Raw genomic sequence first — 70,583 nt, 5'->3', positions numbered from 1 at the left:
CACGAAGTTTGAATCATGAATCAAAATAATAAAGGACCAAACACAGTAGCAGAATGACTTTAGCACAAAGAATTTGCAAATTTCAGAAAAAAGAACCAAACACAGTAGCATCATTTTGGAACTAAAGTCTAAACTCTAAAGCTTTTACAGAACACAACAAAACAAACTACTCCACTAACTTTCTACTATACCCAATTGCAATCTAAAAAATCATCTTTAAGCAAGGTCTAGATCAGTTCGAGCCTTGTAAATGCAAAAAAAATATCATACAATCATCCAAACACTGGCAGCTCTAGCAAAGTGAACTAACAACAATGATCTCATTGATAGGCAAAATAAGAATTAAAACCGATAGTTTAGAGACAAAATTGGGACCAGTTTCAAAACTTACCACCATAAGGATTGAGGAAGAGGCAGAGACGAAAACCCCAAATTCCAGAATATGAAAAACCAAATTCAATAGTAAGGAATTGATTCAACGAAAAACCAAATCAGGTTCAGCAGATAAGGTATTAGAGACCTCAACGGATCGATGAAAGGTTTGCAATCTCAATCGAAGATCAGAAGAAGAAATCCAAACCTAGAGGATGTTGTTAAGTTCAAACGTGTTACAACGTGTTTCAATCTTATTTTGATCCTAACAATTTTTATAAATACCTTTCTATACTAAAATCTAATTCCAGATGTTAATGACATTTTTCAGGAAATATATATTATAAGGTCGCATGCTTCAACGAATATGTCTAAGCCTTATAAGGAAAAAGAAGTTTACACAAGATATGATCGCATCGTCCAGTAAACAAGGAAGACACTTATTCTGTATCGTTCTATGCCACGTCATACCTCAGAATTTCAGAAGAAGTCTTTGAGCGGGAAAGTCAAAATTGTATCTCAACTATTTGCCCCATGCTCCAGTCAGAAGGAAACTAATCTGGTCACGTACAAACTGACTTATCTTTGAAGAGAGAAGTCTCGATGACCAATGAAGAGGAAAAAGGACAACACGTCAACATCACTTTTCCAAAATGTCTCTCTTCTGCAAAGTAGCCCAAAGCTATCACCACCTACTAGCTGACAAAGTACACCTTTTTGGCTAAAGGATAGTTTTGAACAGCAGCATGCATTTAATGAAGCTACCAACCGGAGATTTGAATCAATGGTTAGATGACACTCACAACGGCTACAAACAACGGCCAGATTTTGTGTCTCAACGGCTACACAACTAGCAAGATCATATATAAAGGACATATCTGAAGATTGAAGAAACGAAGAAGAGAAATTTATTGCAAGAAAAGAAAGAACTCAGAGCAGTTATCAAAACATTCTTCAAAGCATTAAAAGCTCACAGCAGATTTCCTAAGAGTCAAATCCGATCTCATACCTCTGCTAAATCAAGAGAGAATACCAAACCTTAAAAGAGTCAAACCTCTTCTTTTACTTCTCTCTTAGATTCTGAACTCTTGTGTATTCCAACGTCCTTTCAGAACCCAAAACACTTGAGAGTTCCAGTGCCATAAATTGTCTACACCAACTCTTTTGAGAAGAGATTTATTGTAGAGCCAAACAATCTTGTTGATTGTAGGAGGAGTCCTGTACAATACTTGGAGAAGTCCGTGATAATACTAGGAGGAGTCCTGTACAATACTTGGAGAAGTCCGTGATAATACTTGGAGAAGTCCTGTCTAATACTTGTATTGGAGAAGTCCTTGATACTTGCTAGTGAAAATCTTGGTGGTGGCCAAGTACTGGACGTAGCCCAATCGTTTAGGGTGAACCAGTATAAATTCCTGTGTGCTGATCGTTCTGCTTTATTTACTTACTTCCGCTGCACTAAACAGTTTTTGAAAAGTCACCAGAACAATTTTCTTAAGAACTTATCTTCTTTTCATCAACTAAAGTTTTAACAAGTAATTTTTAAGAACACAATTCAAACCCCCCCTTTCTTGTGTTACTTATTGACATATCAATTGGCATCAGAGCATAGGCTCTAGAACTAACATCTTAACAGGTGTAGAGTAAAGATCCATGGCAGAAGATCAAGCTATCGCTACGGGCTCATCCACCAACAAGCCTCCTTTCTTTGATGGAACTGAATATCCCTACTGGAAGACGCACATGCAACTTTTCATAGAATCCTCAAGCTACAAGTTGTGGGATATCATTGAAAATGGCAACATCGTCTATAAAGATGACGCTGGTGAACCCATCAAGAAAGATCAGCTGACAGAAGCTCAACGCAAAGACTATCAACTCAATTCAAAGGCAAAACTATTTCTCTTATGTGCCTTAAGCAAAGCTCAGTTGGACAAAGTTGATGGACTCGCAACTGCCAAAGAAGTATGGGAAGCTCTAGGGCTTGCCTATGAAGGTACAGCAAATGTTCGTCAAGCCAAAGTAAGTTTACTAGTGGCTGAATATGAAACCTTCAAAATGAAGGAAAATGAAACCATTGATGAAATGTTCGCAAGATTTCAAACCATTATCAATGGTCTTCGAAATCTCGATCGCACATACGCACACATTGATCAAATCACAAAAATACTGAGGTGCCTTCCTAAAAGATGGAGACCCAAAGTTACTGCTATCCAAGAAGCAAGAGATCTTAGCACACTAAAACTTGAAGATCTCCTGGGATCTCTGAAGGTTCATGAGATTGAACTTTCTCAAGATGAAAGTCTAAAGAAGCAGAAAAGCATCGCCTTCAAAGCTAACATCTCCAAAAACAGTCAGATGACAGAAATGTCTGATGAAGAAGATTCCTCAGAAGAACTGTCCGATGATGAGCAAGCACTGTTCAACAGAAAGTTCAAAAAGATGTGGATCAAACAACAAAGAGGAAAAGGCCTGAAGAAGGACAACAAAAGAGAATCAAGTCAGAAAAAGAAATCCTTTCCACACAAAGGTGAAAGTACCTCAACTGCAGACAAAAGCAACATTACATGTTTCGAATGCAAAAAGCCAGGTCACATCAAACCAGACTGTCCTAGACTAGCTAAAAAGCCTGTCAGGAAACCATTCTACAAGAAGAAGAAAGCTCTAGTAACTGGCTGGGATGATTCTGAAAACAACTCTGAAGATGACGAGGAAGAAGAAGATGAAGAATCTCTATTCGCTCTCATGGCTTCAGTAGATGGATCAGATGATGATGAAGATGATGAGGTAAGATCTGAAAACCTTGAAGAAGAGTTTAATGAACTGCTTGAACATTCTTACACTTTGTCTGAAAAATACAAGAACCTGAAGAAACAGTTTTCCAAGTTGCAAAAAGAACATGAGAAAGTTTAAAAAAAAAAAGATTCCATCATTCATGAAAATGAGTTTTTAAAGAAACAAGACTCCACAATAGAAGTATCTGCTTTAAAGAAAAGAATCAAAGTTTTAATTGATGATTTATCTACGTTCACAATAGGGCATGACAACTTAGTTAAACTATGTGGAAACAATAGAGACTTATATGATAAAAGTGGTCTGGGTTTTGACAGCAGTGAACCGTCTAATGAAACTATGTCTGATATATCGTTTACCTCTTCTATTGATAGTGAATCTAAATTTGTTGTGAACTGTTCAATAGAAAGGGAAGGAAAGAAAATCTTCTATGAGAAGAAGATTCCTCCCAAGCGTGCAACTAACCCTATAGGACCCAAGAAAATCTGGGTACCTAAGAAATCAATAATTCCTGTTGCAGATTTACTTAACAGAACGAAGGAAACGCCAACAATGGTACCTGGACAGTGGATGCTCGCGTCATATGACGGGAGAAAAGTCTATGTTCCCCAAGATTCGAGTTAGATCTGATGGTGGATGTGTAACCTTTGGTGGAAATCAAAAAGGATTCATTGTTGGAGAAGGTACTGTTGGTAAGGAACCTCTTCCAGTAATTAATAATGTCTTATTAGTTGAAGGGTTAAAACATAATCTACTTAGCATAAGTCAATTATGTGATAGTGGATTCACTGTTTCCTTTAATAAAGTAAAGTGTAGTGTTACTGATTCCGATGACAAAATCATCTTTGAAGCTCAGAGACAAGGGAATCTATATAAGACGAACTTGGAAAACCTAGCAAATCAAAATGTAACTTGTCTAGTATCATCAGAGGATAATACATGGCTTTGGCATAGGAAGCTAGGGCATGCATCCTTAAGGACCATTACTAAAATCATAAGTAATGACTTAGTACGTGGTTTGCCAAAACTATCTATTAAATCTGATGCTACATGTTCTGCATGTACTCAAAGCAAACAGCATCGTACCTCTTGTCGTGCTAAAAACTTTGTCAGTACTAGCAAACCTCTGGACCTTTTACATATGGATTTGTTTGGTCCCACTAGGGTAGCTAGTGTTTCTGGAAAAAGATTTTGTTTTGTCATTATCGATGACTACACAAGATTCTGTTGGGTCTACTTCCTAAGAAGCAAGGATGAAACATTCCAAGCATTCAAGATCTTCAGCAAAAGAGTTCAAAATGAAAAGGGCTACTGCATCACAGCCATTCGCAGTGACAGAGGAGGAGAGTTTGTGAATGAAGATTTTGAAAAATTCTGTGCACAAGAAGGTATCAGCCATCAGTTCTCAGCTCCAAGGACACCACAGCAAAACGGTGTAGCTGAACGGAAGAACAGATCACTTCAAGAAATGGCAAGGACAATGCTCAGTGAAACTTCCCTACCAAAGTATTTCTGGGCTGAAGCTATTGAAACTGCATGCTACATTCAGAATAGAATATCTATGCGACCCATGTTGAAAAAGACTCCATATGAACTATGGAAAGATAGAAAGCCAACTGTATCGTACTTTCATCCATTTGGATGCAAGTGTTACATTCTCAACACCAAGGACAACATCGGAAAATTTGACAATAAGTCTGATCAAGGAATTCTCCTTGGATATTCTTCTCACTCCAAAGCCTATAGAGTTTACAACTCAAGAACAAAAGTTGTTGAAGAATCTATCAATGTCAAGTTCGATGATAGTTCAATCAAGGTCGTTGACCGTTTAGAAAGAGATTTTCTCAATCTAGACCTATCAGATCATGATGAAGCAGATGACGACACAACAAGAGCTCAACCATCAGAATCAGTTCATGAAGATCAATCTCCGTCACCTCTTGGTACTATTCCTGAACAGTCTGACCAAGTCATGACTTCAAGCGGAATCTCACTTCCAAAGGAGTGGAAGTACAAAAGTGATCATCCACCAGAGCAAATCATTGGAAGTGTATCAGAAAGAGTAAAGACCAGATCAGCATTCAGAGAAGAATCAAACAGCGCATTCATCTCAGAGATTGAACCAAAGAACGTTGAAGAGGCTCTACAAGATGAAGGATGGATTCTAGCTATGCAAGAAGAACTAAATCAATTTGAAAGAAGTCAAGTATGGACCCTAGTTCCAAGACCAACTGGAAAATCTATCATTGGTACTAAATGGGTCTTCAGAAACAAGATGGATGAAAATGGGAAAGTCACTAGAAACAAAGCGAGACTAGTAGCACAAGGTTACAACCAACAAGAAGGAATTGACTACACTGAAACGTTTGCACCAGTTGCAAGAATTGAAGCAATAAGGATACTCCTAGCTTTTGCATGTCAACATTCCATCAAGCTATATCAAATGGATGTCAAAAGCGCCTTTCTGAACGGAGTAATTGAAGAGGAAGTCTATGTGAAGCAACCTCCAGGCTTTGAAGAACCATCTACTCCAGACTACGTGTACAGGTTGAAGAAAGCTCTGTACGGTTTAAAACAAGCCCCAAGGGCTTGGTATGATCGTCTAAGCAACTTTCTCATGAAGAATGGTTTTTCAAGAGGAAAGATTGACAACACCCTCTTCAGGAAGCAATTGAAGGACGACTACATCCTTGTACAATTGTATGTTGATGATATCATCTTCGGTGCAACTAGCGATAAACTGTGTAAAGAATTTTCTACTCTCATGCAAAGTGAATTTGAAATGAGTATGATGGGAGAACTGAAATTCTTTCTGGGACTTCAAATCAAGCAAGAGAAAGACAAGATCTTCATACATCAGTCCAAGTACATAAAGGATATGCTCAAGAAATACAACATGCACAAGTCAAATGAGATGAGTACTCCTATGTATCCCAACACTGTTCTGGACAAAAGTGATGAAAGTTCACCAGTTGACCCAACATCGTACAGAGGGATGATTGGTTCACTTCTTTATTTAACGTCCAGCAGACCAGACATAATGTTTAGCGTTTGTCTATGTGCAAGGTTTCAGGTAAACCCACAGCAATCTCATCTTAGTGCTGTTAAGCGAATCTTTAGATATTTAATTGGTACTGCTAATCTTGGTCTATTATATGAGAAAGGTGAAGATTTCAGGTTGAAAGGATTTTGTGATGCGGATTATGCTGGTGATCGAGTTGAACGGAAAAGCACTAGTGGAGGATGTCACTTTCTGGGAAACTGTTTAGTATCCTGGACAAGTAAACGTCAAAGCACTATTTCCTTATCCACTGCTGAAGCTGAATATGTGGCAGCAAGTTCTTGTTGTACACAACTCCTATGGATAAAGCATCAACTTGAGGATTACAACATTCATGAAAACAAGATACCTCTTTTATGTGATAACACAAGTGCCATCAATATTGCCAAGAATCCAGTTCAGCATTCAAGAACAAAGCACATTGAGATCAAACATCATTTCATTAGAGACCTTGTGGCAAAGGGAAACATTGATATATCTCATATACACACAGAAGATCAACTTGCTGACATTCTCACGAAACCTCTTTTAGAAGGCAGATTCTCAGATCTAAGAACAAGGATAAATATGCTCTCTGCTCAATAAAAGGTATGGAAACAAAGGTTTCTATTTTGCAGGTTTCGTTCTTCGAAGAACATCCGCACTGTTCTGTCTCCTCACTGTTCAACCAGTAGATCAAATCGTTCAACAACTCTCCGTTCAATGAAGTTGCTCTCAGGAAATCTATATCGTTTGGTTAACAGCTGGCAAAGACATTGTTTAGTTCAATGCATCATTACTCTTGCACGTGCTACAACAGTGAACTTTGAAAGGTCTCATCACATTAAATGCGAAGCAGTTATCTTTCTTACTTTTAACGCGCGTGGTCTCAACTGCTCAATTGTTTAATAGTTTCTCTCTCATGAAAAGAAAACCGCCATCTGCACACCATCCAAAACTGCCATTCCTTATTCCAAATCAAATATATCCAAAAGATTTCCTTCTCTTTCTTTCACCTCACTTCATTTGACACTTACTCTCTCTCTCTTCCAAGAAACCCTAAGCCTTCTCTGAAACTTCTTCTCATTCCCAAATGGTCGGAGTTCTTGCTACCTCTTCCAAAGCCCCTTCCAAATCTAAGGCACAATCCAAGAAAGGTGGTAAAACACCTTACTCTGCTGAAGAAATGGAGATCATCCAGAGGAGAACAGAGAGGATCAACCGCCAACGCTCTGTTCAACTCCAGGAGGTTGGAGCCGTGAAAACTGAGAAACTGGGTGACAACTCTCTTGTGTCCCCAAGGTACTTTGATCTGAAGGTGTTTGCCTTCGTGAAGATGGCTGGGCTTGCAGACTTACTTCATCAGGACTGGGAGACCGTGTACACCATGGCTCAACGCGAAGTGTATGTACCTTTGGTAAAGGAATTTTATGACTGTGCCGTTGTGATAAATCACAGACAAGTCATTAAGTCCAAGGTAAATGACAAGATCATCTTAGTGACTCTCAACGACATGGCTGAAGCACTGAATGTGAAGCTGGAAGTTGGTGAAAAATATTCCCCAAATTGGTTTGCAAAAGTTGATGACTGGAAGTGCATTTGGAAGAACCAAGAGGAACCACTGACTGTGGAAGTGGGCAATCTCATTGATGATGTCAAGTTCAACAATGCTGTGATTAGCAAGGTTGTCTTACCAAAGGATGGTGCAAGAAATTATGTAAATGCTCATGCAAGGTACGCATTGTACAAGATCTTGAAAAGAGTGAAAATTAACCCTGCACATTTGATGTGGAACTACTTGATCAACTATCTGGAGAAAAGCCAAGGATACCTTCCTTTTGGCTCGCTGCTGACTGTTATTCTCGAAAAGAAAGGTGTTATCAAAGAGTTTCTGGAATCAGAGGATCGCTTGAATGAAGATGTGATCTTTCCTTCACCGATCAGACTGGGAGATGTGAGCAAAATGCACATTCCCTTTGATGCCTCTGAAGTTCCTGAAGAATACTTGCCCAGAACGAGGAAAAACACCAGAGGAAAAGAAAAGGTATCTGATGAACAGACTGTCCAGACAAGGAAGAAAAATCTGACAGAACTGTCCGATGTGTTGAAGAAGAAACCGTCCAAGAGAACTGTTCCTGCATCTCTCCGCATCGCACCGTTCCCTGAGGACGAGGAAGAACAGTCTGTTCGAATCAAGATTGTGAAGAGTGGTGAACCATTGCAGTCTCAATCCAACCCCATCGCTTCAAGAACCAGATCAGGAAAAGGTTCTCCGCCTGTCAAGAAGGCTGAACCCAAAAAGCTAAAGAGATTGAGGAAGCAATTTGAAGAACCTCAAGTTACTGTTGAACCACAACCTGCATATCGGAAAAGGAAGATTCTCTCTGCTGAACCTGAGGAGCCCTTCTTTGATGAGGACTTTGTCCTTCACACAAGGTTAGCAAACTCTCTCTTACCTTATCAAGAACTTCCTTCTGAAATGTCAAACAAAGAATTTCTGGATTCACTGTTTGTTGACAATACTCAAACACCACACTCCTCTCCAACACATTCACAACACCACACTGAACCATTGCCAAAACTCCCACCAAACACAAACCTCAATGAACCTCTGACTGAAACAACAAATGAACCACCCACATCTCAACCAAACCCTATCATGAACCCTGCTTTCATCACTGACCAAACTGTCGGTGCACAAGAGAATGCCTCTGCATTCCAACTTGTTCAATCTTTGCCTAAGTCATTGATTGCCGATGAGCATATGACTTCTACTCTCAAACCGTTCACGGAAGCAAGCACTAAGAAGGCAAGCAGATCCGGTACTGTTCTCTATTTCTCTCAAGCAAGAAAGAGGCGCCTTCAGACGCTAGTGTCCTCTGCTATCAAACGCAGACGCACCTTGAGGACTGCCAAGGGATCGTTCAAAAGATACCTGAACCTTCTGGCAAGAAAGATTGACAAGTCTTCAAGCAATCAGCTCTCCGCCACATGGAAACGACAAGAAGGTGACAACTACTTGTTCCAACTTCAAGCTTGCAAAGTTCCTGATCCAGAGTTCTGGAAATTGAGTGTCTCTGAGGGATATGTTGGTACTCTGCCATATTCTCTCATGAATCGGACCTCCGCGCTCTCACTGAAATTTGGAACTTGGGTGTTTGTACTCCTACCCACTCACATTCCTGAAGTTGTTCCTCACTCTGAGAAAGTCATCACTGACAAAGGAAAGGGGAAGATGCTTGAAGAGGCAGATGATACAGAGTCACAACTGAACAGTTCTGCTGATGGAAAAGAAGAAGATGAATTTGAGGGACTTCAAGCTGATTTCAAGAATGAAGGTGGAAGCTCAAGTGCTCAAGTCGTGGCGACTCAATTTGTCACCAGAGAAGACTTTGAAGACCACCGTGACCACATCAACCAGCAGTTCATGACTCTTGCTCAGAAAATCGATCAGCTGCTGACACGCTTTGGCTAATGGCCAACTCTCTATCCTGAACAATTCGCTTTTACTTTTATGTTTTCAGACAATTGCTCACTGTTTATGCATATTTTAACTAACGTTTGCCATGTTTCCTGGTTATGCTTATCGTTTTATAACTAACGTTTGCCATATTTACTATGCATATTATACCTTTCTAAATTCTTTTCCCTTTCTTTTTAATAATGCCAAAGGGGGATAAAATAGGAATTAGGAATTATAGAAAAGTTTAAGATCAAGTTCAAGGTTGTTTCCTTAACCTAACACCAAAGTTTTATACAACTCAGGGGGAGTAATACAACTCAGGGGGAGTAATATGATTTGAAAAGTTTTGTTTTAACTTTTATATTACCCAATTTAGGGGGAGCATAAATTCTTTTTACTCTTGATCATTATCCTTTTCAATAAAAATTGTCATTATCAAAAAGGGGGAGATTGTTAAGTTCAAACGTGTTACAACGTGTTTCAATCTTATTTTGATCCTAACAATTTTTATAAATACCTTTCTATACTAAAATCTAATTCCAGATGTTAATGACATTTTTCAGGAAATATATATTATAAGGTCGCATGCTTCAACGAATATGTCTAAGCCTTATAAGGAAAAAGAAGTTTACACAAGATATGATCGCATCGTCCAGTAAACAAGGAAGACACTTATTCTGTATCGTTCTATGCCACGTCATACCTCAGAATTTCAGAAGAAGTCTTTGAGCGGGAAAGTCAAAATTGTATCTCAACTATTTGCCCCATGCTCCAGTCAGAAGGAAACTAATCTGGTCACGTACAAACTGACTTATCTTTGAAGAGAGAAGTCTCGATGACCAATGAAGAGGAAAAAGGACAACACGTCAACATCACTTTTCCAAAATGTCTCTCTTCTGCAAAGTAGCCCAAAGCTATCACCACCTACTAGCTGACAAAGTACACCTTTTTGGCTAAAGGATAGTTTTGAACAGCAGCATGCATTTAATGAAGCTACCAACCGGAGATTTGAATCAATGGTTAGATGACACTCACAACGGCTACAAACAACGGCCAGATTTTGTGTCTCAACGGCTACACAACTAGCAAGATCATATATAAAGGACATATCTGAAGATTGAAGAAACGAAGAAGAGAAATTTATTGCAAGAAAAGAAAGAACTCAGAGCAGTTATCAAAACATTCTTCAAAGCATTAAAAGCTCACAGCAGATTTCCTAAGAGTCAAATCCGATCTCATACCTCTGCTAAATCAAGAGAGAATACCAAACCTTAAAAGAGTCAAACCTCTTCTTTTACTTCTCTCTTAGATTCTGAACTCTTGTGTATTCCAACGTCCTTTCAGAACCCAAAACACTTGAGAGTTCCAGTGCCATAAATTGTCTACACCAACTCTTTTGAGAAGAGATTTATTGTAGAGCCAAACAATCTTGTTGATTGTAGGAGGAGTCCTGTACAATACTTGGAGAAGTCCGTGATAATACTAGGAAGAGTCCTGTACAATACTTGGAGAAGTCCGTGATAATACTTGGAGAAGTCCTGTCTAATACTTGTATTGGAGAAGTCCTTGATACTTGCTAGTGAAAATCTTGGTGGTGGCCAAGTACTGGACGTAGCCCAATCGTTTAGGGTGAACCAGTATAAATTCCTGTGTGCTGATCGTTCTGCTTTATTTACTTACTTCCGCTGCACTAAACAGTTTTTGAAAAGTCACCAGAACAATTTTCTTAAGAACTTATCTTCTTTTCATAAACTAAAGTTTTAACAAGTAATTTTTAAGAACACAATTCAAACCCCCCCTTTCTTTATTAATTACTAATGATTTAATAATTCAAAAATAATTATTTAATATAGAATCTACGTATCAATATGCGTGTTTTCAAAAAGTGCATAATTTTATAAAAAAAGTTGATTATTTTTATTAAAATTAATCATAAAAAAGTTATGATTTATGTGTTTTTTTTTGGTACATATGAATTATGTGTTAAAACAATGGATATAATTTTTTTTAAAAAAAATATGTATGTCAAAGTTAAGAAAAAAAAAATTTACCGATAGATATATTTTTTTATATAGAGGGAATTGAAATGATATGAGAGTGACACGTGACAAAATCTTCTAGAAAAAAATCTTCATTTAAGGTACTAAATAAATATAGATAAAAACTATCAAAATCTAGCAAATTACAATAAAAACTTATAAAATCCTGAATTAATTAAAAATCCGAAAATTCAATAAAAATACCATAAAAATTAATTAATGCTCTAAAAAAATCAGAAATAAATTAAGATTAAATCAAGAAATAAACAACCTAAATTCTAATCAAATAAAGAAAAAGCTGACGTGTAAATAATTAAGTGAGAATTAATCTCGGAGCGACACGTCACTAACTTGGCCTGTGAGAGCGACACGTCATGCTAGAAGTTGTTCTTTTCTAATATATATAGATTACAAAAATATGGTTTATTAAAAATATTAAAAAGTGTGACTTATGCTACTAGTGTATTGACAAGTTACATTTCTTATATATATATATATATATATATATATTAAATTGGGATTCATTTAATTAAGAAGAAGCAGCAGAGGCAATTACATCATCTTGGATAAGAGAGGAAACCTCTAAAGGAGCTTTTCTTCAATCCACACGATACAACCAAAACGAAAAGCTAGCCTAGCCAAAGCGTCAGCTACACAGTTTCATGTTCTACGAACAAAAGTAAATTGAAAAACATCAAAACAACTAATAAGTAAATGACAATCACGAACAACCGTCCCGAGGTGCGAACGCCCTTCATCCGATCGACGCCAGTAGTCAAACAACACCAAGCAATCAGGCTCAAACCAGACACGATAGAAACCAAGATCTCTAGCCATTCCAATAGCCCATCTCAGACATAATGCCTCAGATAGAACTGGAGTTAACACTGGCCCCATAACATAAGTTGTTGTGGCAAGGATCTCTCCATTCATGTTCCTGACAACAAAGCCAAAACCTGCATCATGAGTGTGAAATGATATTTATTTTAAGTATAATTAGTAAAATATTGTAGTGGTCTTCTTCTTATGGTAGTAGGAATAATATTTACTTCACGTATGATTAAAAAAATATGGTAGTCGTGTTCGTCTTTTTCATCTTCACAAATCAATTACCCACGGCTTAGGTTGTCCGTAATGGCCAACGTAAATAGGCATGGGTGAGTTATTGACAAAAAAATTGTCGAATAAATTATTGACGAGAAAAATTATCGACAAGATCAATACTCACAATATTTTGGTCGTCAGTTGACCGTTAGTAATCAAACATTGCCAACGGGGTGATGAGCGACGGTAGCGAAGGAAGGTGAGGGAGAGGGGCATCAGGGGAGGGTTAAGGAAAGGGACGGCAGAGAAAGGTGAGGGGAAGGGGCATCGAAGGAGGGTCAAGGGCACAGGGTAGCGGAACAATGAGAGGGAGTAAAAGAGTAAAATAGACATTTGGGGAGAATGAGGAAGAGAGAGATTTATAATGAAGTTGGGGTGGAGAAATCAATGTTCATTAGTGTCAGCTAACTTTCGTGCCCACGAAACGAGTCACACACATGTGGCATTCGCGTTAGTAGTACCCGACGCTACGTTGGCCGGTGAACGTAGCGTCGGCCCGTAGCCACTAATTGTTTGTGGGTGTGGCAACTATGTTGGCCAATAACTATAGTGTTTACCTAATCCGACGCTAAGTCGCATTGGTCTCTCCAATGCTAAATTTAAATGGGTTTTTTTAAGGTTTGCGTCAGTGTTCACTGACGCTAAAGTGCCAAAGTTAGCGTCGAATGCTGGAGCTAAAATGGCCCTTTCTTGTGCTGTGCCTTTGGAATGAGGATGAATTGAAAGTAATTAACATTGTAAAAAAAAAAACAGGTTGCTGCTACACCTGAAGTTCCAAAAAGTGCGGTGGATCAGGTAAAGATTGAGACTATCACGGTTGCTCTGTTCAAAGGTCCACTCCACTGGTTAAAGCAGGGGGGCTAATTTTTCCATAGCATGAATGTTGCATGCTGAAGATTTGAAGTCTCTGTTACTTCATATTCATTTTAAATCAAATTGGTTGAGGTCCAAGAGTATTGCTTGATTGTTTCAAAAAAAAAAAAAAAAGAGTACTGCTTGAAGTTTCTTACTTTAATTATAATCAAAGAGAAAAACACAGCTAGCAAGTAACATGCATTTAGCTAGTGCCATACAATATCACTTTATTAAAATTCTTTGAAGTCACGTTTTATTTAAATGATCAATGTTACTTGAGCATAAGCAAGTAACATTTAGCTAGAGCCATATAACATTACAATTTTCATTATTCTAGTACCCGTCCCATACTGAACCTAATAGGATCTGACGGGGCTAATAGTTAACTAGAGGTCCCTGGGTTTGGTTGAACATGAGTGCGCTCACTTCATTTGGGTTAAGCCTGTATGCATTGGCAAGAACATCTACAGGAATGGATCTCAGCAATGAATGCATCCCAACGAGGGACACAAACATGGAGTTTTCATTCGTGACGAACTCTATGGCCTCAAATCCCTCACTTCCTGCTTGTTTTGTCGCCACAAAGCCCTGAGGGATCACCAAAACTTGTCCTTTTGTGACTTCACCTTCGAATACTGAGTTGCCTTCGGAGTTCACCACTTGAACCTTTGCATGACCTCTAATCACGTACATCACTCTATGTCCGTTCATCTCCCAGCTCGGAGAAGCTATTCCATTCTGTGCATATAAAACATTTCATGTTAACAAATATTTTGTATGCTATGTTCTTAATTTTTAAAGAAACTCTTTTAACTTGTGAACCATTTTTTTCTTGCTCTATAAGTTACCTTATAAAGGACAAGATGTCGGGCGCTCAACTTTAATAGGTGGAGGATCGGGAGGTTGAAGTTGTTAACGGTGGATAAGCGACCAGCTCTTGGATTATAGAGGGTGTATGAAGAGTTATCAATAATGTTCACATAACACTTGAAGGTGCAAGCTTCATGGTACCCACTTTGGTGCTTATTCCTTTCTTGTGTAGTTATTGGTTGGTGTGAACTTGAAATGCTGGTAAATTGTCCTTGCACTTTTACGATTTGGCCCCTTGGATCTTCAGATTGTATCTTTCTTACAATGTCTTCATTTACGTTTAGCACTTCTTCTAATAACCCTGTGTCCAAGCCGCTGAACACGTTGTGATCCAGGTTGAAATTCTCTTCTGTATTATTCCCAGCAAGATAGAATCTCTGCAATCCATTAATTGAAAACTCTTAGTTATGACCATGTTGATGAGTACGTGAATGTAAATTAAATGGTTCAGTATTATTTTAGCCCCTAAAAAATAAAGAATTATTAATTTTGATCTCTAAAATATACTTTGAAATATATTTCCAATTTCTGGAAATACACATATTTAATTTGAATCCCTAAAATAAACGATATTTAAAGAAAAAGTAATTCTAAAGGACCATTTTTTTAGTGATTTCAGTTCTTGAAATCATTTTTGTAGTCCTTAAAATCTGATTTAGTCCGTCCCAGAGAGTGAAACATATGTATTTTCAAAAATTGTGGATTATTTTAAAGGAATCAAAATCAATAACTCACTATTTTGTAGTGACAAAAAACATATTTAGCCTGAAATTAAATTAGTGATTGAGTTAATTAGCTTACTTTAGGGATAACACCAAGCTGATTTGCGGAGTTGATGAAGCCAACACTGATGGCAACAACTTGTTGCTTGCCTTTGTTGTAAGCCCAAAAAGGTACTCCAGGGTAGCTTGCGATGACATCACCACGTCGGAAGTGAATGATCATGCGATTTGCGCAACCAGGAACTACACTCCCGGCTACTCCCTCACCTGAAATACACATGTATATATATTAGAATGGACATTCCAATTAAAAATGATTAAGACATATAATTTGTGGTGATCATCCTTTGGACATACATACACCTTTGAGGAAGTTATGTATGTCTGTGTCACCGCAAATTGTATAACTATGTACAATTACTCGTAAATATGTGTGATAGATGACCTTGGATGATGTAATGGAATTCAAGATAATTAGTGTAGTATGGCAAGAGAAGGCTTGCGGGGTTGATAGTGCGCTTGACGACAGCCAGGGGCGGATCCAGACATTATATATTGGTGAGGCTAAATATAAAATAAATTATAGACTAAAATATAAAGTAAAAATTATATTAGTTATTAAGCAAGAAGTAGCTATAATCTCACATGAAAAACACAAAATTTTATTCAACCAAGAAAAGTTAAGACCAATTTGTGCAGTAAAAAGAACAAATTTTGCTTTTTTTTGGAGAAAACATTACAATGTTGCTAATTTAACATTCCAAAATTTAGAGACACGAATCAACAATCAAAACAGGAAAACTCATCAGCAAAAACAAACGGAGGTAGCTCCAAACCCCACATGGTTCCATCAAAGAACTCAGATCTGCTGAGTTCACAAGCAAAAATTCTCACCCAAAAAATCAATCCAACTCAACGCGTGCAACAAGTTCGTAAACCAAAAAAAATCTTTGAAAATTGAAAATTAAAAAAAAATAGAAATAGAATTGTGGTTGATTGATGCGGTGATCAGGGTTCTCCATATGATGAGAAATTTAGGAATGTGAAGATTGGTGGGTTTTCAATTTTTGGGGAAAATGATTTTAAGTTGATGTATGCCAAAAAGCAACAATGGAAGAAAGAAAGAAAGAAAAACCGCGTTCTAATTTGATGTTAACCGTGAATTTTGATTTTTTACTTATTAAGCTATGGCGGCGCTTTCAACCGTCGCCATACATTAACACAAAACTTTTAGCAGCAGTTCCAGAACCGCCGCTATAAACGATATTAACAAAAAAAAATTAAAAAATCTGGTGTGGCTAAAGCCACACCTAGCCTACACGTGGGTCCGCCCCTGACGACAGCACCCACACCAAGACAATGTAGCTCGGGGTGGGTGGTGTTCCATGTCTCAATCACACCACCTTCGGACACAATGCGGTGATCAGGTTCCAATGTGGTGAGGTTGTCGAGCTGGCACGGTATGTGACTGTAAGGCATAGCTAAGCAGTAGCAAGCACTCATGAAGAGTAGAGAGCAAAGGGAAAGAGAACATAGAAGAAAAAGCTTTGCCATTGCAAATATTTTTGTGTGAATGATGGATGCCTAGAATCTTCAGGATGTGGTCATTTATATAGGGGGAAGATCAAGGACACGTCGTGTCATTAGCAAGTGAGATCATCACTAGTTCAAAAATTAGATAGTGCTAGTTAATTTGGTTACACCTAACCCATAGGGTACATATCAATCATTTTTTTCAAAATAAATTAATAATTTGAAGATGGAAATACATTTCACGACTTATTTTCCAATGGTCAATTAAGCGCATAGCTGGAAAGCCCTCCGTCAATATACATAATTATTTAGTAAATATTGACAATTAAAAATAAGTTTGATTCGGGCATGGGTAGTATCGTGGTGTTGCGCTATGGGAGCTTCGCATCAACATAACTCTTACCTTTCCCTCGTGATCGACGAGATTAAGAGTCTTGCTACCTCTTTTTCTACTATCTCTTTTTCTCATGTTTATAGAGAAGTCAACATAGTTGCTCATAGTTTAGTTTTGCCAAGTTTTCAATTTCATATATGAACACTGTTTGGTCTGTTGATATTCATGTTAATTTGCTCTTGTATTCGTCCAAACATTTTATCTTTAATTTTTCTAATGAAGTTTCATATTTACGTGGAAAAAAATTGTTTCCTTTTTCCTAAAAAATAAGGACTTCTAATGTTAGAAGCTATAAGTATCCAAGATCTATATATATATATTAAAAAAGAACAACTTCTAGCATGACGTGTCGCTCTCACAGGCCAAGTTAGTGACGTGTCGCTCCCAGATTAATTCTCACCTAATATTTTACATGTAAGCTCTTTCTCCTTGGCCCCACTTGCCACATGTGCCCTGATTTTTACTTACCTTATTTCTCCTTAATAAAAAAATACATTTTTAAATTTTAGATTTGATTAGGATTTAGGTTTTTTATTTCTTGATTTTATCTTAATTTCTTTTTGATTTATTTTTAGAGTATTAATTAATTTTTATGGTATTTTTATTAAATTTTCGGATTTTTAATTAATTCCGGATTTTATGAGTTTTTATTGTGATTTGCTAGATTTTGATAGTTTTTATCTATTTTTATTTAGTACATTTTTAAATTTTATATTTGATTAGGGTTTATGTTTTTTATTTTTGTATTTTATCTTAATTTATATTATTATTTATTTTTATAGTATTAATTATTTTTTATGGTATTTTTATTGAATTTTCGGATTTTTAATTAATTTCGGATTTTATGAGTTTTTATTGTGATTTGCTAGATTTTGATAGTTTTTATCTATATTTATTTAGAACATTTTTAAATTTTATATATATTAGAAAAGAACAACTTCTAGCATGACGTGTCGCTCTCACATGCCAAGTTAGTGACGTGTCGCTCCCAGATTAATTCTCACCTAATATTTTACATGTAAGCTCTTTCTCCTTGGCCCCACTTGCCATATGTGCCCTGATTTTTCCTTACCTTATTTCTACTTAATAAAAAAATACATTTTTAAATTTTAGATTTGATTAGGATTTAGGTTTTTTATTTCTTGATTTTATCTTAATTTATTTTTTGATTTATTTTTAGAGTATTAATTAATTTTTATGGTATTTTTATTGAATTTTTCAGATTTTTAATTAATTCCGGATTTTATGTGTTTTTATTGTGATTTGCTAGATTTTGATAGTTTTTATCTATTTTTATTTAGTACATTTTTTAATTTTAGATTTGATTAGGATTTATGTTGTTTATTTCTGTATTTTATCTTAATTTATATCATTATTTATTTTTTTGATGGTATTTTTATTGAATTTTCGGATTTTTAATTAATTCCTGATTTTATGAGTTTTTATTGTGATTTGCTAGATTTTGATAGTTTTTATCTATATTTATTTGGTACATTTTTTAATTTTAGATTTGATTAGGATTTATGTTGTTTATTTCATGATTTTATCTTATTATAAAATCTGTGATAAGTGATTTAAATCAATAATACATCTCATCAGCAAAAACCCTCTTAAAACCCTGCCTACCTCCACTATTTCCTCCATGGAATTCATCTCCTCCATGCAATTTTCATCTCATCTCTCCACTGAACGGAACCACCCCCACAAAATCGTCTCATCTCTCAACGGAACCACTTTGCCATCGACTTGCAATCGCATCCCTCCGATTTGCTGCCTTGGACTGATTGGGAAGGTTGCAGATGGAGGTTTCAAATTATTTTCTTCCTTTGCTTGCATAATATGTTATGGTTTTTTTCAATTTTATTTTACTTTACCTTTAACTTTCATTCACTCATGTTTGACTTCAAGGTCAATTTCGTTCATCACTTGCCATGCTAATTTCAAATTCTTTTCTTCAGGTTTTTTTTATAGATATTCCACCAAAAGAGATTCTTTGGAAGCCATGGATGGTGAGTCCATTTTATATTCTATATGGAATTTTGCAATATTTTGATTTGTTTTTTAGGTTTTCTGATTCTCCTTTGTATGTGATTCTACAGGAAATATTTTATTCTATTTTAGAGTTATTTTTAGAGTATAAATCAATTACGATTTAGGTTGTTTATTTTTATCTTAAATTAATAAATACTCTAAAAAAAATCTGAATTTTTATCGTATTTTTATTAAATATTTTTTAAAGATTTTGTTTTGTTTTTATTGTCAATTTGTCAGATAGCCTCTCTTATGTTGTGTTATTTTATCTTGAAACCTGAATTTTAAAAGATTTTCCCTAATTATCCAAGATTTAAATAAATTATATTTTGAAAGAAGATTTACTACTACTCCTTACTAAATTTATAATGATGGCTTCGACTCCCCTCTTTGTCACGTTCCATGACTCAATTGGAGAGCTGGCCGGAAAAAGTGGTGAGCATTCTCCCTTTTCCTCTTCAAATTCCTTCTTTGCATAGTTTTGTTTATGTCTAATCTTATTTTGACTCGGGTTATAGGTGATGGTTCCGCCAATCTACCTACGCGTGTTGCTCCAAAATCAGTTTCTTGATATAATATTGTAGGTTGAAATGATTTTCTTGATCTAAGACATATTATGATTTGTTTTCTCAGACTATACTAAGGAATGAAGAATCCAGGAGATTTCAAAAAAAAAATTAGAGAAGAATTGTTGAAGTACATTAAAGGCTCGAGATAGAGTTTGAGAAGGAAAAGCATGTGGCTTAATGCTTTTAATTTCTGAGGTAGGAGAATGAATCCTTTTAGTTAAAAGTTCTTTATGTCTAGCATTTGATTCATAAGATTAATGTATTGGTTTGAAGCTACTTATGTGTCTGTTTTTAATTTTATTCTTTATGTGTTTTGGTTGGTTCAATTAGGCTAATTTGAATAAAATGCCTTAAAGAAATCAAGGCACTACTTGAAATAAGGTATGAGAAGCTAGAAGGAAATGAGTTGTAGGCAGGAGAATAGAGAGACAGAGAGAGAGGAGGGTGATTGCACACAAAGAATGCTAATGAAGTGGATATGTTACTTTCAAACAAAAGCTATATTGGATAAGATTTGAAAAATAATTTAAAGAAATTTTAAAATTATTTTCCAAGAACTCCTATGCCATTTTGTTATAGCCTTGCTAAACTATTCAACTAGGTTCTCTAATGCTTTGTTTGATATGGTAGTGAAAGAGAAGAGAGAAATAGAGGAGAGAGAGATAACAGTTAGTGTGTTTGATTGGCAAGGGATGAGAGGTAAAGGGGGAAGATTTTGTGGGTCCAATGTATTTTTTCAATCTTCTCATTTTGAGTAGACATAGAACAAAGTTTGATCAATTTTTTTAGCTTTCCAATTGTAATCTTATTAATTTTTTTGGTTATTGGGAGGGAGTAATCTTATTAATTTATTAAGCCTATCATTGTTTTTATATTTTGATATTTTTATTTTTATTTAAATGTCGATTCATGGCAAACTAATTCCCTCTCTTATTCTCTATTTAACCCAACGACGGGAGAGAATCTACGTCATTCTTTCTCTACTATCACAGCTCTCATACAAACAACTTATATAATTTACTCTATACCACACGTATTTCTCTATACTCATCACATTTTGTTATATTTTTTATTAATGTCAACTCCAACAACCAATTTGCCGTGCAACGCACGGGTAAAAAACACTATGGGATAAACAAGGGGTAGTTTCAAACTCCAAGCGCAATGTTGTCTACCAAGAAGTTTTTGAGAACATATGAGTGGTTAGTTTAATTTTTTTATCTTAATAGTTTTTTTAATACAAACTGACTTCTAAGTGAGCTAACTTTATTTCATTGTTAACATGATGTCTATGACATCTTATAAGTTGATGAACATCTGATGCAAAAATATTATTGTCGGTTTAAGGTTCGTTCTATTTTCCCTTACAATGAAATAATTCTTTATTGATTAAAACAAGTATGTACAAAGTCTGATATATATCTTAAATTTTGTAGGCACCCTGCAATATTGGCTCAAACATGGATGACTTGAAATAAAAAAAATGAGGTCATACTTTATGATTTATCTTTCACAATTCAGATTTGTGCTACTATCACGTTCTTTTTTTTTCATGATTAATATGTATTTATCATCTATTTTGTTGGTGATTCTTTTTTGTCCAATTTCCTTAGCATTTCAGACTCTTCTATTTCATTTATTGTTTAATAATCACTTTTTTTTAAAAATTAAATATGTAACAGAATCACAATTGTTATCTAATGTATTGACACGTTGAATTTTTTGAAAAAGAATCACGTGCTATTTCTTCCATTTTCAAAAAAAGAATAATTTTTTAATGAATGTACTAAGGGTGGAATCACGTTGTGGTAATAGGACAGTCGTCACCCTTAGACACAAAATTGTTACTTGATATACTATAAAAGATCATAAACTCCCTATATATTTCGCCTCTTCTCCTTTAGAAGACAAATTTCAAGTAGACGAATCAATATATATTTCTTACACATTTTATTATTATATGCAACTAAAGTAGTGTTGACAAACTACTAATAAAAAAGTCAAACTTTTTTTTTGAAAGATAAATATATATATATATATATAATATCAAAAGGCTTGAGAGCAAACTCTTAAGCAGGAAATACAAACCAACCAACACCGGCAGAAAAAACCCGAAAGTACACCCAAAGATCGAGCCAGACAAAAACCAAACAGAAGAAACTCAAAGACAGAAAGATAGGAAAACCTAGAAAGTGCCGGAAAGAAAACATGACAGAGCAAACAAACCAAAAAAAAAATTCCGATATATTTCATAAATTTTGAAGGTACCTTGCAATATTGACTCAAACTTGGATGACTTGGTATAAACACAAAATGATGTTATACTTTATGATTTATCTTTTACAATCCTGATTAGTGTTACTATCACATCCTTTTTTTTTCCCATAATATGTGTTTATCGTTTGTTTTATTGGTGATTCCTTATATCTATTATTTGTGTCATTGTTTTCATGTTCATGAAGAATGTGAAACGATTTCATCTTGATCTCAATCAGGCTTAGATGACAAGTCTTTTGGTCCACTTTGCTTAGCATTTGAGACCCTTCTATTTCATATGTTGTTTAATAGATTTTAAATAATCAAATAATTGATTGATGTATCAAATACGATAGACATATTCCCCGTGCAACGCGCGGGTAAAAAAACACTAGAATTTCCCCTTCTATATTGATTTATGAAATTTATAAGATTTTGTTTCTCTGATAAATGAGAATCCATTGAGTAAGATGATTTGCATTTAAGTCTGCTCTGAAACCTAAAAGCGGTTGTTGTTTGTATTTGCGTATAATTTTCAATTGTTTGTTTTAATTTTAAGGCTTAATACATCAGAAGGCCCCTGTAATTGTAAAGGGAATCAAATCCAGGGCCTAGAAAATTTTTGCATCAAATTGGGTCCCTAGAAAAAAATTTTTAATTCAATTAAGGCCAAAGTGTGCCAGCTCTCAATTTTATCCCAGTCAGCATTTCCACGTGGCTTTTATTATTATTTTTTAATTTAAAAAAATAATTAAAAATTATTTTTAATTCCATCTCAGTTAAGTAATCAGAAAAAAAAATTAAAAAACTTAATAAATAACCTAATCTAATAATCTAACTAATAAACTAATCTAACCTAATCTAATCCCAAATCTAATAATCTAACCTAATCTAATCTAATAATCTAACCTAAAACAAAGCATCAAATTGAACCCAATCCCAAATTCCCAATTGAACCCTAACTGAGGAGAACGAAGAACACGATTGAGAGACAGCTCCACGAACGAGAGAGTTGCAGGAGGGAGGAAGGAGCTGAGCGAAGGGTGAAGAACGACAAGAAGAGAAGCGAACGAAGCTTGTTGGGTCGACTGAGATGAATTCTCAGAACCACGAAGCATCGAAGAACCCAAGGCTCAGTGGTCGTTCATCCACATCTTGTCCTTCACCCTCACTTTCATGCAAGACCTGTGGCTGTGGGAAAGAGGTAATTCTCTACCGATCCAATTCCAAGAATAACCCAGGAAAGCTATTTTGGAGGTGCCCTGATTGGAAGGTAATTTCTTCTCTACTGATTCATGTATAATTATTCATCTGATTGGCTGTGGTTCTGCTTGTAATGTTTGACTTTTCAATTGTTCCAGGAGAAAGGGACTTGTGGTTTTTTCGAATGGGATAAAGGTGTTGCTGCTGAAGATGGTATGCAGGGTTCTTCAAATCTGAATGAAGACATAAATGACATTATGGAAAAAAGGATTGCTAGTTTGAGGGAAGATGTTAAGGAAAAAAGGATTGCTAGTTCTTCAAATCTGAATGAAGACATAAATGACATAAATGACATTATGGTATGCACCGCTCCATTCAATGTCACTGTCACTAGAGTATACTATCCTAATGTCATCAGAATCACTGTCAGCAAGAGATTTTCCCTTTGCTTCTTTAGTGGCAGGATTCACTTCCACTTCAGGCACAGTAAGAGGAGCTTCCTGAGTCATAGGAATCACTCCCACTTCAGTCACTTCCACTTCAGGCACTTCCACTTCAGGCACTGCAACAGTAGGAGCTTCCTGAGTCATAGGAATCACTTCCACTTCAGTCCCTTCCACAAACACAGCATCTTCATCATCCAACACAGCATCTTCTTTTTGCATCTCATTCCTAACAACTTCAGGCAATTCCACAGTATGTTCCAGGTATATATCAACCACCCCCCAGTATCCATTGCATACCTAGCAACTTCCATAGCATCCTTATCATCAAGTATCTTCTTCAAGCCCTTTGCTAAATTCACTTCTGAGGACCACCACAATTTGTACTCATCATCAGGATATCCCAGAAGTCCCTTCACAGTAGATTTGATGGAAAAGTAACAGAATAAATCAACATCCCCATCAATTTCAATGGACTCTCCCCCAACATATCTCAAAGGTATGCCTCTGAAATGACCCTTATGGTGGATTCTGGTTTTGATCAAACCTTCTGCCATTCCTGCAAAAGAAAACCTAACTTGTAAGTATTCAAACTCATAGCAAGTAAGCAAGTAGTCAAACCCATAACAACTAAGCAAGTATTCAAACCAATAACAACTAAGCAAGTATTCATCCCCAACAAAGAACAAGTAAGCAACCATTCATCCCCAACAAGAAGTAAGAACATCCCAGACAGCATTTTAATACGCAAATCAACAACTATATTCGTAATACCTGGTTCGACCTTTCTAAATACAGCACCAGCTTCTTCGAGTTTGTTGATCTTCACCTTCTTCTTCGCTCTCTCGGTTGGAGTTCGTTTTCTTTGCCTTCTTCGATCGTGATGGTGGTGGTTGTTCTTCGATGTTATCAAGGTGTTCTTCGCTCTCTCTCTCTCAGTCGTGTTCTTCGCTCTCTCTCTCAATCGTGTTAGGGTTCAATTGGGAATTTGGGATTGGGTTCAATTTGATGCTTTGTTTTAGGTTAGATTATTAGATTAGATTAGGTTAGATTATTAGATTTGGGATTAGATTAGGTTAGATTAGTTTATTAGTTAGATTATTAGATTAGGTTATTTATTAAGTTTTTTAATTTTTTTTTCTGATTACTTAACTGAGATGGAATTAAAAATAATTTTTAATTATTTTTTTAAATTAAAAAATAATAATAAAAGCCACGTGGAAATGCTGACTGGGATAAAATTGAGAGCTAGCACACTTTGGCCTTAATTGAATTAAAAAAAATTTTCTAGGGACCCAATTTGATGCAAAAATTTTCTAGGCCCTGAATTTGATTCCCTTTACAATTACAGGGGTCTTCTGATGTATTAAGCCTAATTTTAAAGTACTATAATGATATCTACGTGAGATTTTGTTTTATATAAAAAGTGACATTATACTTTTTTTATACAATCATTATATTCTAAACTAATTAATTGATATTATTTTAATAGAATAAATTTAATATAATTAACTTTAGTATTATATTCAAAATTTTAAGAGTGTATATTTATATAAGTATATAACTATAATAATTTGATAATAAGAAAAGTAAGAGGAATACAAAATATTAATACATATGTACTATAAAATTATGACCTGAATTTATTAGTGCTAACAAATTAGAGTTACGAGATCTCACGGGGAGAAACATTTTACATGAAAATGAAAATTTGTACGAGATAAAAAAAAATTCATGTTATATATCTAAAACACAAAAGCATTACCCTTTATGCAACACGAGTATACATCTTCACAAACAAAATTCAGTTATACCTCACATATGCAAAAATTAAAGCTTTTGGTTTATTAACTTCTGTGTTTTTCAAAATTTGTGCTCTTTAAATATCTACATCTTTATTATGATTATTCTTACATTCTTAGCATCTTAAATATTTATAATTTAAAATATGAATCAATGTATCAAATACAATAGACATATTCCCCGTGCAACGCGCGGGTAAAAAAGCACTAGTATATAGAGATTTGTTCAATGAATATTCAGAAAAGTTTCACTAGCAGATAATTGCTTAAATTGGTATATATATATATATATATATATATATATATATATATATATATACCCTTAAAATAGACATATTCAGAAAAATTTTTGGTTGTCCTTGGTTTTTAGGCTTTTTGGTTGGTCTTGGTTGCTTTTACAGGTTTGGTTGGTGCTTTGGGCGGGTGGGGTTGTTGCGGGCTTGTCTATTTTTTGGTCCCTTTTGAGGAGGTTGTATATCCTTGGCATTTCCTTATCAATCAATTTATATTTTGCTTTTTCGAAAAAAAAAATATATATACTCTTAAATAAAATCTCAAGTATTATATTTAAGTCTCATAGGAGAAAAACTCTAATGCGAGCTAAAGTTAGGTCATGTTTGATATTTTTATTTAAAAACAATTTTCAAAAACGATTTCTAAATTATGGTTTTTCAAAAGAAAAAAATTATTAGAATGGGATGTTTTACAATGTTAAAAAAAAAATTTGAAAATTAAATTGGTTGTTTTCATGTGGGGTTTTGGTTTGTTTTTTTTTTGGGTTTTGTCTTTGGGTTTGTGCTGTTGTTCCTGTGTAGGCCTTTGCCAGTTTTTTTCTCTTTTTGTTTGTCGGGGGTTTCCTTTGTTGGGTTTTGGTCGGTGTGGTCTTTGGGGTGTTTGTATCGCTTTGCGGTTTCTGGCAATTTTTTTGTTAGTCGCTGCTTCCACAGTCTCTATCTTAGGCCATTCTCCTTCTTTGATTGCGTTTGTGTTCATTTGAGGAGAAAAGAGATGTTTTGTTTTCTTGAGAGAATGATTCAGTTATGGCAGAGGAAGTGAGGTTGAGGGTGGTGTCATGGTGGTTCGATTATGGCAGATATGGTGGTGGTTGTGACAGTGGTCATGGTGGGGAGTAGGAAGATGATAGTGGTCCTGTGGTGGTGGTGCAATTCACAGATTCAATGAGGGTGAGCAAGATAGGTGAAGAAGATGAAGTTTCTTGCAGGAGAAAAAAGGAATTTGTTTGGTATTTTTTAGGATAAATTGAGTTAATTTGGTGTTTTTAGGATAAATTGAGTTAATTTGGTGTTTTTTAATGGAAATGTTAATAAAACTAGAGAAAATAGGAGATGCACTAACAGTGTAAATTTGTTTTACACATGCACCTAATTGATTTCCGCCACATCAGTAATTTATTAATTTACTAATTAAAATTAAAAAGATTTGTAACTACTTAGTCTTATGTGACATAATGTGATTGGACGTCAGTGTAAAACTTCTTTACACTGACAGTGCATATCCATTAATCTCATAAAACTATTGTTTTAATAATTATTTATAAAAATAAAAAACTATTTTACCTGAAAGTAACCTACAATAAGGGTCGAAATGAGGTCGAGTAAAAATGCACAAGAAAAAAAAAACTTGTGCATATTAGGTTAACTCCTCAAGTAGAATCAAGTTATTATTATTTTTTTTTATAGGCAATAAATTATATTGAATAGAAGTACAAGAGGTACTTCAACACATAATCAAGTTATATATTTTAGAAAAGAAAAAAAAAGGGTAAATTAATTTCAGCATTTAATAACAGTGTTTGCTATACACCTCCCATGGAGCTTGAGGTCCTCATTATGCAGGGATAGCTTTGATTGTGTGTAGTGTTTGTTGTTGCTTTTAGTTTTTGATGTATCAAAAAAGCATTTAATAACCGTGAGATTGAAATTGTTGGGTTGTTTTAAATTTACTTAAACATCACCCCCTAACCTACATGCATATGGATCAGCAGTTATATTTTATTTATAGAGATATCCAGTCAAACAAAAAAACCTCACAAAGTATTATAAAATTGCGCACATACACACAAAAAATTCCCTCTGCTTCTCAATTCTCATATTCTTGTCAAGAATAAAAAAAAATTATATTATCCATTCCATATAAAACTAAAAATATACATTAAGTTAGGAAGAAATTACTAATTATATATTAGGTAACCTTTCGTTTGTCAACAAATAATTACAATTTATTGTGTGTACGAGAAGTGTGAAAATCCTAGATGTACAAATACTGGGAAAAAATGCATTTCATTCTATATAAGGTATACAGAAAACTACATTTCCATCTTGGTTCCAAATGAAACAACACAAGTTGTGTAACTTCTTGCATGTGGACAACCATACATATGCCAAGTTCTTGAATTGACTAGTTAAGATTTCAAATATATATAGAGTAATTCTGCACTAACATTAATCTAATCAGGGTATTTAACTCAAAACACATATTTGGTGGGTGTGTTTGATTTGTCAAGCATAGTGAAGAAAAGGAAAGAAGAAAAATTGATCGAGCCATCGAGGTCATTGACTTAAGCCAAAGCGAACCCCCATTAATGGTTATTTGACATTATCCGGTGGCCAGTGCACATTAGCCATCTCATGTTCATATTCGACTTTAGTTGTGCTTGGGATAAAAAAGCAAAGGAATGGTAGCAAACAAATTAAAAGTATTTTTTTAATAATACAAAAATTACACTATTAATAATTTAATATATCGTACTCTAGTAATTTTATAAACAACAGGCCTATTTGGCCCGACGGATTGGTGCACGAGCAACAGTTAGTGACGGTTTTACACCGCTACTAATTTGCGGTACCAGAAAAAAAACGCAAGCCTTACACATTTCTGACGATTTAAAATTGCCATTAATTTTCGGTGTCAGAAAAAAAAAAAACCAAGCCTTACACATTTCTGACGGTTTAACTGCCTCGTGTGCTTCTATCACACTTACATTCTCGTGCTCTATATCATTATCCTTTTATAAAATTAGCATGATCTTGATTTAGTGGTAAATAAATCAAACTTCCGTAAGGGTAAACTGTAATATAAATATATATATATATATAATTTTGCTTACACTAAAATATATATATATATATATAATTTTAAAAATTCAATTTTATTTGTTTCAACAACCAAGCCATGGTAGAGTTTGGACAAAGCTCACATATGATTTGAGGTCGGGTGAGATGGGTAGCTTACATGATTGAATTAAGGGTAATTGTATTTGTAGGTGAAAAGTCAGGATTCAAACCCTGAAGGGAGATAATTTATACTAATTTACTAACAACCAACCCTATAAAAAAAACGTGGTTTGACGTTGATAATGGATAAGAAAGAATGTGATATGAAAATGTTAATGTCTGAAATGCGCCCAACCACCACTGAATACATTCTATACCCCCTTATCTTCTTCCGCTTCTCAAAACTTTTGTCATCATTATTATTTTAATATTTTATTACATAAATATTTTAATATTATATTAAGTATTGATGTGTAAATAAATATAATATTACAACTCTAACCAAATTATAATATTAATATTTGATCCCTTTTTTAACAACTTTGAGTTGGTCTCTGCAGCAACTCTGAAAAGCCGCGATGGAGCAATCAACAACTTTCAATGGTGAGAGCAACTATTGATATGAAGAGTGTTAGAGAGCAACTCCCAAATTCTTATCAATGTTGATGCTTTTAGGTAGTTTTTCACCTATCAGTTTTCAGCTTTCAATTAGTTTAAAGTTTTCAGCTAACTTATAAGTTAAGCATGTCAAATATAGCTATTATAATGATATAAGTAGAGGTAGAAAAAGAGGGAAATGTATTGTTATAAGAGAATAACTAGTACTTTTTACCCGTGCAACGCACGGGGACATTCTTTATTATTTTGTATTGTGTTTTTTATGTTTTTTTAAAATTATTTATTCATATGAAAAGAGAAAAAACAATATTTTTTTTGTGATAATTAGGTTTTTTTTCGAAGTGTTAATTAATTTATGTTTTTAAAATTGTTTTTTGTTTGTCGTAAATTTTCTTATGAGTGTACTTGTCTTTTTTATTTGTGTTGTTTGTCCTTGTTTATCTAATTGATGTTTTGGATTTATTCTTTTGATATAACATTTTTATTGTACTTTACAAATAGAAGTGGTATTTTTCGGTAAGATCTTATTTAATATTAAGTTTGTCTTTTCGAGGTTTATAACTCATGAAATAATAATAATAAATTTATTTATAATAATTTGAAGTTAATAGTAGGGTTAAGCGTCATATTGGTCCCTGTCTTTGTGTCGTCGTCTAATCTAGGTCCCTCGTCGGAAAATTTATTGCATTTGGTCCTCATCTTTGAAATTTTTTTGGAGCGGATCCTCGCCGGAGGGCGGAGCTCCGGCGAGTGCTTAAATGGCATGCTGACTGTGTTTAACGAGGTGATGTGGAATTAAAAATAATAATAATGTAATAAAATAAAATACACATCAGAAATTTTAATTTAATTAAAAAAATAAAACTAATTAACAAATCTAACCCAAAAATTAATTAACAAAATCAACTTCCCCCAAATTAACCCTAAATCATCTTCATCAAAACCAAACTCATGTTCATCTCTCATCTGAATCAAATAAAAAATCTTCATGCTTCCTCTCTCTTTCCAGCACAACTCTTCTCCTCCTAACAAAAAGCCATAATCTTCCATTAATTTTCTGCAAAACATTACAGAAACAGGGCATAAGCAAGGTGCATCAGGCCAAACAACAAAAAAAAAATGAAGGATCATCATTATCTTCTACCATCATCAGGCCAAACAACAAGAACAGTTCACAAACAGGGCAGAAACAGGGAATCAGTAGCTGCCTAAGCAGTATCATCATCATCGTCTACCTTCCACCTGCAACCCCAACACCCACCACCTTCAACCTCACCCTCCCTCAAACACCAACCCGTTGCAACCCGCACTCCTCAACCCCAACACCCACCCACCTGCAACCTCACCTTCACCCGTACCCCCACCCCCAACAGAAACCTCAGAACTTGCAGGAGAGGAAGAAGGAAGAGCAGAGCATGACCAGAATCTAGATTTCCAAATCAAACCCACTAACCCAGAATCGAACCCATCCACCCCCACCCTCAACATAAACCCCACCCCATGGTTGCGCCGCCTCCTCCACCTCCTTGCCCTTCCTGGCCGCACCACCACCTTTTCTCCTTCCTAATCGCCACCACCACGCTTCTCTGGTTCCAGCGCGCCACCACCACGCTCCTTCTGATCTGTGGCAAGGCACCGTCATGCTCCTCCTCCTTTCCCGAGACCAGCACCACCGCTGCCTTTCCTTGCCGGTTCCAGCGCTGCTCCCTCTTGCGAAGCCCGGATCCATCGCCGCACCGTCGTGCTGTCACCGCTAGCAGTCGCAGCACTCTGCCTCTACTCTCTTGCGGGTTAATCTTTCTTCCTCCCTCTCGATCTTAACTTCATTTTCGAGACATGGAGCCATTGAAGAAGAATGAAGGAGGCTTGTATTTCTGAGTCTGAAGAAGATGAAGGAGAAGATGAGTTGGGGGATGGAGGAGGAAGAAGATCTGAGGTTGTGTTTCTGGGTTATTTTAGGGTATGTGATTTGGGGGATTTGGGGTAGTTAGAATTTGTTAATTAGATTAGGGTTAGTTAATTAGATTAGGGTTAGTGAATTAATTTAGGTTAATTTTAATTAATTGGGTAATTAATCTGATATGTTATTTTTGTTTTATTTTTTATTTTATTTTTAATCCATGTCACCTCACTTCTCCTAGTCAGCGTTCCAAATCAGCACTCGTCGGAGCTCGGAGCTCAGGCGAGGATCTGCTCCAAAAATATTTCAAAGATGAGGACCATTTAAAATAAATTTTCCGGCGAGGGACCTAGATCAGACGGCGACACAAAGACAAAGACCAATATGACGCTTAACCCTTAATAGTATAAGTTCATAGAATGACAATAATAAAGGAAGATCAAGAGGAAGAGTTAGGGGACTTTTTTTATTGAATGACCTTAACTTTTAAGTTTTTTTATTTATATTAATTATTAGCTGATTAATATTTCAATAAATCTAAACTTGTCTTATGAAATTCCCTATATATATTTTTTTTGTGATATCATATTTAATATTAATTTTGTCCAATGACATTCCATAACTCAAATGAATTAAATAATAATAAATTCATTTAAAATAATTTTGAGGTTAATAGTAGAAAGTTATAAGACTAACATTGATGAAGGAAGTAAAGAGATAGAGATGGTTTTCCTTTTCTTTTTGCATCACATGTTATGATATCAACTATATTAAATTGTACAAAATTATATTTTACTTTAGGAATAGTGTTACTTGTAGCTTCTTTAATTCTTGAGATGCTCATTCTAGTAATCATGTATTTGTGCTTTGTGACTCTATATTTTCTAGCAGGTGCTTGAACCATAAAATTCTGAATCGCATAAACTTGTCTTGCACATAGTGTGTCACTAAACTGTGGCATTTGAAAAACTACAATTTTAAAAATTCACTTTGCTATGATAACAACAAATAGTTGGAATTAGGTACCATGAAAGTGGGGATAACAAAGAAATTGAATACATTTTCAACGATTAAGAGCACTTCAATACTATTAACAATTCCAGGTGTTTTGAAATCTCTTGTTTCCCACACATGGAACATACGAACTGTTTGAGTCATCCTACATAAAAAAAAAGTTGAGCAAATCAATGAGAAAATAATTCTTTAGGTGTTTCAATTTTAGATGATGAAATCAAGTTGAAGATCATTCATGAAATAAAAAGCATGTTATAACACATGTTAACATTCTAGGTTAGCACATAAATAGTTAGCCGTTGGATAATGTACCTGGAAAAATGTCTTGAAGCTTGAGCCTTTGAAAAAACAAAAGCAAATGCTTCAACAAAACTTATGTGACGTGCACATGTTGAATGAGTATTAACACTTATTAATTTATATAGTTGTAGAGAAAAGGGTTAGTGATAGTCTTTTTTTTCTTTTTGATAAGATCTTATTTAGTATTAAGCATACTTTTTTGAATTTCATAACTCATATAAAATATATAATAATAAATTGATTTAAAGTAATTTTCAATTAATAGTAGATGTTTAGAATGACATTGATGAAGGAAGTTCAAGAGGAAGTGATAGTGGAGTTTTTTTTTATTGAGTGACCTTTAACTTTTAAGGTTTATTATTAATATTAATTATTAGTTGATTAATACTTCAACAAACCTAAACTCTTCAACAAACCTAAACTAATAATATGTGTCTTATAGAATTCATAACTAATATCATATTTAATATTAATTTTGACCTATGACATTCCATAACTAATAAATTAAATAATGATAAATTCATTTAAAATAATTTTGAGCTTAATAGTAGAAACTTATATACTAACATTGATGGAGGAAATTGAAGGGGAATATCGAACGGCTGAGATTAAAAGTCTGTTGTATATTGAACGGTTTTGAAAAATCACATATGAAATAATACGCATAACTACTTAAATGCTCATAGATAAAAATAAATATATGAAACATTGTTTATTGATTGACTATTTTACCCTCGAGGTTACTAAACTTCTCAATATATAAATATGTTTTTGAATTTCATAACTCATATGAAATAAATAATAATAAATTTATTTATTTCAATTCATAGTAGAAGTCTATAGAATGACATTGATGAAGGAAGTTCAAGAGGAAGGGATATGGGAGTTTTTTTTATTTAGTGACCTTTAACTTTTAAGGTTTATTATTAATATTAAATATTAATTGATTAATACTTCAACAAATCTAAACTAATGATATGCGTCTTATGAAATTCATAACTAATATCATATTTGATATTAATGTTGACCTAAGACATTCTATAACTCATATAAATTAAATAATAATAAATTCATTTAAAATAATTTTGATCTTAATAGTAGAAAATTATATACTAACATTGATGGAGGATGTTCAAGGGGAATATCGAACGACTGAGATTTAAAGTCTGTTGAATATCGAAATGGTTCAAACTTCAAAGTAATTCCATATAAAATAATATTTATAATTAATTACTCAAAACCTCATAGGTAAAAACAACTATATGAAACTTTTTTTTTTAATTCAATGATTTACTTTCAATAGAAAAAAAAAACAAAAAAAAACTCTCCAAATAGAGTTGATAGATAAAAGGAATAAGAGGGAAAAACAAAACCGAAAACTGAAAAAATAATGTAAAATTAGTGACCACATTCATAGTGTAGATATCACCTAAAAATGACATAAATTGAATGAAACTTAAGGTAGACGATGAAGATGACAACACCACACCAAGTTGTAAAATAAAATAAAGGTGACTGAGGTTTCAAATGTAATGGAATGAAAGAGTGAATATGATGCAATTAAAAACTCAAATCCTTGTGAATCAACGGCTGAGATTCAATCTAAGTGAAATAAAATGCATTTTTACTAAAATATCAATGCTCATCTTTCACAGTTTTTGGAATTAATTATTGAATGACAGGTTTGCCCCCAAGGCTGCACAAACTCTCCCTTTATATATAACTAAGTTCATAATAAATTACGAAAAATGCAAGAAACTTACATGTTTTCAAGATGTAGCATTGGAAGAATGAAAAACAACAATGGGAAAATCTGAAAAAAGAAACAAATTGAAACTAAATCAATGAAATATAAAAGAGAAAAAGAGGCTTCATTATACCGGATTAGAAGAAAATATTATCATTTGGTCAACTAAGTTGATAATAAATTAATCAAAATTAAAAAAAAAAACAAGAAACTTACATTGGTTGAAGATTAAACTATCAAAGAAATGGAATCAAACATCATAAAATTGTGCAAGAAAAATAATGAAACACAATTAGAGAAATAATCAAGGAGATGACCTTAATAGTTTATGAAGAAAAAATATTTTTGAAATGAAATAGAAGTTACAAACAGATAATAATATTGATAATCAACAACAAAGAACAAAACATGCATAAATGACATAAGTAAAATAAAATTTGTAACTTTCATCTATTGAATAAGCGATAACAACGTGCATATTGCGAATAAAGACTGAATCTTACAGGAGTGGGAGATGAAGAATGAGAAGAACGAATGAGAAAAAAAAGATCGTAGCATGAGAACAAAATCTGAAGAAGAAGAAATGGAGAAATCAGAACAAATAAATCAAAGGATAAATAAGGCGAAAAAAGAAGAGCTCTTACCGAATGGAAGATGATGGAGAAAAACGTCAATACTTGAGAATGAAAAGTGATGAAGAAGAAGTGACTGTTGGAGAAGAAAAGCAAAAGAAAATTTTCTAACCTGATGGAAGATCTTCTTGTGCTGGAATGATGTTGTTGGAGAATTCAAATCGAAGTGATATAACCTGCACATGAATGGAGATGCTGAAGGTCAAAATGAGAGAGATGAAAATAAGTTGAAAGGAAAATGGAAAAATGTTTTATATATAGGAGAAGAAGGAAGAAACTCTTGGTGATTTTGTAACCATAATCCATAATCAGGAGTTACAAAAGAAACAAATAAAACGGCTAAGAATATGTAAAGGTTGTACAAAGGGTTTCATAAGAAAATGATCAACGGTTAGGATTAGAAGCAATGAATGGCCAAGATTGATTTCATATTGAATTACTCACAAATTTACGTATATGACCATGGAAAAATTTCCACCCATGTGTATTAAAGTATTGAATTACAGTTTTACTCCAAAGGTTGCAAAAACTCTTCCTTTATATATAGTATAGATAGATAGATAGATAGATAGATATAGATAGATAGAAGATAGATAGATAGATAGAAGTAAATCATGATCATTATATCTAATATTGAATCAAAATTAAAACATTAAATCCTGATCACTATATCTAATGTTGAATCAAAATTAAAACTTAAATCATATGAATTTTTTTTTTAAAAAATGTGATTTTTAAATGGTTATTAGACCATTAGTTAACTTTTCATCATGATATTTCATAATTAAATCCATCAATTATAATTTTTTTTTGATAGTGTGGAGGGTTGAAGCCCTCAAACCGTCATAATTTATTTCTACTATTTTTATATAACAATATTTTTCATAAGTTACATTCGATACCGATAGAAAAATAATTTTAGGGCTCGTTTGACACGCTGTATTAGACATGATAGTATAAGCTTATACAATACATTATGGACTTATCTAATGTTTGGTGTCAACTTGTATTGTATAAGCTTAACATCAATAATTTCTTATACATTAAAATGAAGGATTATTTAATTCACCCTATAGATGATGGATAAGACATGATAAGCGTGTAATGTATAAGCCACCACCACAACCCTCCACTATTGCCACCACACCACCCTCCACCATTGCTATCACCACTTTCCATCACCGCTCACCACCACCATCACCATCACCACCACCACTGCCGCCTCCACAACAACCTCCGCCGCCGCTATCGTCACCACCGCTGTCGCCGCCACTATCGTTGTCGTCATTGCTATCGCCACTGCCACCAACACCACCATCACTACCTCAACTATCATTGTCATTGCCGCCACCGCTACAGACCGCAATGACCCACCACCACCACTACCGCCACAACCACCTCCCTCCACTGCTACCACCACCACCATCATCAGCATCACTTCCAACACCACCTCCGCCGCCGCCACCACCACTGCCACTACCGCCACCACAACCCTTCACCATCACCACCACCACCTCCCTCCACCATTGTCACCGCCACCACCATCATCACCATCCCTTCGAACACCACCACCGCTGCTACCCTAACCACTAAGCATTACCACTGCCATCTCTATAGTCACCACCACAATCACTACTCTCCATCACCGACACCGCCATTTTCAAAACCACCTCGGTCATCACCGCCATCTTTGCCACCCACTAACATCATCTTCATTTTTATTATATATATATATATATATATATCATTATTCAATATTTCACGAAACATATGTTTATATTAATTTAAACAAAATCACAAGTTATACAATTTATGACCAAATGCTGTATAATATTAAAAATTTATCAAACCTAACCCTATCAGACCTAATACTATTAGGACTTAGGACTCGTTTGGTATGTTGTATAGTATACGACTGATATGATAAGTCTTGATAAAGTTTTTATACTATACATCGTTTGGTCATACACTGTATAATTTGGTGGCGACATTAGTGGTGGTATTTTAAGGTGATGATGGTGGCAGTGGTGGTGGATGATGGCGGCGGCGATAGTGGTAGTAGTGGTGATGGTGGAGGATGGTAGCGATAAAGGTGGTGGCGGCAGTGGTGGTGGTTGTGGTGGGTGGTGATGGTGGTAGTGAAGATAACGATGACAGTATGAACGATGGTGGCAGTGGAGGAGCGTGGTGGTGGTGGCGGCGACAATGGTGGTGCTGGCAGCGGCAGTGGCCGTAGTGGTGGAGGTGGCGATAGCGGTGGATGAGGGCGGTGACAGCAGTGGTGGCGGCGGTGGTAGTAGTGACGATAATAATGGCGGTATCAATGATGGTGGTATTGGTGGCGGCAATAGTGGTGGTAGTGGTGACAACGGTGGTGGTGGTGGTTGATTAAATATATTCAAGTAGTTTATACATCACACTCTTATCATGTCTTATCCACCATCTATAGGGTGGATTAAATAATTCATCATTTTAATGTATAAGGGGGGATTGATGTATAAGCTTATATAATACAATATGAGTCTCAAACAATGAATAAATCTATAATGTATTAATTATCAAAAAAAATCTATAAGTATAAACTACTTGAGTGTCAATAAACTTTTACCATGGGAGTTGGGTTTGGGGCCCCCCCTATGGGGCTCCGCGCCCCACCTCTTTTTTTTTAACCCATAAATGCCCTACGGAACTTAAACTTCCGTATTCTATAAAATAGAATACGGAAGTTAAAATTCCGTATTATAACTCTGACAGTCATCACCTTTTCCACCATTACTCCTCCCTCCACCAACCCCTCCACCATTACTCCTCCGTCACCAACCCCTCACCAGCCCCCTTAACCCCCTCAATGCCTCCAGACCACCCTCTCTCTCACCCTCTCCTACCTCACTTTCATCCTCACTTCCATTCTTCCTACCACCACCACCAACTCCTTCATTGGCAAGCTCTCCACCATTGGATGCAAAAAGATAGCATTTGAGGTAAGTGTTGTTAGTTGTTTGTTGTATGTTGTTAGTTTAAGTAGTTGAAGTTGTTAGATTAAGTAGTTAGATTAAGTAGATTAAGTAGTTAGAATGATGATTTTCTGAATTCTGAGATGTGTTAAAATACGGAATATAAAGTTTCGGAGTCTATACGAAAATTAATATACCGTATTCAATACGAATTATAAATTTCCGTATTAAATACGAATTATAAAGTTCCGTATGCAATATGGATAATAAAGTTCCGTATTCTCTTCCAGGGATGACAGAATCATTTTTATTTCATGAATCCCAATTGATTGAAGTTGGATTGAACAATGCTCAACCTGAAGAGGTGCCACCACCAGCATTTGTACCCCCGTGTATAAGTATAGATGTCTCGCATTTATTTACAACTGATCAGGTATTCTTTGAACAGATTTTTGCATTGTTTTGAAAGTGTAATATATCAATTCTTATTATGTCTTGATCACCCTTGTTTATGCCTTGTTTGTGTGTTGGGTATGCATCATTGAACAGATTTTCCCTACCCGTGATGATCTTATCAATTGAGTTCATGGAATTGCGATTGAAAATGGATATGTTGTGTTGATCACAAAGTCAGATAGCGGTGGGAATGGAAGCAGAAAAGCTTATGTCATGTTGGGGTGCGAGAAGCATGGTAAGTATGTTCCCTACAGAGACCCTGACCTTGTTGAAGGAACGAGAACACAAAAGACAGAATGTCCTTTTAGACTAAAAGGACGACCTATGAAAAATGGCATAGATAGAGATTGGCGGCTAAAGGTGATGGAAGGTACACACAACCATGAACCAGCTAGGTCACTACTTGGCCACAATTTTGTTGGTCGTCTAAATTCCGAAGAGAAGGAGCAAGTGGAAAAAATGTCAAAGAGTTGGGTTCCACCGAGAAAGATGCTGTTGACTTTGAAGGAAAACAATCCTTTAAACTTGACTACCATATCTCAGATTTATGGTGCTTGCAAGAGGTTAAGAAAATCCCTCCGCGGGTCATTGACAGAAATGCAACACTTGTTGAAGAAGTTGGACGGTGACAAGTACGTCCACTTTGAAAGACATGAGCCTGGATCGGAAGTCATTAGGGATGTATTTTGGGCTCATCCAAATGCTATCAAACTGTTCAACACATTTCCATATGTAGTGATTATGGATTGCACATACAAGACAAACAAATATAAAATTCCATTGCTTGAGATTGTTGGACTGACTTCCACAGATAAGACATACTCCATAGCCTTTTGCTACATTGTTAATGAGGGCACAGATGACTACGTTTGGGCACTGGAGTGTATGAAGTCTCTATTAGCTGATCAAGCCATGTTGCCTAAGGTGATTGTTACTGACAGGGATCTTGCCTTATTGAGTGCTGCTAAGCAAAGCCTTCCCAACACCAGCCATTTATTATGCTTGTGGCACATCAACAAGTGTGTTTTGGCAAAGTGCAAACTCTATGTTGGTACAGATGATTTTGCTGAATTGGTTATGGGGAAGTGGGGAGAGGTGGTGGATGCTGCAACAGTTGAAGAATTTGAAGTTCAATGGATGCAATTGTTTAATATGTGCAAGGACAAATACAGCAACTTTACCTCCTATTGTTCTACTACATGGTTGGTCCACAAGGAAAAATTTGCCAAGGCATGGACAAATCATGTGATGCACTTTGGAACAACAACAAGTAACAGGTACAAAAATTATATGAGCTTAATTTATGCCTTGTTATATGTTTTTCATTTGATAGATTGTTTACATTGGAGAGTTAATAAGATATCTGTTTGTTGTTTGCAGGGCTGAGGGTGCACATGCCAGTTTGAAGAAGATGTTGCGGGATTGCAAGGGTGACCTAGCCACTTCTTGGGATGCGTCGCATAGTTTGACATGTAATCGACATACTGAAATATTAGCATCGTTTGAGCGCAGTATTCACAGAATTGATCACATTTTCATGTTCCCATTTTACACAAATATTAGAGGATTTGTGTCAAACAAATGCCTGCAGCTCATCGACGATGAACATATAAGAATGAACCCTCTCTGGTAGATGTCGTCGATGAGCTCATCGAGGGACATCCTGGATGTAGCCAAACTGGCGCAGAACCCTCTCTGGTAGATGTCGTCGAACAACACGGCCAAATGGCGTCCGGATGTAGCCAGAATACATGGCCCTCTGATCCCGTGGTCGATGAGCCCGATGGTCCTCAAATGGGGTCCATATAATGTCATCCACCGTCAGCTCATCGAGCATGACTCGCCTCTCATCGAGGCCTGCATGCCCGACCCGGGACATAACCCACCGCCGCGCCCTAGGCTGGTCCTGTGAGTACTCCGGATCCGCCCTCCGGATAATGACGCGATCAGAAAGGTACTCGTAGGCCCATCCTAGCAAGAGTGAGCTGAAACCTCCCATCTGGGCCGTCCCCCTCCTGGACGCTCGATCAAGCTGGTCGTACAACGTAGCGAGCGCAATTGCGCCCCACGCGTACTCGGACACTCGACCGAGATCCTGCAACATACCTATCCAGTAGACGGTCGTGTGGTATCCACCGCTCTTGCTAGCAAAGAGCGTCGCGCCTAGCTGGTTCACCAGCCAAATCCGTGCAGCGTCCTCATATCGGTGCTCTACAATGAAATGAATTCAGTTAACAGTTAATAACAATACAATAATAATAGATACTATTTAATCAAGTAATAATTAAGACATACCCTCCAACGCAGCATCATACAGGGTCTGCAAGACCCCAAAGCGAATAGTCTGGCTCCTGTTCTTATCAAACTCAGCATGATAACGAGCAACAGATCCTCCCATCAACTCAGCACATAGCGCTGCACACTCGTCCCTCTCCCCCCTCCCAGGCGTATAGAACCTCGACCCCATTGGGAGATGGAGAAGAGCCGACACGTCGTCCAGGGTGATGGTCATCTCCCCAAACGGCATGTGGAAGCTACTAGTCTCCTCATGCCATCGCTCCACAAGGGCCAAAATGAGGCCTGCATCTGTCTCCGAGTAGCTGCACCAGGGTAGCTGATGAAGGCCCGTCTGCTCAATCAACTCTCGAACCCTCCTGTGACTGTCTGAATCACCATCACAAGCAAGGTTCCAAACCTTCCCCCCAGCTGTGGCCACCCTCAAGTGTCGACGGTCCACATACCGCTCGTCTGTGCGTAGGAGTGCATGCCACGTCCAGGGAGCCTTGTGATCAGCATAATGCGTGAGAAGCGACAGATCAACAGGCCCCCCCGGAAACGGCGGCAACCTCTGGATCAGGTCCTCCTCGCCACCCTGTGCCTCTGGCACGACATCAGCATCAACATCAGGAGGAGGAATACTATCCTCGTCATATGACCCCTCCTCGCCGGATGACTCCTCGTCGGATGACTCATCGCCGGATGACGACTCGCCTGATGACTCCTCGCCTGGTGACTCATGGCGAGGTACCTCAACCATGGGAGACGGCGGAGTAGGAACTCGATCAGTAGGCTCAACTGGAGCTGGAGCTGAAGCCTCTACCATGGGCGACTGCATAGAATCAACTGGAGCTGGAGCTGAAGCCTCAACCGCGTGAGAGGTCGCAGCATGATCGCCGCGCCGGCTAGAAGCATGTAATAGCCGGTGTCTATCCTCTGTAGGCCCCGCATCCTCACTAGCTCGAGACCTCTTTCTGTTCTTCATTCTCACTATATATTCAGAGCAAACATTTTCTAAATAAATTCACTGAATAAATTATACTCGCTCAATTACTAAATTTCTCAATTAAATCTCTAAATAAAATCACTAAATAATTCACGATGTTTATAACTAAATTAAAAACATTTTATAAATTAACTAAGCTAATTAGATTAGGTTTTATAAATAAACTAAGCTAATTATATTAAGTTTTATAAAAACATTTTATAAATTAAGTTTATAACTCTAAACAGACACCAAATACGGAACATTAAGTTTCATATCCAATACGGAACATTAAGTTTCATATCCAATACGGAACATTAAGTTTCATATTGAATACGGAATATTATGTTCCGTATCGAACCAGAACTCCATTAACGACATTGCATGATTGGAACTCGCCCCAAAGACCAATTTATACAATTTCAGCCAACCTAACATCTACTTAAGCATAAATCGACTATCCTAGGGTTGAAAGATTCCATAATTTCAAGTTAAATGGTGATTTCAAGTTGAAATCCAAACTTACTTACCTCTAGGTTCAATGCAATGAATGGGGAGAATGGGGTTGATGATGGAGACGATGGTACCCTGTCCAGATGATGATTGAAGCAAGGAGAGCGTCGGTCTCGAAGATTGCAGAGCAAGGGTTGGGAATGGTTTGGAGCGCTGAAATGGGTTTTGAAAAAACCCCTGTCGATTACATAGTAATATAATACGGAACTTTATATTCCGTATTGAATACGAAATTTAATATTCCGTATTCTTGTAAAGGGGGTTTTTCCGTAATTTCCCCACTTTAAGTGGGGCGCGGAGCCCCATAGGGGGCCCCAAACCCAACTCCCTTTTACCATCATACCGATCGAGCCTTACAATTTTATTAGTTATGAGTTTCTCCGCTTCATCTTCTTACATCCAAATCAGGGTATGAAAAGTGAAAACAAACGTAAGTAACTCGAACTCAAAACTGCAGCGAGGACCACACTCACGCTAATCGTTCTGTGAAGCGGTTTGTTACTTTACTGAAACTGTTCTCTTCTCTTCTTCACACTCAATGGAATCTTGAATTCAATTAAACACTCTTCTATTTCATATTCTTTTTCTTTCTAAAAATTTGTTCTTTAACTCAATGGTATCTTGATGGTAAACTTTGCAGCTATGATTTTGGGGTTTTTGTTCAATTTAGGTAAGAATTTGCGTGATGGATAATACAGTAACTTTCAATACTTTGAGGAATTTTTACCTTAGCATGTGATGTGATTAACTAGCTAGAACTAGAAGTATACCCATTTGTGAAAGTTTGATTTGAAGTTCATGTCTGAGTCTGATTGTAAAATGTAGTTAGAATAAAAATGGGCTGAAAGAAAAAAATCATCACTTTCTGTAGATTGATTGTCTTTATTAGTTGCAGATGGTTTCAGAAGCTTGTTGATGCTACACCACACCACTCCTTAGTGAGCTGAGTTCTCATTTGAAGATTTTAAAAACATTAGGACAGGAAATCTTAGATTTTAAAATTAGAGAGTTTGTAATTGTATCACTTACAGTTGAGTATGGTCACTATTAGTTTCTATTCAGTAAAATAAAGTTTATTCTTTTATTAAAAAAGAAATTTATTAGCTTCATATTGATATCAATCTGTTTCTTCTGGACAGGATCTATAGTATACTACAAGGCTACATCTATTTGTGTGGTCTGCTGACATCTTACTTTCTAATGCCACATGGAATCCCGATTAGATGATGAAAATGACAGAATGGAAGTTTCTGAGGATGTGGATTTGAGTACATATGAAGTTGAGATACATCAAGAAACTCATGAAGGTATCCTATTTTAATCCTTTGATTTAAATATTGACTGCAAAATGATTAGAAGTTGATGCATGTTTTAAGTATAAACCCCTTGCATCCTGTTTATGACACTGTCCCGGTCACTGTATAATGTATGTAACAAATGATGCAGTGTTTTAAGCTATGCTTTTTGTGGTAGTAAACCTGAGATCTTGCGCCCTACCCCCTGGGGTGGTTAGGAGGCCCTGGTTAGTACAAAGGGTGATTTAACTTTTCCTGTTCTACAATATCCACTTTGTTTATGGCACACGTTGACCGTAGTTCCCACTTTTCAACTTCCAAAAATTGTTACTGAACATTAAAGAAGCCTAAAATTACACTGAAATCAGTATCACATATGTGGGAAGTCTACTTCAAGTACTGATGAAGTCACAGTTCTAATTTACTATTGTTGCACGCTACTTAATTTATCTGTTATGGACTTGTGGTTTGTAGGACATAGAGTTTATATCTTAAAATATACCTAAGATTGATATAGTTATTTGACATCACAGCTCAATCCTACAATGCTTCCCTGCATAAATGCTGTCCATTATATATGTTTACTTCCTTAGCTCCATCCCTGTTGCATTTTCTTTGCTTTTCTTGCACATATGCTCCTCAAACAAAGAAATTATTGAAGACATTGAGCCTAAGACACTCAAAACGCGAAATACTGTCCAATCTCTCTGCATATTAGACAAGGAAACGCCAACTTAAATCAATGTGAAAATTTTCAGAGAGACACATTTTACAGTAACTTATTCAAAAGGTAGTCCTTGAAGGTTTGAATATTCAATTTCTGCTCTAGCTATATACTCCAGTGAATATCATAAAATGCGTACTGTAAAAAATTTGACCTTTTTATTTATAATATTTTCCTATATAATATACTCCAGGGAAGATGGTGGGTTGGTCTCCGGCAACACCTACCAGCCATTGATAAGCATCAGAGCAACTATATCCCGCCGGGTTCGAATTCCACACCCAGCAATCATCCACGGTTTCGTGTGAAGGGCCCTGCATGGAGGTGATCGTGGGTTTGTAGGGATCCGGTAACTCAGTATACAACATGGAGAGGTTCCAAGAGCCCTCCACCCAAACATCAGAGATGGTTAGAGCGGTGTCGCTAATATGAACAAAAGGGACCAAAGCACAGAGTTTGCCCAATCCTGTCCAATCACTATACCAGAAGCTGGTGCAGCCATCATGGATAGCGAAGGAGAGGCCATCTCGCAAGACAGAAAAAGCCTTAACCAGACCCTTCCAAACATACGAAGAAGAGCCAGTAAGCTCATAGGAAAAAATGGAGGAGCCCTTGAGGTACTTGGTGATGAAAATGCGGCTCCCTAGTTTCCAAGCGAGCTTACCCAACAAGGAAACATTGGACTCCCTAGTAGATCGCACGCCGAGGCCCCCTTGGTTCTTGGGCAATACAATTTGCTTCCAGTTGACACCTTTTCTTAGTGGTAAACAAAATATTTATTAAAAATATAAAAAAGTGTGACTTATTGTATTAGCGTATTAACAAGTTATATTTTCAATAATATTTATTTTTAAGTATAATTACAAACATATGGTTTATTAAAAATATTAAAAAGTGTGACTTATGGTACTAGTGTATTAACAAGTTACATTTCTAATGATATATATTTTTTAAAATTGGGATTCATTTAATTAAGAAGAAGCCACAGAGGCAATTACATCATCCTGGATAAGAGAGGAAACCTCTAAAGGAGCTTCTTCAATCCACACGATACAACCAAAACGAAAAGCTAGCCTAGCCAAAGCGTCAGCTACACAGTTTCATGTTCTACGAACAAAAGTAAATTGAAAAACATCAAAACAACTAATAAGTAAATGACAATCACGAACAACCGTCCCGAGGTGTGAACGCCCTTCATCCGATCGACGCCAGTAGTCAAACAACACCAAGCAATCAGTATCAAACCATACATGACGGAAACCAAGATCTCTAGCCATTCCAATAGCCCATCTCAGACATAATGCCTCAGATAGAACTGGAGTTAACACTGGCCCCATAACAGAAGTTGTTGTGGCAAGGATCTCTCCATTCATGTTGCTGACAACAAAGCCAAAACCTGCATCATGAGAGTGAAATGATATTTATTTTAAGTATAATTAGTAAAATATGGTAGTGGTCTTCTTCTTATGGTAGTAGGAATAATATTTATTTCACGTATGATTAAAAAAATATGGTAATCGTTTTCGTCTTTTTCATCTTCACAAATCAATTACCCACGGCTTAGGTTGCTCGTAATGGCCAACGTAAATAGGCATGGGTAAGTTATTGACAAAAAATTGTGGAATATGTTATTGACGAGAAAAATTATCGACAAGATAAATACTCACAATTTTTTGGTCGTCAGTTGACCGTTAGTAATCAAGCATTGCCAACGGGGTGATGAGCGACGGTAGCGAAGGAGGGTGAGGGAGAGGGGCATCAGAGGAAGGTTAAGGAAAGGGACGACAGAGAAAGGTGAGGGGAAGGGGCATCGAAGGAGGGTCAAGGGCACAGGGTAGCGGAACAGTGAGATGGAGTAAAAGAGTAAAATAGATATTTGGGGAGAATGAGGAAGAGAGATTTATAATGAAGTTGGGGTGGAGAAATCAATGTTCATTTTTGTCAGCTAACTTTCGTGCCCACGAAACGAGTCACACACATGTGGCATTCCCGTTAGTAGTACCCGATGCTACGTTGGCCGGTGAACGTAGCGTCGGCCCATAGCCGCCGCTAATTGTTTGTGGGTGTGGCAACTATGTTGGCCAATAACTATAGTGTTTACCTAATCCGACGCTAAGTCGCATTGGTCTCTCCAATGCTAAATTTAAATGGGTTTTTTAAAGGTTTGCGTCAGTGTTCACTGACGCTAAAGTGCCAAAGTTAGCGTTGAATGCCGAAGCTAAAATGGCTCTTTCTTGTGTTGTGCCTTTGGAATGAGGATGAATTGAAGGTAATTAACATTGTAAAAAAAAAAAAAACAGGTTGCTGCTACACCTGAAGTTCCAAAAAGTGCGGTGGATCAGGTAAAGATTGAGACTATCACGGTTGCTCTGTTCAAAGGTCCACTCCACTGGTTAAAGCAGGGGGGCTAATTTTTCCATAGCATGAATGTTGCATGCTGAAGATTTGAAGTCTCTGTTACTTCATATTCATTTTAAATCAAATTGGTTGAGGTCCAAGAGTATTGCTTGATTGTTTCCAAAAAAAAAAAAGTACTGCTTGAAGTTTCTTACTTTAATTTGTTATAATCAAAGAGAAAAACACACCTAGCAAGTAACATGCATTTAGCTAGTGCCATACAATATCACTTTATTAAAATTCTTTGAAGTCACGTTTTATTTAAATGATCAATGTTACTTGAGCATAAGCAAGTAACATTTAGCTAGAGCCATACAACATTACAATTTTCATTATTCTAGTACCCTTCCCATAATGAGCCTAATAGGATCTGAAGGGGCTAATAGTTAACTAGAGGTCCCTCGGTTTGGTTGAACATGAGTGCGCTCACTTCATTTGGGTTAAGCCTGTATGCATTGGCAAGAACATCTACAGGAATGGATCTCAGCAATGAATGCATCCCAACGAGGGACACAAACATGGAGTTTTCATTCGTGACGAACTCTATGGCCTCAAATCCCTCACTTCCTGCTTGTTTTGTCGCCACAAAGCACTGAGGGATCACCAAAACTTGTCCTTTTGTGACTTCACCTTCAAATACTGAGTTGCCTTCGGAGTTCACCACTTGAACCTTTGCATGGCCTCTAATCACGTACATCACTCTATGTCCGTTCATATCCCAGCTCGGAGAAGCTATTCCATTCTGTGCATATAAAACATTTCATGTTAACAAATATTTTGTATGCTATGTTCTTAATTTTCAAGGAAACTCTTTTAACTTGTGAACTATTTTTTTCTTGTTCTATAAGTTACCTTATAAAGGACAAGATGTCGGGCGCTCAACTTTAATAGTTGGAGGATCGGGAGGTTGAAGTTGTCAACAGTAGATAAGCGACCAGCTCTTGGATTATAGAGGGTGTATGAAGAGTTATCAATAATGTTCTCATGAAACTTGAAGGTGCAAGCTTCATGGTACCCACTTTGTTGCTTATTCCTTTCTTGTGTAGTTATTGGTTGGTGTGAACTTGAAATGCTGGTAAATTGTCCTTGCACTTTTACGATTTGGCCCCTGGGATCTTCAGATTGTATCTTTTTTACAATGTCTTCATTTACGTTTAGCACTTCTTCTAATAACCCTGTGTCCAAGCCGCTGAACACGTTGTGATCCAGGTTGAAATTCTCTTCTGTATTATTCCCAGCAAGATAGAATCTCTACAATCCATTAATTGAAAACTCTTAATTATGACCATGTTGATGAGTACTTGAATGTAAATTAAATGGTTAAGTATTATTTTAGCCCCTAAAACTAAAGAATTATTAATTTTGATCTCTAAAAAATACTTTGAAATATATTCCCAATTTCTGGAAATACACATATTTAATTTGTATCCCTAAAATAAACGATATTTAAAGAAAAAGTAATTCTAAAGGACCACTTTTTTAGTGATTTCAGTTCTTGAAATCATTTTTGTAGTCCTTAAAATCTGATTTAGTCCGTCCTAGAGAGTCAAACATATGTATTTTCAAAAATTGTGGATTATTTTAAAGGAATCAAAATCAATAACTCATTATTTTGTAGTGACAAAAAACATATTTAGCCTGAAATTAAATTAGTGATTGAGTTAATTAGCTTACTTTAGGGATAACACCAAGCTGATTTGCGGAGTTGATGAAGCCAACACTGATGGCAACAACTTGTTGCTTGCCTTTGTTGTAAGCCCAAAAAGGTACTCCAGGGTAGCTTGCGATGACATCACCACGTCGGAAGTGAATGATCATGCGATTTGCGCAACCAGGAACTACACTCCCGGCTACTCCCTCACCTGAAATACACATGTATATATATTAGAATGGACATTCCAATTAAAAATGATTAAGACATATAATTTGTGGTGATCATCCTTTGGACATACATACACCTTTGAGGAAGTTATGTATGTCTGTGTCACCGCAAATTGTATAACTATGTACAATTACTCGTAAATATGTGTGATAGATGACCTTGGATGATGTAATGGAATTCAAGATAATTAGTGTAGTATGGCAAGAGAAGGCTTGCGGGGTTGATAGTGCGCTTGACGACAGCACCTACACCAAGACAATGTAGCTCGGGGTGGGTGGTGTTCCATGTCTCAATCACACCACCTTCGGACACAATGTGGTGATTAGGTTCCAATGTGGTGAGGTTGTCGAGCTGGCACGGTATGTGACTGTAAGGCATAGCTAAGCAGTAGCAAGCCCTCATGAAGAGTAGAGAGCAAAGGGAAAGAGAACATAGAAGAAAAAGCTTTGCCATTGCAAATATTTTTGTGTGAATGATGGATGCCTAGAATCTTCAGGATGTGGTCATTTATATAGGGGGAAGATCAAGGACACGTCGTGTCATTAGCAAGTGAGATCATCACTAGTTCAAAAATTAGATAGTGCTAGTTAATTTGGTTACACCTAACCCATAGGGTACATATCAATCATTTTTTTCAAAATAAATTAATAATTTGAAGATGGAAATACATTTCACGACTTATTTTCCAATGGCGAATTAAGCGCATAGCTGGAAAGCCCTCCGTCAATATACATAATTATTTAGTAAATATTGACAATTAAAAATAAGTTTGATTCGGACATGGGTAGTATCGTGGTATTGCGCTATGGGAGCTTCACATGTTTCCGGCAATGGTAATGTAAGGTTAGAAACTATGAGGCTTATACTAAACCACAAAAACTAGCTTAAGGGTTGAGGTTTGCATCAGGGCTGGCCCAACGCTAAATAAGGCCTAAAGCAAACTTTAAAGTAGGTCTTATTACCTAATTCAGCCTAGAGCAAACTTTAATTTTAGAGGGCTTTTTAACTTAATAAAAAATTTGGGGGCCTTTTTCACTTTCTAAAAAAAATAAAAAATTGAGGGGCTTAAAGTCCTTGCACTACTCTTATAAAGGCTAAGCTCTATCTCTAGCTAATCAACAACAACGGGTGGCCGTGTGTGATACGGCTACAGCACGAACAGAACCTAGGATTACACAGTGTCCTTCTTATTATGCTCTTTGACATCTACAAGAGAGGTTTGGTATATAAACCTTTGAAAAGTTCAATGCACAAGCAGTGTGAGACTTGTGACTTTTGAAATATCACCAATTTTTCCAACAAGGCTCTGATATCATATTATAAATTGGGAGGCATATACTCAACCACAAAAGTTAACTCAAGGGTTGAGGTTTACACTACTCTTATAAGGGCTATCTATATGCTCTATATCTAGCCCATGTGAGACTTCTAACAATGTTTTGTTGCGATCACAAAGGTGGCTAACAATGTTGACTTGTCAAGGTGCTGGAAGCCTCCTCCCGTTGCGGGCTTCAAGCTAAACACGAATGCAGCAAAGTCTCAAGTGGGCCGGGGTACGGTGCTATGAGTAGGGACCAAAATGAGGAAGTTGTGTTATCGTCTTCATATTTACAAAGAATGTGAAACGAGTTCCTCTTGGTCTCAATCGGGCTTAGAAGAGAAGTCTTTATGTCCACTTTACTCATCAATTCTGACTTTTCTATTTCATTCGTTGTTTAATATATTTTTAATAATCAAAGTATTAATTAATGTATCAAATACAATAGACATATTTCCCGTGCAACGCGCGGGTAAAAAACACTAGTATATTAGGTAACCTTTCGTTTGTCAACAAATAATTTACAATTTATTGTGTGTACGAGAAGTGTGAAAATCCTAGATGTACAAATACTGGGAAAAAATGCATTTCATTCTATATAAGGTATACAGAAAACTACATTTCCATCTTGGTTCCAAATGAAACAACACAAGTTGTGTAACTTCTTGCATGTCGACAACCATACATATGCCAAGTTCTTGAATTGACTAGTTAAGATTTCAAATATATATAGAGTAATTCTGCACTAACATTAATCTAATCAGAGTATTTAACTCAAAACACATATTTGGTGGGTGTGTTTGATTTGTCAAGCATAGTGAAGAAAAGGAAAGAAGATAAATTGATCGAGCCATCGAGGTCATTGACTTAAGCCAAAGCCAACCCCCATTAATGGTTATTTGACATTATCCGGTGGCCAGTGCACATTAGCCATCTCATGTTCATATTCCACTTTAGTTGTGCTTGGGATAAAAAAGCAAAGGAATGGTAGCAAACAAAAGTATTCTTTTTATTAATAACAAAAATTGTACTATTAATCTCTATTTTTTTTTAAGGATTAATCTCTAATTTAATATATCGTATTTTAGTAATTTTATGAAACCAACATGATGTTGGTCTAGTGTTAGGCAAGTTAAACTCCCATAAAGGTAATCTATACTTTTATGATATATATAAATTTTTAAAACTTCAATTCTATTTCTTTCAAGAACCAAGTCATGGTAGAGTTTGGGCAAATCTCACATGGCTAAGGGACGATGATGGATAAAAAAAAGGTGATATGAGAATGGCAATGTTTGCTTGAAGTGCGACTAACCACCATCGAATATGACCTTTACTCTTATCTTCTTTCGCTTCTCAAAACTTCTGCCATCGTCGGGATCTTGACAAGCGACCTTCTGCTTTGACGTCCACTGCCACCGACGATCATCTTTGGGATCTCGACAATCAAATACAAAAACAACTCTTGGATGGAAAATTCCTAAGTTTGATTTTCTTTTAAAGAAATATGCATGTCAAAATGTCTATGTTGTTGATTTAAACCCTATTTTGAAGTAACTGATTCATTCAATGTTACCTCGAATCTGAACGGCCCCGATGCATTCAAGGTTTCTCATAGTCTACTTTGATGATAATAGTGCATGTATTGTATGATGAAGCGGACGATGAAAATGTTCTAGATCTTGATGAGAACCGAAGCTCGAGATCGTCTACGTTCAGTTTATGGGCATATTAGAGCTTTCCCACAACGAAGATCGCTATGTGGTGTTTGTGATGTTAGATGGTGGCCTCGTGATGGAGTCGTCAGAGAACAAGCACGAGGCCCGTCAAGGTGGCTAGCAATGTCAAAAGACATTTTTGTCATTTCATAATGAAAAGCTTAGTATTGTATTGGTGTCTATGTTGATTTATGGTAAACAGATGAGAATCCAAGGATCAATCTAGGACTATATTCAAGTCCTTTTGGGAGCCCTCTAACATGCACAAGGAAAAACTTGTGCAACCTTACACAACCCTCATTTTAACCTCTTATTACAGGTTTTTTTAATAATATTAATAATATTCACATTAGAAAACACCTAATCAACCCAAATTAAAAATGCACCAAATAAATTATTTCTTCCTCCTACTAGAAGCTTCATCTTCTCCATATTTGATCTCTCTTGTGTTCGTCGGAGAAGACGAACAAGCATTTTATTGGTGCCCTTGAATCCACAAGTACCGGCGGAGGACCAAGAAATCACCCTACCTTGAGCATCTAAATTTGGGTCGATACTGTAACACCTCATTTTTTCCGTTATTAGGTTCTTGATTACCTCTACATCGGGTAAATTTGGGCATTTCTCTTCTGCATGCCCATGAAGTTTTGAAAAATCCAAATCAAATACCATGGTTTAATAACAAATCATTCGGCACTTCCGATTCGCATTTGGACATTACGAGTATAATATTCTGTATCATATAAAAAAAGAATCCCTCTTTTTGTGAGTGGTAGCTCTACGAAGGTTCCATCTATCGGCAAATGGTGTTCCCCTTCGTGTACCCTTGAATCCACAAGTACCGGCGGAGGACCAAGAAATCACCCTACCTTGAGCATCTAAATCTAGGTCGATACTGACAAAAACAACTCTAAACAAGCATTTTATTTTTTATGGTACAAAGATGGTAAAAAAAATCATTTATACCGGTTATTTCACAAGAAAAAAGCTCATCCTCTTCATCATAAATGATTCGCTTGCCTGAAATGACCTGACCCAATATGGTGGAATATGTGCTTCTAAAAGATCCTTTATACTGTGATTTTGGCATTTATAATTTCTAGCTTTTTTGCCCTGATGTTCCTTTTGCCGCATTTCACTCAAAGGGTTGAAGGAGCAATTAGATATAAATTGATACTGACTCCTCAGAATTTGGCGACTTCTGCTCTTGCAATTGGGTCGTTGCGATTACGGGTTGGAGGATACGAAAATCACGGGAAAAAGTGGATTCTCCGGGCGACTTTCCTTTTAGTCGATCGTGAGTGGAGTCAAAAAAACTGAGAAGTTTGATTCAAAAAAAATATTATTATAATAGAAGGAGAGCACTCATCTTGGGGTGGGCTTACTACTTAAAGTCAGCTGAACACCGTGATTGATGAGTGGGTAGGTGGGATAGGTGCGCGCCTCTCGTTTAGTGGCATTGATTCTTCCTGGGTCGATGCTCGAGCGACAGTTGCTGTTATAATTGAAATGAAGAAGGAGCCGTTGGTATTATTCTTATGAAGGTGGGAGAAAAGATAAAAACAACCTATAAATCTATTCTATTTCTCATATTTTTCTCTTTCATGTTCTTTCTTCTCTAACTTTGTCTTCTCTATTTCTCTTGTATACCAAACAAAATGTAAAAGCTAGCATTGAGAAAAATGCTTCACGTGCGAATCATGTTTCAAGAGAGCAGTATTCACCGACTTTCAAAAAAACAGCGAACACAACAGGGAGGGTCGGACAACGAACTCTACTCACGCCAATTGTTCCGTGAAGCGGTTTGTTACTTTCTTGCTTCTAGCTTCCTTTGATATCTTGATGGTAAACTTTGCAGCTCTGATTTTGGGGTTTTTGTTGAATTTAGATGAGAATTTGCAGGAACTTTCAATAATTTGAGGATTTTCTACCTTAGCATGTGATGTGATTAACTAGCTAGAACTAGAAGTATACCCATTTGTGAAAGTTATATCTTTTTGGGAGTTTCTGAAAGTTTGATTTGGAGTTCATGTCTGAGTCTGATTGAAAAATGTAGGTAGAATAAAAATGTTGGTAAAAATTTGAGTATGATCACTATCTGTTTCTATTCAGTTAAATATTAATAAAGTTTATTCTTTTATTAAATAAGAAATTTATTAGCTTCATATTGATTATCAATCTGTTTCTTCTGGACAGGATCTATAGTATACTACAAGGCTACATCTATTTTTGTGGTTTGTTGACATCTTACTTTCTAATGCCACATGGAATCCCAATTAGATGATGGAAATGACGGAATGGAAGTTTCTGAGGATGTGGGTTTGAGTACATATGAAGTCGAGATACATCGAGAAACTTATGAAGGTATCCTATTTTAATCCTTTGATTTAAATATTGACTGCAAAATGATTAGAAGTTGATGCATGTTTTAAGTATAAACCCCTTGCATCCTGTTTATGACACTGTCCCGGTCACTGTATAATGTATGTAACAAATGATGCAGTGTTTTAAGCTATGCTTTTTATGGTAGTAAACCTGAGATCTTGCGCCCTACCCCCTGGGGTGGTTAGGAGGCCCTGGTTAGTACAAAGGGTGATTTAACTTTTCCTGTTCTACAATATCCACTTTGTTTATGGCACACGTTGACCGTAGTTCCCACTTTTCAACTTCCAAAAATTGTTACTGAACATTAAAGAAGCCTAAAATTACACTGAAATCAGTATCACATATGTGGGAAGTCTACTTCAAGTACTGATGAAGTCACAGTTCTAATTTACTATTGTTGCACGCTACTTAATTTATCTGTTATGGACTTGTGGTTTGTAGGACATAGAGTTTATATCTTAAAATATACCTAAGATTGATATAGTTATTTGACATCACAGCTCAATCCTACAATGCTTCCCTGCATTAATGCTGTCCATTATATATGTTTACTTCCTTAGCTCCATCCCTGTTGCATTTTCTTTGCTTTTCTTGCACATATGCTCCTCAAACAAAGAAATTATTGAAGACATTGAGCCTAAGACACTCAAAATGCGAAATACTGTCCAATCTCTCTGCATATTAGACAAGGAAACGCCCAACTTAAACCAATGTGAAAATTTTCAAAGAGACACATTTTACAGTAACTTGTTCAAAAGGTAGTCCTTGAAGGTTTGAATATTCAATTTCTGCTCTAGCCATATACTCCAGTGAATATCATAAAATGCGTACTGTCAAAAATTTGACCTTTTTATTTATAATATTTTCCTTCTGAAAACTTTAAAATAAGCCATGAGAAATTGCTCTAGGGTGTTAAAAGACATACCCAGGATTCTCGAAAATTACCAAAAAGTTTATTGCCTGAGATAGCAATGGAATTGATAGATGTTTCCAAGCTCACGTTTGACTTCACATCTATATCAGGAAATATCTGCCTGCAAAGTCTCATAATGTATTTGGCATTAGCTTGTTGAGTATTGCTATCAAAACAATTTAAGGGTTTTAGATTTCCAATCAGGCTTGTCTAGAAGACACTTCTCCTGATTAGAATGAGTAAGAACTGAAAATAGGGTTTGCATCAGTGCATGCAAGAATTAAGACCAAACTCTTCAGCATGGTTGGGGGGTGAATAGAATTATATGTTATATCTCTTATGTAGGTTCTTGAAATTAATGGAAACTATGAGGGGGATTGAAATCCTGAAGGGAATGAGAACTTTTTAAGGGATGGTTATATAAAGGAAACAATGATAAAGACGAGGAAAAGCTTCCCCTGATGCAATATTCCCTGACCAATAGTCCTTTCAAATTCAATGCCTCAAACAAGAACCATGACCCAAAACCAAAGAAACCAGTAGTCTGTTTCAATGTAACATATCAGTGAGAGATTTTTCCAGAGATTCACATGGGTTGCAGTGCTAGTGATTGCTGGGCTGGAATTCCTCCACTAGACAACTTTATTTTTTTCCTCTTTTTCTTGGAGGGGAAGGGGTGGGGCTAAGAAAAGAACTAGAGTAAGATTTATGCCTGTGTGCTACGTAATGGTTCTCTATAGAGAGAAATAACCATTGAACCCTTTGATTGGATATTCTTATTTTTTGCTTTTCTGCATTTGAAGCAACTGAGCGATTTTAATTTAAAGTTTTTTCCTTGTATTGAACAAATGTCATCTCCTGCATTGTTTACTTTCATGGTTTCATTGTAAAAAACTCTTTGCTGGGTTCAAAAGAAAAGTTATTCTGTGACAGGGGATCCAAATGAGGGGTGTAGGGTGCTAGAGAGTACTTCTGGTGGAGAATTGGGTGTCTCTGATGACCATGCTATCCAGGAACCGTATGAAGGCATGGAATTTGAATCTGAAGATGCTGCTAAGGTATTCTATGACGAATATGCCCGTCATGTTGGATTTGTCATGCGTGTGATGTCTTGCCGACGCTCAGAAAGAGATGGTAGGATTCTTGCCCGTAGGCTTGGATGTAATAAGGAGGGTCATTGTCTCAACATCCGAGGGAAATTAGGGTCAATTCGCAGACCAAGAGCCAGCACAAGGGAAGGTTGTAAGGCGATGATTCATATCAAATATGACAAGTCTGGAAAATGGGTGATAACAAAGTTTGTGAAGGATCATAATCATCCACTAGTGGTCTCTCCACGTGAAGCACGCCAGACAATGGTAGGTCCTTATTTCTTATCTAAAAGTATACTCCATCATTGATAAATGTTTTACAGTCATTTCAATTATTAGTGATATCTTGTGAAGCACACCAGACCTAAATTATTGTTGTTATATAACATCCCTGGTTTCTTAAAACAAAAGGATGTGTTTGCTAACATTTTCTTATTCACTTTCTGTTGCATTTCTGTTTTAGGATGAGAAGGATAAAAAAATTCAGGAATTAACAGCGGAGATTCGGATAAAAAAACGGTTGTGTGCGACATATCAAGAGCAGTTAAGTTCTTTTATGAAAATTGTTGAAGAGCACAGTGACAAGCTGTCTGTGAAAATTCATCACATAGTTAATAATCTTAAGGAATTTGAACCCATAGAAGAGCTTTTGCACCAGACGTAGCCCTGAATCATGTGAGTTATTTAAACTCTTTAATATTTAATATTTATATCCTCTCTTAATATATCTATGCTTTACAAAAGATAATTTTCTTTCTGACCTTATTGCTGACTGTGGTAATTTCAAATGTCATTTGGGAATGAAACTTCCATTTCATAATGCTGCATTGATTTAATGCATGTATGTATTTGGGGCATAAATTAATTATAGCCTTTATAATGTCATATTAGTGGGTATCTCGAATGTCATTTGCCCAACAATTGTATTTGCATTTGTGGGAACTTGACCCATTTACTTGAACATGAATATAAAAATCCGGTTACATATTGATAGCAATTCCGCAAGTGTACGGATTGATCGAAGTAATAAAAAAGATTGTCGAACCACAGGGATAGCTGTTCATCAATTGCTTCTAAGATTTTAGTGTTCGGAATTGTAAAAGGGAAAAAAAAAGCAATATATGTTTGAAGTTTGATTGTGTGAAAAACACTTGTGAGTAAAAGCTTAGAATTATAATTCAGAAAAGAAGTACCCTGGGCAAAGCTCCACTCAGTCCAATTATGGTTCTCAAATCAACTTCTTATATGAAGTTTAGAATTCTTATCCATGATGTTATAGCCTCTACCTCTACTTGTTAATTCCTTAATCAAGTAAATCATTCAATTTCATTTGCCAAACCTAATGCCTTAGTGCCTAGTCAATTCAATTGAAGAATGAAGTTTATAAGTTCAGGCCAACACAATAAGTTTCTACCCTTATTCCTAAGTGATAGCAAACAAATCAATCTAATCCCAAGTCCCTTAATCCTCACCAACTTCCGTTGTGCAAGAAGAAAGCAAAACACTTGTGTGCACTCAAGAGAATATTGATTCAGAGAAAAGATACATGGAAAAGAAACTTTATTCATATAAGAAAATAAAAGTTTAAACCATAATCAGAACTAAGGTTCACTTCACCCAAAGTACAAAGAGAACTAGCCAAGCATGGCTAGGGAATTCATAATGCAAACTAAAGGAATAAAAACCTGAAAGAAGAGGGCCAAGAAGCCTCCCACAAGCTCCAAGAACCTAAACCTCTAAGTTTTGTTCAAAAGTTACAAGATCCCTAAAAGAAATAACAAAATCCCTATTTATAGAGTTTCCAGCGGTAATCCACGCATGTGCGTGGCCTCCTCCACGCACATGCGTGGGCAAAACGCTCAAATTCGCACAGTTCGCAGCATCAGATTTTGCCACCACGCATGTGCGTGGATCAGACGGCGCACATGCGTGGGCATCAGGTTTTTCTAACAGGAGCTCCACGCATGTGCGTGGGATACATGGCGCACATGCGTGGCTCATCTGATTTTTCTTCAATTTTGTAACTCCCACTTCTCCTATCATCATGGCTCTTAACTTAGCTTTCAACCATCATCATTAGCCATCAAAAACCTATCAAACCTGAAAAGAATCTCAAGAAACCATCAAAACAACAATGTAACTCTTTGGAACATGTCATTAATCATGATAATTCACCATCCTTTCCTTCAACTCAGCAAATAAAACCCCCAATGTGCAATCAACACTCATGAACTCAAAGGACTTCAGCTCAAAACTGACCATAGGAATTACTCTCTAACAATACTAATAAAAAGACTAGATAAATTGATTAAAAACACCTTAAGTAATGCAGATGCAATTATGAAATAAAAAGGGACTCAACTTGACTTAAAACTCAATAAAAGACTCAAAAAGGAAGAAGAAAGAAACAAGAAGGACTCGACAAACATAGAATAAACCTCGGGTCATCACATATCCTTAAAATTTGTTTCTAAAAAAAAATTCTGAACATAATATTTTTGCAAGTTACATATTTCTTCTATTTTCTTGCACCTTCTAAAATCTAAATGCATTTTTTCTGGTTGGATCTATCATCTATTTCGTGCATGTTTGGATACACGGTGAAACTAAATCACGGTGGATAGCTGCAAAAACTTAGGGAAGTTGCTTCTGTCTAGGGTGATTTTGACTCACCATAGTTTTCGATTGTTTATACAGACATGCACAAACAATCAATTCAGTTTTTTCCTTTCAATCATTTAATGTTTGGATTTAAGGTTACTTTAAAATTACTATTCTAGCCTTTATATTTTTGTGTATTATGACATGAGATTCATACAGACCATAATCTTCTTTTAGGTTCACATGTTTTGCAGTTTGCACAATGCAGGCTACGGTGTGACCACTAACTTGTATGTAACATTTTCATGTCATGTTCAAAGGATAACTCTTTCAAGTTTTGTCCTTCATACATGTAGACGCTGGTTTAGTGATGAATGCTTGGTAAGGTGAGCCGTGTGACATAGAGATGGCCACCATGTCTATAAAGTCTGAAGTTTGATAACTTGTTGGAATATATGTACTTTATAGCTGTATTGTGACATTTTGCCAGTGATACAGAAATGAAGTACATTCCTGTATGCCCCGAGTTGCGATGTAACCTTGTATCAGTTTTTTGTAAATGCAGAAATGCATACTGTAAAAATTGTGACATATGTTAGCTTAAACACTACTGTTGTCCCATAATATTATTGTTTTTATGATAAATGTGCTGGAATGCTTTACCCGGCCACAATCTACTGTCTCTTGTAACTGAACAACCCCCTGGATTTGTTGCTTAAGGGGGTTCTTGTCCGTGAATTGCAGAAGTACTCAAATGACTTAAAACAATCACCTCAAGCTTCGATCGGTTATCGGTAGATTTAGTAACACACACGCACACGCGCACACACAAGAAGTATACCCTAGATATTTTTGTAGAAACGAGACTAAGTGATAGTAAGCCCTTTTGTGAGGTTATGAAGAGACCAACTCTGATTCAGCTGCTTCTAGATACAAATTTGTAACATAATTATCATTTTATTATCTGCTGTGAATATCTAAAAGAAGTTAGGATTAGCTTCTCCTGTGCTTTAACAATAACTTCAATTATATCTTTTAGGTATCACTTATAGCAAATTGAAATGAAAGATTAGATAACATTTTCCTTATAACCCAGTTAACTTGTGGAACCAACTAAAGTAGGCTAGACTAATTAAACTTCAATTCATAAAACTATGGGTTAATCCAACTTAAAAAATGTGGTCAAGTGAGCACGTTTGCTCGAATGGACTAGTCTGACTCAAATTGATCATTCTATTTTTTTTTCTCTCCAATTTTTTCTATCGTATTTTTACCACTTTATGATCATTGTCTGTGGGGTTTTTCTTAAAAAAGAAAACAGGAAAAAACGTATGGATATTATCGAATAACTTAGAATTAATGTAATTAACGGATAAAGGAAAATTAATGGAGCAATCAAGGAATAATGTAATTAACGGAGCAATCAAGGAATAAAGGAAAAATAAAAAAGTCAAACCAATGGTATCAAATTAATGTAATTAATTAATGGATTCCATTTGAAAATAGGTTGATATTGAAACAATTTATTAGTTAATTAATTGATCTATTTAATTATATATTTATTGAGTCATTAAATTCAACCAATGAAAATTAAACATGTGGACCAATCAAACAATGTCATTTGGAAATTCAATAGCAACAACCAATAGAATGCAAACATGTGGAAATTATGTAGCAATGTGGCCCACTTTGGTGGATGAACTTTATATATTATTAAGATCTCTATTTTTCTCTTTTTAAAATCATTTTGATTTTTGACTGTCATCAAAATTTATAAAATGTCTATCAATATTTGCTCCATACATGTCGTCAACTCTCTGTGTTTTCTATGGTTTTTGTAATGCAAGATTTTCATATTCCCATGATCTGCGTTTGATTCCAGCCATGGCAGTGTAGAACCCACGAATCCAGATATGAACAATCGTGACTCCACTCAAGCGGTCCTAAACGGCTTGTAGTTCACCTCACGATCCAGTTCGAGTTCCCACTTCCCACCACCACTCATTCACGTTCTCTGTTCCACTCCTTTCTCTCTCTCACGCACTCATCATTCATCAACGCTGCAAGCCTGCAACTCACCACGCCACCAGTCCACCACCATCGCCCACCACTCTCTCTCTCTCTGCTGCTGTTGAAGCTTCAAGGTTAGTTAGGAATTGAAAACCTAAACCCCCAAATTCAAATGTGAAGTGAAGGGAAATTGAAACCCCAACTCTCTCTCTTTCTGCTGCTCTTGAAGCTTGAAAGTTAGGAATTGAGTTTAGTTTGTGTATATGAAATTGAAAGCTTGAAAGTTAGAAATTGAAAACCCAGCAATTGCTTTTCCTTTTGCTGAATTAAGTTTGTGTCTATGAAATTGAAGTGAAATGAGACTGGGTTTTAATTTAGCAATTGCTGATGATGTAGAAATTGAGTTTAGTTTATTTAGCATAAGCTTGTTGTCCTGATGTAGGAATTGAGTTATAAGCTTGTTGTCTTGCTTTTCCTTTTGCTGAATTTAGCAATTGCTGATGTAGTAACTGGTTTGATTTAGTCATTTAGTAACTGGTTTTATATCTGAGATTGAAATGGTTTGATTAAGTAATTGGTTTGAGGTTGGAACTTGGAATGTGAAGGGAATTAGGGAAATGATTTCAAATGGTATTTTGTGATTTCTGATAGAGGAACTTAATTGTCAATTCTAGTCTTTCCAAACTTCTTTCCTGTTTTATTTCTGGTAATACTAGGTAGGTAATGGTCTCTTGTACGATTGTAATTGCATATATGAGTTCAATGCTATCCTAGAGTGGTGAATAAGCTGCTGGTTTATGGTTTGACAGGTTGCTGGTTTTTGACAATCTTTCACTGGTGGATCTTAAGTCTTATTTTGGTTGGAATACTATTAGTATAGCTCTCTCCTTTTTGACATTTAGTAGTGCTGTACCTTGTTGTACCCATCTGTTATGTTGGTTGAGGCACAACCTCCTTGTGAGCTTTTGTGCGTTTGACAGTTCTTTTTCCATAGTTAGCTTTTGGCTAATTTTCTTTCTCTTTTGTAAATGGTTGGAGTACCATAGTGCTCCCTTTCAATATCAATTTTGGCTTATCTAAAAAAAAGTTTCTTGTTTTCAAGATTTTCCCCTTCAATACCAAGTTCAAATTTATATTTTCATTTCAACTTTTATTCACAGATATAAATTGCCAACGTCCTTAATATTAGAAAAAATATGTTTAATATCTTCTAAAAAATATGTTTCATTTACTGGAATAGTTATAGTGTTGCCTATATTGAAAAGAATTGATTTGACCATTATTTGTTTTTGATGTTCTTTTACTTGATGCACATGAGAAATTGAGTTAGAACTGAAAATACATTGACTAATTGATTGTGTTGAGCTGCAAGCATTATGGTTTTGTTGATTTATAAATAATGGCATGGACAAGGGGAAGAGAAATGAGTCCAAAACCAAAATACCAAAATAGCTAAAGTAACTTGCCATTCCAATTGGCAGCTCAATTGTTTGTATATGCAAGCTGCTGTGAATTACCCTGTTGTGATATGAATCAAAGCTGATATGATGTATAAACATATTACAGTTGTTTTTAATTATATTTTTATCGATGTGCTCAATTGAAAAATTTGACCCCCCTGACCCCGGGGTCCTGGATCCGCCAGTTGCTTTTATGGTCAAAATTTATGTGCCCCCAATGTTCACTGACCTTGACAGACAACCTTGAATGAGTATGAAGCTGGTGGAATTTTAGCAAATTTCTACAATGTATTTGTGGGTGGGGTGGGGATATGAAATTCAGTAACTTACTTATTCAAAGGGCTGCTTTGCTGATGAGTAGAATCTGCCTAAACATCAAGGGATTTGATTTTAATGTTACCCTTATTCATTTCCTCGCCGCCCAATTTTACCGCACTTATAAGTGCGGAAATCAATTACACACTGCACTTATAAGTGCGGTATACAAATTAACATTCCGGGTGGCATGGGAATGACATGAATATATATATAGGGATGGTATTAAAATCAATTCCCAAACATCAATACAATGTTGAACATGATAGTGGGAAATGATTTTTATTTATAAACTAGAGTTGGTTATCTCTGATGTAGTAGTATCAAGTATGTGATTCATAGACATGTGATCAAACTTTTATTGCTGATTTGCAGTGTCTGAGGATAAGATGTCAAGACAACCTAATGTCTTGTTCTTGGAGGAATGGCTAAAGACCAGGTGTGGTGATCCAAACAAATTCACCCCAAAAACCACTTCTTCTTCCTCATCTGCCAGAGCCATCGTTCAGGCCTGGTCTGAGCTCCGAGGCTCCCTTCAAGGTTCTTCATTTGATCAAATTCACCTGCAACATCTCAAAACCCTGGTTAATTCCCAAGCATCCCTCCATGTTGCAGACCCTCAAGCAAGACTTATCCTTTCCATTCTTTCATCCTCGAAATTTTCTCTTCCATATGAGTCGTTTCCATTGTGTTTTAGGCTTCTTTACATATGGGTGCGGAAAGCCGCCAAGCCCGCTTCTGCAATCATTGATTCCGCGGTTGAGGTTCTCTCTAAAATCTTCTCTTCTCAATTTGATTCTGGAACCAATCCTGTTGTTTTCTCTCAAGGTATTCTCCTTTTGGGTGCTTTTTCTTTTGTGCCTTCTGTATCTGAAAGAACTAAGACACTCTGCTTGGATATACTGTCTAGACTGTTGGTAGAGAAGGGTACATTACTTGGTTCATTTACAGAATTTGTGCCTCATCTTTTAGCTGGAATCGGGTACGCTCTATCGTCTTCTGTGATTGTTCATAGTGTAAGAATATTGGATTCTTTGTTTGGAATTTGGGGCAAGGAAGATGGGCCTCAAGGAAGTGTTAATCATGGACTCATGATTCTTCATTTGATTGATTGGGTCATGTCACACTTAATCAATTTTCAGTTTTTGGATAAAGTACGCGTTATTCTCCAAGAATCTTTTGAGGCTTGTAAGGAAAACTATGCTTCATTTGCTGTTTTCATGGCTGGCGTTGGAGTTTTAAGAGCTATGGATAGATCTGCATCGAGTGGTATGAAATCGGACATTATCGCTGGAATGAGGACTTCTGCAGTTATCTGTATAGAGGCTATAGTTAGTGATTTGGTTTCTAGGACTTTAAGATTTAAGAACTCAGGCAATGATCTTAATACTAGGCTTTTGCTTCAGTGTGTCTCATTAGGATTGACTCGAACTGTCTCCTTTTCAGGCCATTCCTCTTTATTTGTTTGCCTTGCTTTGGCATTGTTAACTGAAATATTTCCATTACCCCGGCTGTGTGAATTGTCACCTAGTTCAGGTGGTCTGAAGCTTAATGAGATCAAAGAACATCTAGATAATATCCTCTTCAAGGAAGCAGGAGCTATAACAGGGATTTTCTGCAATCAGTATGTTTTAGCAGATGAAGAAAGTAAAAATATGGTGGAAAATCTTATATGGCAGTACTGTCTGGATATCTACTTTGGTCACAGGCAAGTGGCATTGGTTCTTAAAGGAAAGGACGATGAGTTGCTTGAGGGCTTGGAAAAAATTGCAGAATCTGCTTTCCTTATGGTTGTAGTCTTTGCATTAGCTGTAACAAAGCACAAGTTAAGCTCAAAATTTGCTCAAGAAATACAGACGGAAGTCTCATTGAAGATACTAGTATCATTTTCTTGTGTGGAATATTTTCGCCATGTCCGCTTGCCAGAGTATATGGAAACAATTCGCAAGGTAGTTGCAAGTGTTAAAGAGAATGAGGATGCTTGTACATGTTTCATAAACTCCTTACCCTCTTATGTTGACTTGACAAATGGCCCGGGTATGATTTCTTCAGTTGCATTTTGATGTGAATTACTCATATATTCTTTATTATTTTGCGTTTCATAAGATTATACATTCTTCTAGACCAGAAAACCAAATACTTATGGTCCAAGGATGAAGTGCAAACAGCTCGTGTCTTGTTTTACCTACGAGTCATTCCAACTTTCATTGAGTTTTTGCCCAGCCTTGTATTCAGCAACGCGATAGCTCCAACTATGTTCTTGTATCCTATATCAACTGAGTACATGTTTAGTTTTTCTTGGTTCTTTACAGAAAATGGTTTCAGGCTTTGAGCCTAAAGTTGCCTCTATAGTATTTTAATTATGATATATTTTGAACATGAGAAAAGTTAATCCAAAGATTTCTTGAATAATATTTGGGGGTCTCTGGTCACATTATTATGTGCAGAAAATTTGCTTCCTTATTTGAATGAAACTAGATATATGGAGCACCCGAATGGAAAAGTAGCTGGAGCCTCTCATTCTGTGTTCTCAGCATTTATGACTCTGGGGAAGGAATCTGAAATCAAAGATAGAGTTTCATTGAAGGAGCAGCTTGTTTTCCATTACATACAAAGATCCTTATTGGTATTTGAGTTTGATTCTTTAAATGACTTCAGTTTTAAATCTGAGACTGATAATTTAGAATTTTTTTATATCATAAACCTAATATGTATATAGGGATATCCTGGCACTACGCCTTTCGAGGGTATGGCTTCTGGGGTTGTAGGAATGGTCCAACATCTTCCTGCTGGAAGCCCTGCCACTTTTTACTGCATTCACAGTCTTGTTGAAAAAGCCAATCAGCTCTGTTCTGAAGTCTCAACTCATGAGGTTGATGCATGGAAGAAGTGGCAAGGAGAGCCAGAACCAAGCAAGAAGTTATTGGACCTGCTTTTACGCCTAGTTTTCCTTGTTGACATACAAGTAAGTTTTTCATCACTTATTATGATCAACTGCTTTAAGTGGTAGAATCTCATCTTAGGTGGTTTGGGCATGTTTTGAGAAGACTTTAGAAGAACCAGTAATGTGGTTTGACTAGATGGAAGACAACTCAATATATAGAAATATAGGGAGATCAAGAAAAAAACTTAGCCCAAATTATTAAGATAAATTTAGAGGTAAATAGTATATTTCTAAACTTAATAATTAATATATAATAGAGAATTTAAGTGTTAGCTGATCCATGTAGGCATGTAGTGGTCTCCACATAATGGGAAAGATTTGTTGTTTTAACTGCTTTGAAGTGTATGATGATTTTTGCTGCATCTTGTAAAGTTAAGCAATATAGACCTTCCTAGACTAAGAGATGGTAAGTGCTTTTGAGTTGGCCAGCTTGTTAAAAAATAATCTATTTGGTGTTAGGTGCTTAAAATTGGTTTTTAATGAATGGTCTTATTCCATATGCATTAAATATTGTTTTCGAACTTGATTGTGTAAACTTCTTACTACTTCTCAGGTCTTGCCCAACTTGATGAAACTGTTGGCACAGCTGATTACTAAGTTACCACAAGATGCACAGAACATAGTTTTAAATGAGTTGTATTCACAAGTGGCTGATTCTGATGATGTCATCCGCAAACCAACATTGGTTTCATGGCTGCAGTCATTATCTTATGTTTGCACCAATTCTTCAAATCAAAATGCAGCCTCACATATAAGTAAAAGTGAAGATAATCTGTCTTCACCCAGTATTGCTGACCCATTAAGCAGTGGAAGACTAACTGCACACCTCTAAGAGATTCAGGTTCAATATTTTTAGGCTACTGCACCCGGTTTTGTTCTTCCTGGTGTCCTTAATAATTCTCTAGCCATGTTATATTTTATTGTTGCATCTTGTTAGTTGTTACTGCATGCCATGTATGTTGAGTCCATACTTCACTTCAATTGCTGCATTTACCTTATGTCTATTGTTCCGTGTGACACTCTTTTGTCACTACATCTATCATTTGTTCTCAATTTCAAAATTATATTTGGCAGTGCTTGCATTTGAGGGGGTAAAGTAATTTTACCGAGCATTAACTTATTTTGTTAATTATGTCAAGAATTTTAAAAATTCTGCATTATATCAATAGGGCAGTTTTATCACTTGAAATAAGAAAATTTAAATCCCACCACAGTAGGTGGAATTTTAGTTTACGGGTTTCTCTATCCACTTTTTGCTATATGCGTTTCGTGCTTATGGTAGAATCTTGCAGTTAACTATTTCTCTTTCTTAGCATTTCTATTTTAGATATTTGAATTAGTGCCCATGATTTTACTCATTTGGGGTCTTTAGAAAGTGAAAAGTAAGAGCACATTTGTCATCTTTAAGCAATAATCACCGGTTTGCAAGTAAGTAACGCATATTCAAGGATTCTAATGCTTGGATTAGTGCTTTAAATTTCGAATTCAATTGCTGTTAAGGTTACTCTAGGTGCCATATATTTAGGATCGTTTTGCTTGTTATATTGATAAAGCATGTGGTCTGTTGTATAGTTTGGTTGAGGATATTGAGAAAAGATTTTCTCCTTTTTTGACACATTTTGAATGTTCAATTGGCAATTTTGAATGTTAAGGGATGTGATTAAGTGGATTGAATAAGTTATGCTCTCCTTTGAATTCTAAATGTCTAGGTTTCTTCAGTTAAATAGAAATGATTCTTTGTAGGATTTGGAACTCCTTTCGTTTTTTACTTCTATCCGTGCCAGCTTGGTTTTTCTGCCTCTTTTTTAATGACATTGATTGTAAGTTTGTCACCCCTCCCTACCTTTGATGCATATGTTTGCTTTGATATGATACAACAGAGGGTTGTTAAAAAGTAAACTGAGCATTCATTTGAAATGAACTAAGCAAACTGAAGCATTCATTATTGTTTTTTATGCAGTTATCTATAGAAATTAAGAAGGTAATATGCTAATGAAGTAAAGGAACCAACATTTGATGAAGCTCAGGATTACATATTTACATTAACCGAACTCTGAATGCCATTGAGGCTGGAGAGTCTCAAAGTAGCTCCTGGCCATCTGTGAGGATGTCTATCCCTTCCCATCTCATGGCCATAAAGTGTCATCCAATGGCAACTTGTAGCTGTATGGTACTTCTGTTTGATGATCAAAGGTTATGGTGGCTGATCTTTTCAATAAATAGAGCTCATGTCATCCTCCTTTTCATCTATCCAGGAAGAGCTTTTTTAATAAACCGCTTTTGGGATATGGATGCGGTATATAGCCTTTGTGTTGGAGCATCTCTGCTGTGTAGTTTTGCTAGCGACATACTCTTTTGATAACGCTTTTTCAACACACTCTTTGTAATTGGTCAAAAGAAGTCAGCACACTTGTGGGTTGATTTTTTCAAAAAAATTATCTGTGACAGTGTGTGTTGAAAAATGTATTGAAATCATGCTGATCTTCCATAAATACTGAAATTCTTTTATAGATATGCCAACTCTTCTATAGATGCTTTGTTTATCTTATGAAAAGCCAGATTCATAGTTATAGTTCAGATACTATATTTATTATCTGGTTGTCTGGTTGATGTTCTGTGCTGATTCTCGTCCCCTTCAATAGCGTGTTGAGCTCCGTTTCGATTGCGGACATATATGCTCTTTCTCTTCGGTCGTTTAGTGCTTGATCCGGGTTTGGACCTCGTCAATTTGGCTTGGGGGTTTTCCTGCAATGGGTAGGTGTTTTTTAGGTGTTGGATTTCTAAAGTTATATCTTTGGCGCACCATTGAAATTTTTATGTATTCTTATTGGAGGGGATTTTGCTCACTTTGTTGAGTTCTGTTTGTACAATCAACAATTTCATCTAATATATCTTTTGCTTTAAAAAAAACTATATTTATTATCATTCTTTCCCTATTTTGCTTTCACTTGTATTTCCTCCCTCTTTTTCTAAAACCAATGAAAGCATACAGGACTGAGAAATTGTTTATTTTCGCACTAAAAAATGTGTCATTTTCAATTTCATGATAAAAATGTCAAAGGAGACATGAATCTCTTCTTCCGTTCCATTAAAACCCAATGAGGAAACAAAATCACCCTAAATCTCTTTATAATCTCCCTCGTTTATTGAACTAAAAGATAACAACATAGTAAAATCCTTTTTTAAGTATCTTCAAAGTATCCTCATCTAAGTACCTTCTATTCTTATTAGTATATCCATGCACTTTGCTGCAATACACAGAGCACGTCTAACTTCCGTGAAATTGACTAAAGACTGTCTACCTTGGTTAAAAAAAGTATGCTTCATGTTCTGGGAGATACTCTATCCGATCATCTCCTAAGCCGATCGCGCTATCTCTTCACCAGATCGAATACTAATTTTCGGCTTTGAACTCAAACACTATTACCTCAAACTCCACAATTCTTGTTGACCAAAGCTAGGAGACTACTGTTCTGGAAGACACTTCAATCGATCACCCCTCAGGCCGATCGTGTTGTCTCCTCACCCAATCAAGCACAGCTTCTGACTTACAACTCAAACTATATTACTTCAAGCTCCACAATTCAATTCTTATGGAGCAAAGTTAGGGGGACTACTTTTCCGGGAGACGATCCAACCAATCACCTCCCCTAGGCCAATCACACTGTCTCTTCACTTGATCAATTACAAGGACGATCAACATCAGCCGGCCAACCCAAGTAACTATGGACCAGCAACCAAGACAAAGGCACATAGCTCGAGAATGTATTAAGCACTCATGACCGCCTCAAACTGCACAATCTCATGTTCTATAAAAGCTAAGGTCTGAAGAACATAAGGTAAACATTATTTATCTCATTTATAAGGTCTCTAAAACTCACGTTCTAACTTAAGCGTCAGAGTGTCACCGTAGGACCCCTTCTGGACGCGATGAACAACGGAGCACCGTCAAGATCATCATCTCGCCGCCTTCCACGCTAGAGTTTCATCGTTCCGCTTCAATCAACACTCTTCCATGTGATTTGGTCAGATTTGTCCCATCAGTTCACAAATTGAAGTGACTAGTTTACATATTGGTTTTAAAACATAACAAATATACTATAACTGAAAATCAATATTTTAACTAGTGGTGTTTGATGGTAATAAGTAATAACATCTACATTGATTAAATTGATTTAATTTTAAAATATTTTTCCTAAAAATTGAAATTTGTAGAGTTTAAATAGAATAATAATGATAGATGGACCTGATCTGCAATAATTAAAAAGTTTAAGGGACTAAATGTGGTTGAAAAGTCACTGTGGGACTTAGTCGAAACTAAAATTCATTATAGGCCTAAAAGTGTAATTAAGTTAATTTATATTAAGGATAAATTTCATATTAATAGTTACATTTATTATACTTCTTAACTTGTCTCTTGTAACAAAGATATGAGGCACTAGTTAGTTAACGTAGAAAACTCATAGAAGCAACCTCCAAAGCCCTTTCTTCATGCGTCATCTGTGCATGAGGTGAACTTTCCCCATATGCATAATACATATGAATCTCAATTACTTTAACTGTCAGTTACAGTTTTGACTTGAAAATTTTCGTTAGTTCCATGCATGCTAGAGTCATCATTTCCTTCATTATTCATGCATCAATTCTCTTATATACATACGCAGACATGTCTTGTGCACGCACAAATTACACGTTAGCATTTTTTCTTCTTCTGGTTTTGATTTGTTTTGTGCTTGAATATTGATTGATAACTGGAATTGTAGACACTTTATACTATGCTTGTCTTTACGTTCACCCCACCAATAAATTAAACAATGTGATACATCCTTTTCTGGTAAGCTGTGTTGGAATGTGTGCAAATTAAAGAATCAACTATACATTTACCGCTTATATAAAAAAACTACATTTACCAAATTTGATATATTCACACTCTTTTTTTTCTATCACATTTTTACTAATTAACCGCTGATATTGAATTTCCGAGCAGTTATCTACCAATTGTGTGTTAGACTTGTTAGTATAAGGTCATCTCCAATAATAGTATCTCAATACAAAGAGACATTCAACTAGTGTCTAGAGCTGTTAACACTACATCATTTTATGTTTTTGGCAACATTGATTTATGAAGCAGGTAATAAGGGTTAATTATCTAAAATGCATCAGAAATCAATTCGTACATGTTGCCATAAAGAGTTCGATTTAGACAACAAAAATTTTCACAATACTAAATAAGTGTTCCTTATTTTAAAACAGAGATAAGTTACCGTGATAATTGTTGCCTATTCCATACAATATACTACATTTTTTCACAGTGTTGTCATAAAGTACGAAAAATTGTCGTCAAAAGGATTAGGTAACATTGGAATATGAAACCATAAAAAATTGTTGCACAAAGTTTAGGAAACATTTGTCGTGTTTATGGCTTTTTGACTATTGTAGAAAGCAAAATATGTTGTAGTTGGAGCACATACCAACATACACGCTGTTAAGAACTGGTATGTGCAGTCACACACAGGTTTTATAAATTTGGATTAGAAAAAGTGAGTGTTCTGAATATTACTCATTTCGTTC

General features: G+C 36.0%; 6 protein-coding genes and 3 long non-coding RNA genes across 13 annotated transcripts; 5 read left to right on the top strand and 4 right to left on the bottom strand.

Annotated features, from left to right (window-relative positions):
• Positions 1-13,798: 13,798 nt before the first annotated feature.
• On the bottom strand, positions 13,799-16,830 carry LOC130742443 (13S globulin basic chain-like). Its single transcript, XM_057594551.1, has 4 exons — positions 15,704-16,830; positions 15,338-15,525; positions 14,515-14,913; positions 13,799-14,404 (listed from the first exon to the last, which is right to left on the bottom strand). Exons 2-4 carry the CDS (start codon positions 15,479-15,481, stop codon positions 14,042-14,044), a joined length of 906 nt encoding a protein of 301 aa, XP_057450534.1. The 5' UTR covers positions 15,482-15,525; positions 15,704-16,830; the 3' UTR covers positions 13,799-14,041.
• A 5,825-nt stretch (positions 16,831-22,655) lies between these two features.
• On the top strand, positions 22,656-23,734 carry LOC130744622 (uncharacterized). Its single transcript, XM_057596793.1, has 3 exons — positions 22,656-23,314; positions 23,403-23,603; positions 23,708-23,734. Exons 1-3 carry the CDS (start codon positions 23,135-23,137, stop codon positions 23,732-23,734), a joined length of 408 nt encoding a protein of 135 aa, XP_057452776.1. The 5' UTR covers positions 22,656-23,134.
• Positions 23,735-29,971: 6,237 nt separating this feature from the next.
• Positions 29,972-30,630, bottom strand: LOC130742442 (uncharacterized). The gene is made up of 2 exons (XR_009021153.1): positions 30,326-30,630; positions 29,972-30,238 (listed from the first exon to the last, which is right to left on the bottom strand). It is a non-coding gene; the product is annotated as an uncharacterized LOC130742442 (long non-coding RNA).
• A 6,766-nt stretch (positions 30,631-37,396) lies between these two features.
• LOC130745570 (uncharacterized) lies at positions 37,397-38,309 on the top strand. The gene is made up of 3 exons (XR_009021814.1): positions 37,397-37,755; positions 38,019-38,161; positions 38,278-38,309. It is a non-coding gene; the product is annotated as an uncharacterized LOC130745570 (long non-coding RNA).
• A 1,523-nt stretch (positions 38,310-39,832) lies between these two features.
• On the bottom strand, positions 39,833-41,923 carry LOC130744621 (protein MAINTENANCE OF MERISTEMS-like). Its single transcript, XM_057596792.1, has 2 exons — positions 40,480-41,923; positions 39,833-40,395 (listed from the first exon to the last, which is right to left on the bottom strand). Exons 1-2 carry the CDS (start codon positions 41,444-41,446, stop codon positions 39,833-39,835), a joined length of 1,530 nt encoding a protein of 509 aa, XP_057452775.1. The 5' UTR covers positions 41,447-41,923.
• A 412-nt stretch (positions 41,924-42,335) lies between these two features.
• LOC130742441 (uncharacterized) lies at positions 42,336-44,845 on the top strand. The gene is made up of 3 exons (XR_009021152.1): positions 42,336-42,452; positions 43,099-43,266; positions 44,172-44,845. It is a non-coding gene; the product is annotated as an uncharacterized LOC130742441 (long non-coding RNA).
• A 1,741-nt stretch (positions 44,846-46,586) lies between these two features.
• LOC130742440 (conglutin alpha 3-like) lies at positions 46,587-48,747 on the bottom strand. Its single transcript, XM_057594549.1, has 4 exons — positions 48,416-48,747; positions 48,050-48,237; positions 47,228-47,626; positions 46,587-47,117 (listed from the first exon to the last, which is right to left on the bottom strand). The coding sequence occupies exons 1-4, from the start codon at positions 48,708-48,710 to the stop codon at positions 46,755-46,757; spliced, it is 1,245 nt and encodes a 414-aa protein (XP_057450532.1). The 5' UTR covers positions 48,711-48,747; the 3' UTR covers positions 46,587-46,754.
• A 4,172-nt stretch (positions 48,748-52,919) lies between these two features.
• Positions 52,920-58,956, top strand: LOC130745568 (protein FAR1-RELATED SEQUENCE 5-like). 4 transcript variants are annotated; one of them, XM_057597895.1, is made up of 5 exons: positions 52,920-53,138; positions 53,490-53,657; positions 55,525-55,949; positions 56,146-56,357; positions 58,521-58,956. In XM_057597895.1, exons 2-4 carry the CDS (start codon positions 53,558-53,560, stop codon positions 56,344-56,346), a joined length of 726 nt encoding a protein of 241 aa, XP_057453878.1. In that variant the 5' UTR covers positions 52,920-53,138; positions 53,490-53,557; the 3' UTR covers positions 56,347-56,357; positions 58,521-58,956. The 4 variants fall into 4 exon arrangements, with proteins under 4 accessions (XP_057453878.1, XP_057453877.1, XP_057453876.1 ...); XM_057597894.1 differs by having other exon boundaries at positions 52,921-53,095; positions 58,538-58,956; XM_057597893.1 differs by having other exon boundaries at positions 52,921-53,095.
• Positions 58,957-60,061: 1,105 nt separating this feature from the next.
• Positions 60,062-67,544, top strand: LOC130745567 (uncharacterized). Of its 2 annotated transcripts, XM_057597891.1 has the most exons (7): positions 60,064-60,427; positions 62,444-64,105; positions 64,192-64,330; positions 64,547-64,694; positions 64,788-65,033; positions 65,566-65,853; positions 66,973-67,544. In XM_057597891.1, the coding sequence occupies exons 2-6, from the start codon at positions 62,458-62,460 to the stop codon at positions 65,842-65,844; spliced, it is 2,460 nt and encodes an 819-aa protein (XP_057453874.1). In that variant the 5' UTR covers positions 60,064-60,427; positions 62,444-62,457; the 3' UTR covers positions 65,845-65,853; positions 66,973-67,544. The 2 variants fall into 2 exon arrangements, with proteins under 2 accessions (XP_057453875.1, XP_057453874.1); XM_057597892.1 differs by lacking the exon at positions 64,192-64,330 and having other exon boundaries at positions 60,062-60,427; positions 64,516-64,694.
• The last annotated feature ends 3,039 nt before the right edge of the window (positions 67,545-70,583 follow it).

The sequence above is a fragment of the Lotus japonicus genome, chromosome 3 (genome assembly GCF_012489685.1).
Source record: "Lotus japonicus ecotype B-129 chromosome 3, LjGifu_v1.2".
NCBI lineage: Eukaryota > Viridiplantae > Streptophyta > Magnoliopsida > Fabales > Fabaceae > Lotus > Lotus japonicus.
The sequence above is the reverse complement of the archived record's forward strand: the minus strand, read 5'-3'. Positions and strand labels throughout refer to the sequence as shown.

Excerpts from the sequence above, each read along its gene's own strand:
- LOC130742443 (XM_057594551.1), bottom strand. The coding sequence starts at position 15,481 with ATGATCATTCACTTCCGACGTGGTGATGTCATCGCAAGCTACCCTGGA. Across the intron at positions 14,914-15,337 it reads AGCTTGGTGTTATCCCTAAA|AGATTCTATCTTGCTGGGAA; the intron begins GTAAGCTAATTA and ends AATGGATTGCAG. Across the intron at positions 14,405-14,514 it reads GACATCTTGTCCTTTATAAG|AATGGAATAGCTTCTCCGAG; the intron begins GTAACTTATAGA and ends TTATATGCACAG.
- LOC130744622 (XM_057596793.1), top strand. The coding sequence starts at position 23,135 with ATGAATTCTCAGAACCACGAAGCATCGAAGAACCCAAGGCTCAGTGGT. Across the intron at positions 23,315-23,402 it reads GGAGGTGCCCTGATTGGAAG|GAGAAAGGGACTTGTGGTTT; the intron begins GTAATTTCTTCT and ends CAATTGTTCCAG. Across the intron at positions 23,604-23,707 it reads ATGACATAAATGACATTATG|GATTCACTTCCACTTCAGGC; the intron begins GTATGCACCGCT and ends CTTTAGTGGCAG.
- LOC130744621 (XM_057596792.1), bottom strand. The coding sequence starts at position 41,446 with ATGAAGAACAGAAAGAGGTCTCGAGCTAGTGAGGATGCGGGGCCTACA. Across the intron at positions 40,396-40,479 it reads GTATGATGCTGCGTTGGAGG|AGCACCGATATGAGGACGCT; the intron begins GTATGTCTTAAT and ends ATTTCATTGTAG.
- LOC130742440 (XM_057594549.1), bottom strand. The coding sequence starts at position 48,710 with ATGGCAAAGCTTTTTCTTCTATGTTCTCTTTCCCTTTGCTCTCTACTC. Across the intron at positions 48,238-48,415 it reads ATTCCATTACATCATCCAAG|GTGAGGGAGTAGCCGGGAGT; the intron begins GTCATCTATCAC and ends TGTGTATTTCAG. Across the intron at positions 47,118-47,227 it reads GACATCTTGTCCTTTATAAG|AATGGAATAGCTTCTCCGAG; the intron begins GTAACTTATAGA and ends TTATATGCACAG.
- LOC130745568 (XM_057597895.1), top strand. The coding sequence starts at position 53,558 with ATGGAATCCCAATTAGATGATGGAAATGACGGAATGGAAGTTTCTGAG. Across the intron at positions 53,658-55,524 it reads ACATCGAGAAACTTATGAAG|GGGATCCAAATGAGGGGTGT; the intron begins GTATCCTATTTT and ends ATTCTGTGACAG. Across the intron at positions 55,950-56,145 it reads GTGAAGCACGCCAGACAATG|GATGAGAAGGATAAAAAAAT; the intron begins GTAGGTCCTTAT and ends TTTCTGTTTTAG.
- LOC130745567 (XM_057597891.1), top strand. The coding sequence starts at position 62,458 with ATGTCAAGACAACCTAATGTCTTGTTCTTGGAGGAATGGCTAAAGACC. Across the intron at positions 64,331-64,546 it reads ATAGCTCCAACTATGTTCTT|ATATATGGAGCACCCGAATG; the intron begins GTATCCTATATC and ends GAATGAAACTAG. Across the intron at positions 65,034-65,565 it reads TTTTCCTTGTTGACATACAA|GTCTTGCCCAACTTGATGAA; the intron begins GTAAGTTTTTCA and ends ACTACTTCTCAG.